Source organism: Melanerpes formicivorus, unplaced genomic scaffold (genome assembly GCF_026170545.1).
Source record: "Melanerpes formicivorus ecotype bairdi unplaced genomic scaffold, bMelFor1.0.p_v2 SCAF_11, whole genome shotgun sequence".
NCBI classification, from domain to species: domain Eukaryota; kingdom Metazoa; phylum Chordata; class Aves; order Piciformes; family Picidae; genus Melanerpes; species Melanerpes formicivorus.
In genome coordinates, this window is record NW_027142363.1 from 440,903 (window position 1) to 512,305 (window position 71,403).

Consider the following 71,403-nt stretch of genomic DNA (forward strand, 5'->3'; position numbering starts at 1 on the left):
CCTTGGGATGCTCTCTGTATCCTCAGATTTGATCTTGTACTCAGGAAAAATGAATGTGTTGCATATTTTGGCTGCTGAGTGAGCCGTAGCAGCAAAGCCAAGGGGCTTGGCCTGCAAATACTAGCCACAGCTAGCTAGGGTGTGGTTTCCAATGATTTAAATACATATAGAATGCCAGCAGAGGGTGAAACAAGGCAGGGGAGGGGATGGATAACGAAGAGGACTTGTTCCTTTCTTTTGTTTTAATCTTTGTGAGACTGCTAACTGAACAGTTGTGAGGAGGAGAGGGCAGACCCTTACCTGTTATTATTGGTCAAAAGGCTTGACTGTTTTGTGGCATTTATTCAGACCTCTAAATTTTGTGATGTATGGAAATGGCAAGCACCCCCAACTCCAAGAGGAGAAGCTCAGCTCAAAACAGACCAGCAAATGAACTCTTGAAGAGCCTGTGCAGACTGAGTCCACCATGTTGCCACACTCTTCCTCTCTTCTCCAGGACTACAGCAAACAGGACAAACTGCACGTCTCGTGATGCTACAACCCACACAGCTGCTGTACAACGTTGTGCTTGGCTGTGGGGCACTAGGTAGTGCTCTGTCAGGGTTTTCTGGTCTGTGGTTGTCCTTAGCACCACTGAAATTCAGCTAGAACTGAAGAATCAAGAAGCAGTTTAGCCTGATGGATTTAAGGAACTAGAATCCCCTGCATAGATGAATGAACCTGACTTAACACAGAGCCAGTTGGTTCTTTTCCTCATTGAAAGAAACAGGCTGTGGCATAAAGCTGAGGCATTTCTCTTCTGCAAAGGTCTCATGCCAGTCATACCTTAGCCTGTTCCTCTCCACTCCTTTTGTTGGTGTGATGCTTCTGCGTTAGCAAGCTGTGCTTTTCATTCTGGAGTGATGAAAGGGGACAACAATAAATTACAATGCCTTTTAAGAAATCTTGAGTCTTATCAGATCTCACATCTCATCCTGCCTGCTCTTTCATGCCATTCTTTTACTATTACCCTAATTACCACTGAAAATGTACAGTGTGCTGCTCTTCCTGGGCACCTAGTGCTTGAAGCTACTGTTGGGAAATAGCATGGAGGCGAAAGCGGAGTTCCTTTCTCCCTTTTCTGTGAATTCCTATTCCTTGTGAAATCCCCAAATTCACAGCTTCACATGCTTCTGGGGAAAAAAACTGACCCTCAATGTGCTCTGAGGTATTGTTATGCTGCTAAAAGTGGAAATTTAATGGTATTTCCTGTCGGGTTGAGGGGAAAGAGTTGAGAGATGGTAGGTTTACCCTAACTGGCTTCTGATGCTTGAATGCTGGGAGCAGAAAGTGTGACAAGTATCTGAAACTGCAGCCACTAACCACTCTTTTATACAAATTCCAGATTACAGGCCAAGCTCACTGTTGACATAAGCAGATGCAAATCTAATGAAGTCACTGCAGTTACTTCTACTTATGCCAGAGGTGGCTTTGTCCTATTTTTGGAACATGCTAGTTTTGTGCTACAGCATTGGCACACTGCGTGGTGTCAGAATCCTTTTCAGCAGTGGCTGCGTGCCACTGGCTGACTAACATGATGCATCATGTCAAACATCTGCCTGATAATAGTCCCGTCCTGCCTTTTGACATGATCTATCAAGCCACTGTATCATGCTGGAAGGCATCTGATAGGAGTTGTGGCTGGATCTGATAGCGAGGAATGTGTGCTAACTGAATGTCAGGACATTTTGGCATCCTGTGCAAAACAGTGATATCTGTGTTAGCGCATCTACAAATCTCTTGCAAGTGCCTCATGTACTTGAGTGTAAAGTGATCACTAATTGTGGTGGGTTTAGGCTATGCCTTCACAATTTAGTTGCAGATTTTGAGCAGAAAAGCAGAAAAATCTAAATAAATGATCACTATCGGGTGTAAAAAGGAAAACTAAAGATTATTCTAAACAAATTCATTGGAGAAATATCTGCTATAAGATTGGCTGTGCCAAAACAATTCTTCTTACTCCTACCTGAATGTATCACATTAGCATAGTAGATGATGATTAAATAATGTTCTGCCTTGATCTGACTCTGCTTTGAGGATGGATAGTGATGTTTTTTCTCCTAGGAATGATCGCTGGTATTGAAAGAAGCTGTTCCTACTAGTGATTTTACAGACTTGTTTTGTTACTAAGAGCAGGAGGGTGCTGGTTTAGGTTTTTTGTTTTGATAAACTAGCATCAGGCCTTATTGACATAGCATCTGAAAGCGTTTTACCTCAGACAGAATGGTGCTAAACAACATCTAACTTAAACCAGGAAACATGTTTCACAATCCTCTGTGGCAAGAGCACAGATTCACTGAGAGAATCTGTGAGGGTGGAGAGCAGCCAGTCGTCCAAATGTGAGGAGGCTGGGTGCCAGGAGACGGGCGGCCAGAGGAATGCCTGAGAGAGCCTGGCCACACGCTCCCGCTGAAAACCTCCGGGTCAGGATCAGGCTCACGTCCAGCAGCAGCAAACCTTGGGAGATGGTACTTGTTCCTCCCAGTCCATAGCCTCTGGCTCCTGCAAACGCTGCTCTCGGCATCATGCTCTGCCTTAGCCTTGCTGCAGTAGGGAATGAGGGAAAAAGAGACTTCTGAAGTTGTTAGGGCCCAGATCAACCAGAGATTTGTAGATAGCAACCATCCCTTGGGTTCTGATTTCCCCAAAGAAACTGTTCAGAAACTCATAGCAAAGGTGTGCGCTGCACACGTGTTGTGCCCTTGTGAAAACTTCTGAGTGGCTGCAAAAGTTATCACTTAAGATTGAATCCCTTTCAGAGTACTGCAGTTGAATGTTTCATAGACATTCTTTCTGTAAACAGGGAATCCTACTGGGGTCAGACAGAGCTATTTTAACCTTGTGTCTTCATCTGACTGTTCTGGACAAGATGTGTGTGAGTGTTTGTGTGCATATAGATACACAAAGAGTACCAATTCAAGCTGCAAGTTTAGGTCATTATTAAATGTAGCTTTGTGAGAAAGAAACCTGAAATAATTCATTTTAGACCAAATGAGAAGAAACCAAGAGCCAACAAGTATAGTCATTCCCAGGCTCATAAGCGGGGATCATGCTAGCAAGCCATAGGCGTAGTCTTTTCCATGTGAGGAATGGTATTGAAAGCCTTCGAGTGTGGGACTGCAGTAGGGCAGCTTGCTGACAAAACATGTGTACAGAGGTAGGCTGTGCATGTAGTTGAGTAGGACTGGAGCCATCAGAACCAGAACCTGGCTTTCTGCATTTTTTAAGTAGAGCAGTGCTTTTCTCCCTTCTCTTTTTCTGTATGTGTTGTGTTGGATTTGATTTTTGAAAAAGAGAAACATCCTGGACCCCAAATGTGGGGAAACTTCCTGGGCTAGTTGAAAACTTATCCAACCTGCCATTTCCTGTGCTACAAATGGGTTCCTCCTTCCTTCCAGACGAATTTCCAGGATGAATCCCTCGGGAAGTGAAGGGTGGCAGATGCAGGTGACACCTGACTGTGTAAGGGCGCGTGGCCGAGCTTCCCACGGACCGAAACCCAGAACCGAGATGCTTCCCTCTCCCAGCCAGCAGCGACAGGGACTCGTACCGCAACTGAATAAATAAACCCTCCTGGGGACTAAACCTGCCCCACAGCCAAGAGCTGCCTCAGGACGCCCGGCACGGACCCTCCGTGGGATGGGATGGGGACAGGTGCTACGCGCCCGCGGGGCCGCTGCGGGAAGGGGTTGGGGGTTGGTGGGGAGAAGGCGGGCGGTTGGGCGCGGTCCCCGCCCCCGCGGCCGTGCCGCCGCTGCTGCTGCCGCTGCCGCCGGGGCGCCCCGCGCTGCCGCCGCCGTGCTATAAGTGCGGGCGCGGGGCGCAGCGGCCGTCGAAGATGCGCTGGCAGCTGGGGCTGCGCGGTGCCCCGCCGCGGCCGCCCTGCGCGGAGAAGAAGGAAGAAGAAGGAGCAGGCGGCGACGGCGGCGGTGGTGGCGGCGCTGGGCAGCCGCGGCGATGAGCTGCTCGGACGTGGCCATGCAGCAGCCCGCTTCGGCGGCGTGCGGGGCACCCCGCTACCTGAGCGGCGCCGCGGTCGTACCCGCGGCGGGCTGCCCGCAGGTGAGCAGCGGGGGAGCGGGGAGGGGAGTGTTGCGCGGGGTACCCCGCAAGTCGTGGCGATAGGGCGGACTGAGAGGTCAGGGAGGTTTTTGGGGAGCCACCCCGCCCCAGCTTGGTAGGCTGCATAGCGCATCGCTGTCTGGCGGAGGTCTCCGCCCCGGCCAGCCAGCGATGCGCTATGCAGCCCCCGGCCTGATTTGGAAAAGCGGGGAGTTGCTGAAGCTGCCCCTCCGCAGCCAGGCCCGGTAAGACTTTTAAAAGTTATTATTATTTAAAGAAAAATTATTTATGTCCCCGAATTCTTCCATTTGGGGAGTGAATGTTGGCTTGCTGGGATGGAGTGCGAAAGAGAGGAAAGTTATTTCTTCCTTCCTCCTCCCCCTCTTCGCTGTCGTTCCTTACTTGACGAGCCTCCCTGCTTTGCCGCCCTCCGGCGCGGTGCGGTCCGCGGGCGCTCACACGGGCGCTCACACGGGCGCTCACACGGGCGCTCACACGGGCGCTCACACGGGCGCTCACACGGGCGCAACCTCCGCTGCTCGTCGCGGATAGGGCGTGCCACGCTGTTCTACAGCAGCTCCCGTGGGAGATGGGCTCCGGCGAGTTTCCAGCTGAATTTGGTGATCAGCTGTAATTTTTGATATCCATCCCCCCCACACCTTCCCCCCCGCCCCCCCCCCCCCCAAAAAAAAAAAAAAAAAAAAAAAAAAAGAAGAAAAAAAAAGAGAAAAAATGAATCAGGAAATTCTTATCAGGCTGACAGCATTTTTAGACTATGCAGTGCGTGGGTGAAGTGAGACTAATATTGACTTGGCTCTAATGTATTCATCTGAGAATACATTTTTTGGTTGTTGCTGCATTCCATAAGGTTTTATCATTATTATCCATGAAGATTGTTTTTTCTGTGCATGGGAAGTGACCCCTAATATCAGTTTGCCTGGGAGACACAAACATGGGCTAAACCATCCAAATTCCTATCGTCTGCCACGGGCTTTTTGGTTTTGCTTTTCCTTACTGGTGGGAGAGAGAGTGCTTTTGCAGAAGTGGCACCCCAGCAAACTTCTCCCAGGTTGCCCACGCTGTGTGCTGTAGTCACCGGCTCTGGCAAACTTGTGAGCTCTGCCTCTTGCAGTGTGCCCTCGCGATTACTGCCTCCGTAACCCAGGTCACAGCTTGCAGAGCCCTCCACCCACTCGGTAATTTTAGTTATGAACTTTAGTGGTGAATGTGTGCAGCCACATTTGTTAGCCTGGATGATTTGAAGGGAAAATAAAAAAATAATCCCAAATAACCTGACCCTGACTAACCTGTGGAGAAGTAGAAAACTTTCTGGAGTTTGACTCGGTAGATGATAGTCTGTATGCCTCTTCCAGATCTGGAGTGTAGAACACAGTATGTGAGAGTCAATTAAATCATCAGCAGCCACTTTGTCACACTCAAGTGCCACTGCTTTTTATTTTTAAACAGTATCATGAAGTTCTCCACCAGCCGAGAGCAGCCCCATGCATGAAGTGTCCCAGAGGCACCCTAGTGAATGCAAGAGTCATCTGAAGTTGCATTTTAAACAAGCTGAGGTCTGGCGGGTTAGGCTGCTGAGGAAACGACAGATAGGTAGATACGCAAGGCAAGGCACCTGGTTGTCTCTGTTCAGCCAATACAGCTCATGAGCTCTGGCCAGCACAATCTATCCCATTGCCACCAAACCCTACGTTAAACCTTGCTATCCAAGGTGTTGTTAACAATTCACTTAGGTTAATCCTGTCCATACCGGGTTTCCTGAAATCGTTGGAGCCGAGTCTTGACAGGAACTAGACAGATGTCAGACTGGAAAATCAAGCTGCTGTTGCTGAACTAAGGCTGTTGCGTTCTCCCACTCTAGCAGCTGCAAGCTTCAGAGCGGTTGCTGTGTTTTCTCAGAGTCCAATGCTTTTTAAATAGTGAAAAAGTGCCTGTAGAACGAACTGCTCACGCCTCTGTCCTCACAGTGGAAAGAGGTATTGTTTGCGGAACGTGTGATGCTTTGCAAGTCTGTTTCTTCACAAGTGCCCTGCCCGGGACATTCAATCGACTGCTAAAGAGCATGAGAAAGGATGAAAAATCTGTTACCAGGTTTTTGTTTTCTCTTACACATGTGTTCAACATGTAAAAACACTCCTGTGATCTTCACGAGGGTGAGAGGCATTTTAAAGAATGTTCTTTGCTGGAATGAAGTCTGGTTTAAAAATAACAGCGAAGAAGATGAATTAGTGTGATAGCTTAAAAATAAAGCTGTGCCTTGGAGCTGATGAAGTGGAGCTCACTCTGAAAATATCTGAGAACCCCACTGAAACATGTTTTGGTGGTGGTGTACTACTCTGTTGTCTTTTGGCACCCAGTAAAATGAAACTTTTGTTTACTGAGAAAGAAAGCGCCACTGTGCTCTGCTCCTGTTGGGTTTGCTTTCCTTCAGGGTGTGAGGGGAGGCAGATATGTTCTAACTACAGCTTGTGCATCTTCATAGGTGTTTGTAATAAATCTGTCACAAACATGTGCTTGGTTATGCCAGCTTTCGGTATCAGCTCTGTATCCTTCAAAGAGCAAAGCAGTCTCCTTAGCCTGGAGCTGCTGTTGCAGATGTATGAGCTGAAGTTCTGGGCTGTGGTGTCTCTCTGGAGAAGCAAACTCATCCCGTTTCTGTAGGTCATGTGCTGCACACGTGGGCCAGCAGAAGGGTCTCCGTTGTGTAAGTAGCGTTGCTTACAAAAGTCAAGTACAGTGCCAGCGGGTGACTGGCCGGTGGCACGGCTGCTCAGTGAGAGGGGTTGGAGTGAACATCTCCTTTGTAAAGAAAAAAGAAGAATTAACAGATCTTGGATTCTTTTAAGTGATGGGCTAGCTAGGATGCTCTCAAATGGTGCAGAAATGATTTATTTTTGGGGCCATGCCTTTGTAAAGTTTCCCCATTCCAAAATTATTCCTACATTTCTCTATTTGTAGTTTTCACTCCCTTAAAATCAGCACAGAAATCATTTTTGCCTTGCACAGCAATGCAGACTTTCTGGCAGCATAACTTTCACCAACCCGTAGCCAGCAAAGGATTTACTGGCAAATTAATTTGGATGGGATTTTTAGATGGGACTGAAGCCTGAATTCCTACTGAATGTTAATGGCAGTGGAGGCTTAGCACCTTACATCTTTGAGATTGCTGAAGTCCAAGGTGTTTGCTGGAGGGAAGTAAGTTGAGTATGGATATATACATGCTTGCATGGTGCCAGAAGGAACTGTTGAAAACAGGGTATGGCTCCAATTCTGCAGATAATTTGGGGTTTCCATATTCCTCTGCCAAAGGACAGAGAATGTGTTACAGTTAAAAATGTGTTCCTGGGTATGGTAAAGAACTCTGCCTGCCGCAGGTGTAAAGGCCTGCAGAATGGCAAAACTCAAACTTTCCTCATTGTGTGCTTTCCTGAGGGGCTATGCAGCTGTAGTGGTAACTTCTGGCTTCTCTGTGGGTTGGGTGAGGAATGTGTGTGAGAGTGATGCTCATTTGAAGAGATCCTGGGAGCACATAATGGGAGAGAAATCCCATTCTATTCTTTGTGCACAAGAAATGCTGTGAGGTCTTGCCATGCTCTGTCAACCTATATATACCAAGCTGCAGAGCTGAAGCTAAGGTGGGATTCTCCTTGTCTCACTAACAGTTGAACTTGAGAGCTTTGAAATGAGAAGTTACAGTACATGGTAGCTGTGGAATTTCTGCATGGTATGTACATGCAGCAAGCTCAGCCAGCACTGTCCTTGCTAAACGGAGTCTTGCATAAAAAGTTGTGATATGCTCAAGTCAGGCTTAACTGCTGGCAGTGCTGTGGACAGACTTTTTCCAGATAAGGGCTCGTCTCCATTAGCAGATAGGTCACTAACTCAACTATCTCTTCCAAACTAACAGCATTGCAGACAGGGATGAGCCACATACGACATGTCATTGGTCTGTAGCTAAACCCTAATTCACCCACTGCGACTTAGGTTTTCGGTCAGGTTCTTTGTGTCACATGCTGACAGCTTGAGGACGGGTGTGTACTGCTGCTTGTGTTACACTGTGGGCCAGCCTGCAGTGCCTACACAGCAGATAACAGTGTAAGACAGCTGCATCTTATGTTTTTTAGTGTACATGCTTTCTCAAGGCTTGTTCTGAAGCCTGGTGGTTGCCCTGCTACTGACTTTGCTAGGAGCTGGATCAGACCTATATAACTCACCTTTATAGGCTTCTCTTGGCATTACAGGATTTAAGCTTTGGCCTCTGGTCCGGGGCCTTTTGTTTTGTTTTGTGTAATCCCACGAGACACTGCTGGTTTAAAAAAATTGGCTTGCTTTACCTTGTTGTTCTGACTGGAACCAAATTCTATTTGATTTTCTTCCATCTACAACCTAAAAAGACCTTTAGACTTGAGTGGTACACCTCTGCTTTGTTGTACAGCAAAAGATATGTCATCAATTCTTTTTCCACCGCTTCCCTCCACAGAGTAGAACACAGCAGGAGGTTCGGGCTCTAGCGCTGCAAATCCAGTAGCTCTCCCTGAAACCAGGCGTGTGGCTTTGCTCTCAGCTTTCTCATTAGCAAGGGTAGAAGTTAGCATTTCATGTTTTCAGGGCATGTTGTGAATTCCACTTTTAGGCCCATCATTCCATGCTCTGATTGCTTGAAATTGTCTTCTTCCTTGAATGCTTTCTGTGTTATCAATGGGAGCCTGCTTGGCAGACAGCTCCACAAATGGAGGACTGTCCGTGATTTGCCTCGAGTTTGTTGCTGAAATTCCTTCTCAGAAGCTGATGTCAAATGAGAGCCTTTTTCTCAGGATAGAGTCATATAGTGTTCCCTCAGTGTAGTTGTTCTTTATTTTTGGTTCCTGTTCTTTCTCTCATAATGGAAAATTTGTAGCAGGTGGCCACAGGCATATTGGGCTTTCATGCTTGAGAACATAAAGGCCCATATGGTGTATGATGGCATGTATGAGCATAATAAGTTGTAGGAATAGGCAGCCAGCTTGTGTGTAAGATAAGAGCTGGCTTGAATTTTTGACTCAGATTTGACTAAAGAACTTTCTCAGCTGTGGTTGGTTGTTTCTCTGTTTTGCTGCCCACTCTCTGGTTTCAGCTGGAAGTTAATGTTTTTCAGTTTGCTAAGAGGAATGCTCTCTCATTTTTACCAGACACCCTGGGTGAGATCTGGGACCCTTGAAGTCAGTTGGACTTTTGCCATCGGCTTTCATGTGGCCAGAATTTCACAGCATGAGAACTATTCTGCTTGGTTCTGGATAGGGTATGTCAGAAGAAAGCAGGCATCTTCAGGATGGGTTTATTTGTGAAATTTTGGACCACATGCTTTCTTGGTCATTCTTCCTCAAGAAGACAGGAGGAATCTTATTCAGCATAAACCTTCCCTTTAAAATTGCTGCATTAGCAGTGATTTGCTGCTGACCTGTTGTTTCCTTTTGCTAGACAAGTTGCAGTAAGAGTTAAAATTCTCTTTGGAAGAGCCTGTTTGAAAATATATGTAAGAATGAAAGTGATGTTGGGGTAGGTTGAATTCAGCCCATGTAATACAGCATTATTTACTCAGAGGTTTTAACACTCATCCTTCCAGTGTGAATTTATTACCCAAACTGACATCAGGTGCCATAGACATCACGTTTCCACATTTCCCAGGACACTAAGATGATTTTTAATTCTGTACTGTGGGTCATGACCAAAAAGAGATTTTGTGGCTTTGTCTTGTTTTGTTTTGCAGAGGGTTCTCAATTTCAGTCTCTAGCTTTTAAGGAAGGGAGACGTGGAATTCATGAATATATGAAGGTATTTGAGATCATAGAATCGTAGAATGGGCTGGGTTTTAAGGGACCTCTGGAGGTCACATAGTCCAACCCTGTCTGCAGTCAGCAGGGGCATCCTCAACTAGATCAGGCTGCCCAGAGTCCTGTCGAGCTTCACTGTGAATATCTCCAGGGATGGGGCCCCAGCCACCTCCATGGGCAACCTGTGCCAGTGTTCCACCACCCTCACAGTAAAGAACCTGTTCCTAGCATCCAATCTAAACCTGCTCTTCTCCAGTTTGAAGCCATTGCCCCTTGTCCTGTCACCACAGGCCTTTGTAAACAGTTTCTCTCCATCCTTCTTGTAGGCTCCCTTCAGGCACTGGAAGGCTGTTACTAGGTCTTCCCGGAGCCTCCTCTTCTCCAGGCTGACCAAGCCCAGCCTGAACGTGGGGCAGAAATGATGTTTTGTTTGGTCAGAAAAGACTCTCTGTAAAGATGCTGCACATACCATTTGCTGTTCAAGTATGTGCCAGCACTGCTCATGTGAATAAAGTCCAAGTGAAACTGGGCTAGCCCAAGTTAGTTACCACAAACCCAGTCAGTTTGTGTTTGTCTATTCCCCCAGCAGCTGAGGATCTGGCACAGTTTCCCACTCACACAAGAGGAGTCAGAATTGCTATGGCAAGATTACAGCTAAGGTGACACCCAGGAAGACCGAATTTGTGTTCAGGAAGGGTTAAAAACAGGGTTAGCAGGGGAAGAAGCATTATTAAAGCAAGCATACAAGGGAGAGGATGTAGTCTCCTACTTGAAGAGTCTGATACTTTCCTTCTTGAACACAAATTTAGGCTTTTTGCAGTTTTGAAAGATCTTTTTATGTAGAGCTGGCCTCCTGTGCAACACATTCACTGCAAAACACCACTGCCCACTGTCAGTAACTCCAGTCCAGGCTCCATCAATGCCCCCAGCGTTTTGGTGGTGTTTTTTTTACATTACAGCCAGACTTGATGCTTTAAAAAAGCCCACAACACATGCTCAGGGTATCTTGTAATGACTGTCCATGGACTAGAGGGGAGGGAAGAGAGTTGAAGTGGAAAATGAATTTGATTCTTAGTCTGGGGAAGAGGGAACATTCCTGCACAGAGAAGCAGCTCTGCAGATAAGTTTTAATTTCCTGAGCTCCAATCTCTATATAGGAACACTGAAATACTTCCTTCCTGATAACCAAGTCAAGCCAGGGGCTATGCTAAATGATGTGTTTCTGTATATAATTGCATTCTTCTGCAAGAATTTGCATACTCTCTGTATAAAAACAGTGTGCCTGTGGTGATAGAAGTCAGTTTTTAAATGCATGGCATGTACTCAAGGCCTGGCATTTGCACTACACCTGAGGTACCAGATATCAATATCTACTTAGGCTTAGAGAAAGGATCTCTTTCATACTTGGTCTTCACACAAAACCAAAACCCAACCAAACCAAAAAATGACAAAGCCACCCTTCTCAACCACTTCTCTGGTGTTTTTGGGAGGAGCTGGGTTATGATGCACCTTGAAGAGTCGCTGAGATATGTCGCAGATTTCTATTGCCTTTATCTCCTGCATACACAATTTTGTTATAACCATTTCTGTCTAAACGAATGTCTCATCAGCCCGTGACTATTTAGGCAAAACCATGGAGCTCACTATGAGTAATACCTCAGTAAGCAATCCACTAACAAATATGAGGGGACTATTTAGTTGTTGCTTTTTTCCAGGTACAAAGCACTTACCCAAAAAGCACAGGTCACCCAAAACTCTGCACTTGCAACAGTTAATTTCAGAGCCTCGGACTATGTTTCCTTGCAGTGATTAGTTTCTAGTAGAGCTGGTTTCATCTGCAGTGTCCACCTTTGTGGGGCTTTTTGTTTGGTGGTTGTTGTTGTGTTGTTTTGTTTGCTTGCTTGCTATTAAGTAAATACCACAGTTTAGTTCTGGATATATTTTGGGATAGTATTTGGGATAAAGCCATAGATCTAAGGCAATGGTGTTGTATTAAGCATGGACACAGTATAATTTACTTCCTGAAGCACAGATTTACTTGGACTCCAGATCATTGTCTGGATATCCCAAACTGTAAAACAAAACTACTTAGATCTCTGGTTTGTGTAACAGTGTCGGAATTAAAGGCGTTGCTGAGTTGTCCTACCCTGATCAGTTAACCCACTGTGATGTCAGATACATTGCTTCATTTCTATGAGCTTTTATTGTAGTAGGTTCTAGTTCCACTTGTCAATAGCTCTTTCTTACAACTCTGCTTTTTTTAACTATTCAGAGTATGTATTTCTCATCATGAGGCAATTTGTGCCTCCTTACAGGACTTTAGAAAGCACCCAATGTAAATACAGCAAGGGTGCACAAGAGTGAACAGTGGCTTTTGATTGCTTCTAAATCCCATAAGCCTATTGATTGGATAAATGATAGAAGTGGAAGTTTGTAGGCTGTGTGGCTGTTTCTGCTTCTCTCCTCTTCTCTTTCTTTTCTCTTCTCTTCAGAACAACTTTGTAAAAAGGGAAAGCAAGCCATAACCTTCAAAAGAGTGTGATGGCACTAAAGTGCTGCCAGGCAAACCATCAAATATAAGTCAAACTAATTCCATAGAAAAGATAAGAAAAACCTCTAGGTGTGTGCTGTTGCTGTTTTGGGGCTCCCAAGGCTCCTTGTGTGCAGTCAGCTGTGGAAAGGGCTAACGAGCTAAAGGCTGTGATTCCTGCAGCCTGACTTGTGGGGAGAGTTTTTCTGTCCAAACAGTTGTAGAGTAGAACATCTGAAAAATATGTTCCATGTAAATTGCAACTTCACACACACTTATTTTGACATCTAGGTTTGGTTTGAGAGAGAAGATTCTGAAGCAGTCATTCCCAGCTGGCTTGTGCGGGTTTGGGTTTTGGTATGCCTCTCTGCGCTTTTGGTTTGGGGGGAGTTTTTTCTGCACATGTTTGCAGACTTGTCAGTCTCCTCTCTTCCCCCTGGCCACATGTTTGAGTTTTTATGACTTGAAGTTTTGCCCTTTTTTTCCCCCCCCAGAAGCTGATGTTTAAGAAAGAAAAAGGTGAAAAATGGGGGGAGGGGGAGCAGGGGAGGGCAGAGGGGAACAACACATCTCAACCCCAAAACAACACTAAAAACCCCACCCCAAATTAATTTAACACCACCCCTCTCCCCTCCCAAACCCTACTTGCCACCCTAGGGGTATAGCTTCCTATGATAAAAATTCTCTTGGCAGTGAGTGAGAATACCTACTTATACACTACAGTGAAAAACCTCCCAGGAAGCGTGGAACCCTCCTGTCTGTACTCTTTCCACAGTGAATAGATGTGGGGAGTCTAGAAGGCTGTGTAGTCCTGACTGGGGGAGCGCTGCAGGCAAAGCCTGGTGTGCGTTCAGCTAAATGGGTGAGCTGCCGACATCGTGTGTCTGGCCACCTCTCTGCAGGCTTGAACTCGACCTCTGCAGCTTTTGCTGACAGGAATATCCTCTCCAGGTGGGAGTCAGGAGCAGATTGTTAGAGTCTGTTTTCTTCTGAAGGTGTTGTGTGAAAGCAATTGCAATAAACTGTGATTGTGAAGTGTGCCTGAGAAGTGGTCCATCTGTGTGCGAGGAATAAAATCTCCTAAGTGGCACTGGAAATGTCTTTGTAAAATGCCAGTGCAAAGCATCCCTGCCTTCCAACTGTAATTATGACAAGAATATCCAGTATATTAATTTTTTTTTCTTTAAGGGAAGCAGATGTTGAGCTTGTACTGAATGCCATCAGTGATGCATCTCTTGTTTGTTTTGTTTTTGATCCCAGAAGAAGTTAGCTGTATACAGCAAGATGCAGGAGTCTCTGGAAGTGACTCTTTCCGGCAAGCAAGAAGAGGATGAGAAAGAGCAGCCTGCTGAGATGGAGTACCTTAACTCTCGCTGCGTTCTTTTCACTTACTTCCAGGGAGACATTGGTTCAGTAGTGGATGAGCACTTCTCAAGAGCTTTGAGCCAAGCCAGTAGCTTCAACCCAGAAACTGCCCTTACCAAGAGCAAGGCAGGGCTAAGTCCTCTGTGGAGAGGTAAGAGAAGAAGTAACTTGCTCTCTGTAGTATGACTTACTTGATCTGTGTCATGGTTGATCTGTGTTGCAGCTGAAATTTTGCTCCTCTCTGGAGGTGGAAAAATCCCCCCAGATTTGAAAGGGCTGAGGAGCTTCTTGGGGTTGAAAGATCTGAAGTGGGAAAGAGGCACCAAAGGTGTGGACGAATAGAATAGGCTAGTATACAATAGACTAGACTAGAATAGTTTGGAAGAGACCTTCAAGATCATCGAGTCCAACCTATCATCCAACACCACCTAATCAACTAACCCATGGCACCAAGCACCCCATCAAGTCTCCTCCTGAACACCTCCAGAGATGGCAACTCCACCACCTCCCCAGGCAGCCCATTCCAATGGGCAATCACTCTCTCTGCGTAGAACTTCTTCCTAACATTCAACCTAAACCTCCCCTGGCACAGCCTGAGACTGTGTCCTCTTGTTCTGGTGCTGGTTGCCTGGGAGAAGAGACCAACCTCTGCCTGTCTACAACCTCCCTTAAGGTAGTTGTAAAGAGCAATGAGGTCACCCCTGAGTCTCCTCTTCTCCAGGCTAAGCAACCCCAGAAGAAGGAGGTATCTCCTTTCTTGCCATAGCCCATGGCTCTGCTGAGGCCAGAAAGAACTGGGCAGAGCTCACACGGCTTCACAAACATCTGCTGCAGTGTTGGAGGCTTATTTTTAAGTTCTAAGTGTGAAACTTGGCCCATGAGGCAGGAGCAAAGCTGTTTGGGATGTTGGCCTTGGACACTAGAAGACCCATGCAGCCTTCTCGGATGACTTTGCCAGGCCATTAAGATTTGTCTGTGGCTGCTTTCCAGGTTGAGAAGAGCCAGCAGAGGCTGGAGCAGGCTCAGGTGCAAGCTGTGGGCCATGTGGCTGCAGTCATGTGGCTTGGTACATTGCAGCCTTCTCATGAGAGAGATAAAGCCACCAGTACTGGCTGCCCACGTGTGAGGTGGGATGACATTGCTCTGCTTTCAAGCAGGGAGCAGGAACATGGTCAGTATGGCAAGGTACTTGCACACTGCCAAAGCACTTGCCTCTGGCTATACATAGAAACATGATCAACACAACAAAGAGCAGATACTTCAAAACTGGAGAAAGTGTGCTGGTAAGACACTACTTCCAGTTACTGAGTGTGTCACTCTGGGTAGTTTTTTAATCCCACAGCGGCATTATTTCTGATCACATCCTTATATGGACTAGCAAGGCACATGAAGTAAGTATTGTGAGCAATGATCTTGCATCATATTGAGTGAGAGAGATACCTCAAAGCTCCCTGTAGAAGTGATGGTGTTGATAATCAGCAATGCTGAGGTGAGAGTGAGTTGATGAACGTCACAAATCAGGAGAGACAGGAGTTTTGGAGACTGCTGTGAAGAGGAAAACAGCACAGAAGGACTTGCTTTTCAGAAAGCTGGCTATGAATACAAGGAAGTTTAAGCAAAGGTCAGCACAAGTGGCTAGGGAGCTAGAGGAATTTATGGCTTGAGCTGGGACCATTAATGTTAATGGGAAATTTTCTGTTGACTTGATGGAGAGCAGGATTGAATCTATGCTTACTAAAAAGGAGACTGGAGCATTTATAAATGGCCCAGACAGGCTATAAGTGTTTTAGAGATGGGATCAAGGCAGTCCCCAGAGACCCCATGCCTAATACAAGCCCTCTTCGCTGGGTTTGTGTGTCTTCTCTTTGGCCTCAGACATGCCTGTTGTTTTTTCCCTGGCTCTCCCTGTGGTTGCACAGCCTTCCCCAAAGGGCTCTGCAGGGAGCAGGGTGGCCTGGCAAAAGGGTCCTTTAGGGGATATGCCCTCTGCTGTAGCTGCATCTGCTGAAACGGCATGAAAGCCCTAGGAAGGCTGCTGGGCAGGGGTGTTTGGTTCTGAACAGTGGATGCTGGGAAAGCTGAGGGTACATGCTTCTCCAGAGAAGAGGACAAGAGTTTTATCAGGCCCAAATGAGTTTCTGAAACATGCCTGCTTGAAGAATATCTGGCTGGCATGAGGCTAACGCCTCCCTCCTCTGCTTTGTGTGCAGCTGTCAAAGATGCACAGCTACAGCAAATGGATGTGAATCTGTATCCCACTGCCTAAAGAAATGAATGTGTCATTAACTTGAAGGTCTTTTATCAACAACCTTCATGGATAGTCACCATTTTGGTCAATAAATTACTCAAAGATAAATGAAGCCAAGACAACAGCTTTTGTGTTTTGGAAGGTGCAGACTTTAATGGAAAGTGTGGCCATGACCTGGCTGCTCAGCTCTCTGTGCCAGTGCTCGTTTACCTGGCAGGGGGCATTGGCAATGCTTCCTGGTTTTGTTCTCATCTCATGGTGTTGGGTTTTTGTGTGTGTCCTGATGCAAGACCAGATTAAGGGGGATGTTTTTGTTTCAAGGATTTTGAGTATTTTATATATATATATATATATATATATATATAAAATGTTGTGTATATCTAGAAAATAGACCCTAATGTCCTGAAAAGAGCAAGTGTGTTGGAAATATTGATCAGTCTAGGCTAAAATTAACTTCAAAACTGACTGTTCATAAAAGGTTTTTCTACAATAGGCTCTGGTAACATGAGCTTTGAGCATGCAGCTAAAGGCTGATGAAACTAGTAACAGAACTAGTAATATCTTCAAACTAATGTTACCTTAATGGGGTTTCTATCGATGTGTTTTTCCTAGCTGAAAGTGCTGGGCTCTGGTTTGGGCTATTTTATTTCCTTTTCCTTTCTCAAAGACAGTGCTGAAACAACTATTTCTCCGTAGTGGTGTCCTTTAGAGGCCAGATATCTGTATGTTGTTATCTGTAAAGATCATTACTGGTTGTACTCACTGCTTTAAAGGTAGGAAAGAAGTGAGGTCCTCCATGGCGATGTGTGGTGGTCTGGGGCTGTGCGTTCAACACAGATATGGTTCTTGTTGATAAGGTTGTCACACACTTACTCCTTAGTAGCATCCTCTGTGAGAACTGAAGGTGGATGAAGGCTTCTTGCAGGTTCATATGATGTGGATGGACCCTGTATCTCCAGTTACATGACTTGCCCTTTGTCAGTGAGGTTTGCCTCTGCAGTCACATGCAGTGGTTTCTCAGTAGGGGCCCAGGACAGTTGCTGACAGTGGTGATGGCTTTGTAAACCGTGCATGAATATCAAGATGGAGAAGACCAAACATTTCCTGAGGCTTAGACTTCTGTGTGATTGGTAAAGCCAAGCCGATGAGCAGCGTGAGATGAACTCGCATTGGCAAATCCAGAGCTCTCTCCTGGCATTAGAGTTATCTGGCAGATACTTGGTGGTGTTCTGTGTGTTTTTGAAGTGAGGTGGTTTGGATTTAGGGCTTTTCCATGCAGGTAGCAGCCAGATAGTTTCCACAGACTCTCAGTTACAGAGGTTAACTTTCCCAAATGCTGGCAATGTGTTGTCAAGCTGTGGAGCACTGAGGGGAACAACAGACTGGATGTGAAGAAGCTTGGGTTTGGTTTTTTCTTGTCAGCCCTGCTGCTAACAGTGCAAGCCATGCACACTCTCCATCTCAGCCTAATCCCTTGTAACAAGGAACAGTTTACAAACGAGGACCAATAGCAATTTCGTAGGGGTGCTGAGGCTTCTGTGATAGGGCTTGAAGCTCCTTCTAGTATGAATTACAATAGTTGCTAAAGAAACCCCAACCTTTTGAAGAGAGCCATGTTGGAGAGCAATTTGTTAGATAAGCTGGCAGCCTCTGAAGCAGTTTGGCACAAGGAGAGGCTCTCCACGTTTGTCCATACTGCCTTTGCAAATATTATTTCCAATACCAGAAATTAGTCAGACTCAATAAACTGCCTAAATCACAGCCAGCTGATGTGTGGGGAAAAACCCTGGGATCTTGATGGCTTTTAAAACCACATACAGGAGCGTCCTAGTGATGCAGAAAACACATCCACAGATTTTGTTTCTAAAGCATTCTTGTGTAAGCAAAGTTCAGAGGCAGGAGGAGCGTTTGAAGAATCTGTTCATTCTCAGCGCTGTCTTCACCCAAGTCTCATTCCAGTTGCTTGTTAAACAAAGCAAAACAAAGGGTCATTACAAACAACAACACATAAATATGAGGAACAGAGGATTCCTTGTCTCATCAAACGTTAAACTGTCCTGGCTTTATTTCTCCGAAGGCTATTTTTATGGCTGCTCTTTCCCCAGAGGTGAATTCCTGTAGTTTTATGTTTCCCTCTTTGACCAAAAAAACCCTATTAGACCTGAGACATATTGCATGAAACAGTACTTCCAAACATGAGCCAGCAAGAGGATTGTGAGAATGGAGATGCCAACACTTCCCCACACATGAAAAACACTAACGGCCCCTTCAGAAGAGCAATTTGTAGAATGTGATTTGATATTATATATACAGAAAACAAAAACATACAGGTTGAAGCAGGTTGGAAAAGACCTCAGAGATCACTGAGTCCAACCTACCACCCAACACCATCTGATCAACTAAACCATTGCACTAAGTGCCTCATCCAGACTCTTTTTAAATACCTCCAGGGATGGCAGCACATTCCAGTGGCCAGTCTCTCTTTCTGTGAACTTCTTCCTAACATCCAGCCTAAACCTCCCCTGGCACAGCTTGAGACTGTGTCCTCTTGTTCTCGTGCTGCTTGCCTGGGAGAAGACCAACCCCCACCTGGCTACAACCTCCCTTCAAGTAGTTGTAGAGAGCAATGAGGTCTCCCCTGAGCCTCCTCTTCTCCAGGCTAAGCAACCCCAGCTCCCTCAGCCTCTCCTCACAGGGCTGTGCTCCAGACCCCTCCCCAGCTTTGTTGCCCTTCTCTGGACACCTTCCAGCAACTCCACATCTTTCCTAAACTGTGGAGTCCAGAACTGGACACAGGACTCAAGGTGTGACCTGACCAGTGCTGAGCACAGGGCAGAATGACCTCCCTGCTCCTGCTGGCCACACTGTTCCTGATGCAGGCCAGGATGCCATTGGCTTTCTTGGCCACCTGGGCACACTGCTGTAGAGGTATTTTAATCCATTTAAATATAAGCTGAGCCTTAATTGTAAGACCATTCTTTTTTTCTGACAAAAAGGTATTTCAGTTGTGTAGCTAGATCAACATTTGGACTCACTGACCTCAGAGGTCTTTTCTAACCAAAGCAGTTCTATGATTCTGATTCTATAGTTGTGTCTGCTTGTTTGATCCTATGGGGTACAGGGCAATATGATATGTTCTTTGAGGAACTAACACAAAGATGTATTAACGATGACCTGTGTTTCCTGTTCTGCAGTGTGACCTGGTTCTGTCTTCAAAAGTATTGGCGGTCACAGCAGCTGTCTGTCTAAATTACCTGTTCTGGTCCGGTCAGGGTTAGCCTCTCCTTGTAGTTCCTCTTCCAGGATCCTGGGAGAGCTGTGACTCTGCAGCCTTAAGAAGAAAAGTCTTCTTGGGGTGGACTTTACCAATATCAGCAAACACCTAATAACAAGGAATGAAGATGGGGGAGCTCTCCTCAGCAGTGCTTGCTTTCAGGATAAGAGGCCATAGACACAAACTGGAACTCAGGAGATTCCACCTGAATGTCAGAAAACCTTCTTTCTTTGTTGTTTTGGTTTTTTTTCTTATTAAAGGAAAACAAAAAACAAAACTCCAAGGGTGACTAAATCCTGGAACAGGTTGCCCAGAGGGTCTGTGGAATTTGGATGACAGTCAACACCTGACTTGGACTAGGTGATCTCAAAAGATCCCCTTCTGCTTCAACTGTCCTGTGATTCTGTAACTGTTGAGAGAGCTTGAGTTCAGGGCCACAAATTTCAGAGTAGAAAATAATTGTCATTACATTTGCTGTGCAGCTTTAGTTACACTTTATTTCTCTCCTCTCCACCAGAAAGCTCAACAATTTCAAGCCAAAGGAGCAGTTTTCCAACTTCATTTTGGACCAGCTCTTATCAGCCTCCCCCTCCACCATGCTTAAGTGGAGTACACCCTGATTTCCCTGTTACTGCACCAGGCACCTTCCCAACACCAGATCCCAGCAGCTGGCCAGGACATGGTCTTCATCAGACTGTCCCACCTCCTCCCCCTGCTGCATCTGAATCCTGGCATTATCCTTTAGCATCTCAGGTGAGCCCTTCATATGCACACATGCATGATGTGTACATGCATCGCCATCACCCTCATCCACACATGCACCATCCCCATCCCAGCTCGCACCGCGACCCACGCTATGGGTCCCTGCTGATGCCTTCGGTCCGCACGGCCAGGATTCCTGCTCCTCAGTGTGATGTGACAAAGACAGATCCCGCTGCTGTCACCAGCGCTACCTCAGCATGGGCTGGAGCCTTTCATGGAACAGTGGACATTGTGCCAAGTTTTGGGTTTGACACAGGTAAGATGGTTCAATTGTGTCCGTGACTTGTCTTGGCAGGAGGAGTTTGAGCAAGGAAGTGGGCTCCCTGCACTTGAAGCTGAACTTGTTCTTAGAGCATTCTCCAAGTGTTTCTAGGTGGGAATTCCTCCCAAAATTGCTGTCAGAGTAGATGAGCTGTGAAATATTCAGCTCTCACTGCCATTTACTGAGAGACCTTTGTCTGCCTTGGTCCCATTCAAGCCAAATGAGTTGTGACATGATGCACTTCTTTTTGTTTGTTTGTTTAAATCTTGTGGGAAATAGTTAAACTTCCATGTGGAGGCTTCCAACTTGTTCAGCCAGTTCATATGTGCATTCACCAAAATATCTCAAATGAGAACTGGACTAATAACTTCTCATTACATAACCACATGAGTACATCTTACTCATCTAAATTGGAACAGATCAGCATTTCCTTCCTGTGTTGTATCCAGGTGTCACACAAAGAATAGAAATGGTGGTTGGATTGTGTTGCCATCAAACTAGACTTCTTTCTGTAGGATATAGGCAGAGGTCTGTGAATTGGATTAATTTTACTGTAGAGTCCTTAGTTATAGAACAGCTTCCATGAACTGTGTCTGCATCTGCAAGCTTTGCCTGGCAGGCACTCCCCTCAGTGTTAGGAGCAGTCTAACAGCCCTCACTGTTCATGGTTGCTTGTAAACAGGTGATGGGTAGCTAACAGTTTCCAGTGCATCCATCCTCAAGCTCATATGCACTGCTGAGGTCTTCTTTTTCTGCTTGGTATTTATCTCACCAGCAGCAATTCTTGCAGGTCAGTACTTCTTAAACACATTAGGTTATTCATTGAGGAAATAATAAGTTTGAATCTCTGCTCCCTTCTCCTGAAAGTGTCTGTCTGTCTTCTTGGTATCTCTTGCTAACCGATTCAATGTGAGAGAAGCACTTTCTTGCTTTGATTAGTGTGCAGGGCAACAAAGAACTGGTGGAGAAAAAGAATGCTATTTTGTAAATAGGAAGTGCTGTGAACCCCAACCCAGTTATTATTGAGCTGACCAAATACAAGTCTCTCTCTTCCCTGACTAGCCACCGGGAGCCAATAGTCTCTTCGAAGTACAAGGCTGCTTGCTGCCTCCAGAAGCCAAGGAAAAGCTTAACAGGATTCTTGACAGTCAACACTTTTTTTATCGATTAATAACACTTCCAGACATGCCAATGATATGAAAGGAATTGCATTTTATGCTTTAGGGCATAAAATGATAATCTGACAAGACTGGGATCTTGAGTTTTACCTTTGTGACAAATTCCATAAGGCAAGTGAAGCTATCTTCTGATGGTCACTGCCAGCGGTAGAGGGGAGTGAGCCCTGGGGTTTGCTGGCCCCATCAATCCAGCTCCAGGGCTCTGATATTTTGCTTGCCTGTTGGGAATGGAGCAAAGAACTGCGTAAGGGGTTGCTAGTCAGGGGAAGCCACTACCTGAGTGAAGTTTAAATCCAGCTTACATTGGGAGTAGTTTCAGTGCTGAGCGAGTTGGTTTGCTTGCTGGTACTTTCTAAGCAGTTGTATGTCCAATAAAGCAGGTGCTTTTTCTCTTTTCTGTAAGAGCACAGTACCTCAAAAAGGATTGTGACTTCCAGCACTGCCTTCCAGTACTAATATAATATCTCCTTGACGCTGCTGCCTCCTTTTGAAAATCCCTCCAGAGGGGAACAATTGGGTGCTAATTTAAAGGTCCTGCATTTGACAGGGCTTAATAGCAACTTCCATGTTGTATAGTTGCTTACTTAGCATGGGAGGGAGTGGAAAAGGCCTGAACTGTTAATTTTTGACCCATGCCTAATGTGTGGGTTTTAGTACCTGAGTTCCTGTTGGGAAAAAGAAAGAGGAAAAATGTGTCTGGTGTGCAGGAATGGAGGATCTCAGCAGACCAACATCTCATGGTTTTGACTACTTAAAATAGCCATGAACTGAAACGCAGCAGCAAAACTTAGCAGGCAGCCACAGTTTGGCTCATAAGGCTTTGGAGACAAGGGAACAGGCAACAAAACACAGCACATAGTGCTAGCCTGTTATACTACAAATATTTGCCTACTTACCGTACATGCTCATCTCTCCTGTGCTCTCCAAGCACAGGCTTGCTGGGAAGGGCAGGAAGGCTCTGAACTCCCTTTTCAACCTTGCCTGCAACTTGTACATTTGAGACAAATGGTGACAAACCATGGTGACATTTGGTGACAAACATTTAAGGAGTGACCATGGTGAAAAGAGGGAACTTGAGGCTGTGTTGTGCTGCCAGGAAGAGAGGTGGCCTGCTAAAGCACTACCCTGAGTCACGTTCCAGCACTCATCAGCAGAGGTGAATCTTTTCTTACTCTGTATCTGATCCAGGGGAGCGTTATAATGGATAAGTCTCCTCATCAGACAATGCCATTACATTTAACTCTAATGTGAGAAGACAATCTCAGCAGAGAGGCTGAAAACTGAAGGGCTTGGAAGAGTGTGCAGGCTTTCTTTGGGACAGAAGTGGTTCCTACAGAGTAGAGCAAGGCCATGGTGGCAAGAAAGCTTCAGTTCTGGAAGCTCTCGGTCATACGGCCCTGGAGAATAAAAGTCATCAGCCTCAGGAGCTGTCAATATAACATATTCCATGAGCTTCAGATGATTTATATAAAAAAGCTCATTTGGCATGCATTTAAACATTGCTTTTCAGAGCTGTTCAGCTACCCCAATGATTCCCTTGCCCTCTTCCCCCTTGTCGTGGGTCATGTTTCTCGTGCTCCTGTCACATGCGATTACAGAGCCATTTGCAGAATTCCTCACGCTGGATTACAGGGAAGGATGGGGCAGGGATCAGTGCAGCCTGGCTGTAATCTTACCCCCTTCCAGCTACATTGTGGCATCTCTCCCATGCTAAAGCAAATACTTGATCTCATGAATGGATGATGCTCATGGCTTCAGAGGCTAAGGGAGTATTGCCCTTGCATGCACAGTGTCATCTTGGAATGTGTGTTTCAGAACAGATTGTGTGGGACATCAGCACGTCACTGTTCTGAGAGCTGACAACACACTGATCCGTCCTGCACATCTGTTGGAACTTACATGGTCCCAGTTTAGAGGATGAAGGGGGATTTAGCTACCTGATTCTCATTAAATGTGCCTTAATCCTCACATTGTGTTCTGCAAATTAACCCTTTTAAAAGCTTCTTTATTGGTACAAGTGGGATTAAAGGAAATGTTAGTCTGCATCAAAGTCTATTAAAAACCAGCTATGTTTGTGGCTGACGGTGTGCAATGTCCTTCCAAAGCCATAATGCTCTCTATAAAAGTATGTTTTGCATCAAGCACTGATATAAACACATTGATCCAAGCACAGCACATCCGTGCTTTAGGCCACAATTCCCTGCCTTGCTGATGTCACGCAGTGCGAGTTCAGCCTCTGACAGCAGTGACTGCCTCTGTGTCACACGCACAGAGTGCATTGCTGCAGCCACGATCCCACAGTGTCAGGGTGATCCTTGTGTTTATGTTCAGGGTGTGCAGGCCAAGTTGAGCACCTATGACCAGAGTGGTGAGGAGGGGAATTGCTCTCTTGCAGTAAAGCTGATAGTTACAGCCATTAGTGTTTTCCCCTGGAGCGGAGTGGAGGCTGCCCTGTCACCGGGCACTTCAGGTGCTATTGCTGACAGCTTGCCAGGTCTGTGAGCAGCCCTGTGGCAGGAGAGCAGAGCGACATACCTTGCTAAGCCTAGGAGGGTATCTTGCCCTGCTGCTGGACAGATGTGCTGGAGGTGGCTTTCTGTAGTCTCAGCACACTAAAAACAGAGTAGTGTTGTGGCATATCTGAGGGCAGTAAGTCTATCTTAAATTTGAGGTGCACATCCTTTATCATTCAGAGTTATGCACATAGAGATCCATTGTATTTAGGTGAGTTAATCAACATCCTCTAATTGTCCTGGCTAACTGTGGAAAGTCCACTTTTGGAAATGCCTGTGCATCAGTGTATCAGGTTGAATATGGAATTGTAGTGGTTGCTCTTCTGCCTTCTGTAGAGCTACCTGTTCACATGCAGCCCGTGAGTTTGCTGAAACTCACTAAGTGTGTTTGGAACCTGCACTCTGTGTGTGTGGCAGTTAGCTGTAACATTGGTATCACAGAGATGAAGAGTTATGCTGGCATGGCAGTACTGACTTGTGCTACACAAGCAAGGAAGTCCTTGCTAAGAGGAAGATGTTCTTGCAGAAGGCTGCAAGTGAAAGTTCCAGCTTAGTAGCAGGATTGCACTTGAAGGATGATGCATTGGAACGTCAGATAGCTTTGCCATGAAGGAGATGGGATTGTCATGAAGAAAAGGTCTGGAAAGTGTTCCACATTCAGTTCTGTAACTAAAGCACCTCTAGGGTTTTTTGGTTGTTTTCTCTGGCTGTAGATATAATAGCTATGCCTTAAGCCTCGTTGTTATAGTTACTTCTATTCGTTGCAAAGACGTCTAACTGGAAAGATAGCTGTTCAGCTGGGTATTCTCCTTACACTAGCTGCTACTATCAGGTGGGCATCCTCTTAAACAAGAGTGTGTTTAAAATTGTTTCAAGGAACTTAGGAGCCATGTAACCTGTTTCTCTTTTCATTTGTTTCCATAACCTCAGGTAGTCTTTAGTGCTCCACTGGTGACCTTAAACAACTCTTTACACTCTGAAACACTTCTACAGTCTTCTCTGGTTATGGAGGGGAGGGAGAGTTGTGGTGGGTTTTGTTGTTGGGTTTTGTGTGTGTGTTTTTCTGTGTGGTTTCTTTTCTTTCTGTCTGTCATCTTCAGTGAATGAAGAGCCTCTGAACATGATTTTATAGGCATGTTTTAGTTGAGGCACATCCTAGTTTTTCCAGTGTAAAGAAACTGGTGCAACTGCATGTGAAATGTAGCAGCAGAATGCCACTGAAAGGGATTTGGCATGCTATACCTGTGTGCTCTGCTTTTCCTGTCTGTTCACTGCTGGACACAAAAGTGTCTGGACACTGCTTAGGAATCTTCATATGAATTCTCTGCTCTGTGCCACACTATTTGTTGCCCTGCTACATAATGTACTGAGACCAATGCATCAGCTACCCAATCTGCTAAAAGTTTAGGGTAAATTTCACCACTGCTGTAAGTAGGTGCACCTCCAGACTTCAGTGATGTAACATTTGAAGCTCCATGTTCACTTAGCATTTAATCAGTGAAAAATGACAGACCCATGTGCGAAGCATGGATCTCTTGGGTCCAGATAAATGACATTGGCTGCTCTCCCCTTGTCTAGTTGCTAGTACTCCATCCCTCTGCCTCTGCTGTGCTGCCCCACTGTGTGTCGCAGGCAGGCATGAGATTATTAACCCCTTCCTGCTTCAAACCTAGTTTAAAGCCCTGTCACTGAGCCCTGCCATCTCCTGCTCCAGATTCCGTGTCCCTCTCTGGGATAAGTTCAAGCCATTTGTTCCTCACAGCTCTGGAGCCCTGCACACCAAGCTGTGATTGGAAAACCCACAGCCCTGTCAGCGGCACCATCTCGGAGCCATGAATTGACTGTTGGCTCCTCCTATACATTCCCTCATCCATTGCTGATGTTCGAGGTGTGAAGGAGAGCACAGTCTGAGCTCCTGATCCCTTTACCAGTTGTCCCAAGGCCCTGAAGCCTCTCTTAATTGATTGTGAGCCTCTTGTTCTACATCACCACTCCCCACCTGACAGAACCAGGGGCAGGTAATAATCTGAAGGCCCCACACGGGTGGGAAGTTTTCCTCTGCCTGGGCACCAGGCAGACAGCAGATGTCCCTCTGGGGCGGGTTCAGTGTGTGTGTTGGGCTGCCTGCTCCCCAAGTGTGCTTTCATTTCATGATCTGTGATTCACTTATCTCAGAGGATCAAGGGGCAGGCTTTGAACCGGTGAGTCCAAAGTGCCTTACTGTGTCTGAAAATACTGGCTTGGACCTCTCTCCTTGTGTCTTTCCCTAAGAATGAGCAGGAATGTATCTTCTTTGGGGAATTTCATCCACACCTCCCCTTCTATTGTCTGGATTTTAGGTATACACCCTGTTGGGTGTAAATCCAGCAAAGATTGAGTCCCTCTTGAGTAGAGAAATCTCATATTACAAGCCAGATTCCAAGTCTATAATGCTAAAGCCACAACACAGCACCACATTTATTAGACAGTCCTTGCTTTTTATAAAGGAAAATGTTAGAGGAACTCATAACAAATGCAAGTTGAAAATCATTAATTTTTCCCATGTGGAAGCACCAGTTGTCCTTGGATGAAAATCTGACACTGTAGGTGAAATTACTTGGGTTTCTTACATGCTGCAGGAACATTTTCCCTCTCTCCTCTGTTAAGGTGAGATGCTCTAGATACTGCAAGATCCTAAAGTACCACCAGCCCTTTTCCAAAAGCAGCAGCATCTGTTGCTGGCCTCTACCAGCAAGAAATATTGTTTTCTACTGGATGATCATCCTACTATTCCATGCTCCAAATGAGGTCAAAACAAGGAAGCACACACAGGATTTTATCAGCTTTCCTGAACTGCTTGAGCCAGTCTAAAACTTAAGCGTGGTTTAGGCTTATCCCTCATAGCCTGAAAAACCCCTCAGCCGACAGCCAAAACTACTCAGAGCAATAGTGCTGCTGCTCCCAAGTCCCCTAGGCTGGCAAGCTGTGGGCTTTTCTCTTCTTCTTCAAAACCTGTCTGGCCTTGCATCAGTTGCTGGAGGAGGAAGAGGAAAGCGTAGTGTAAGACTTTAATTTGTGTTTTCTTTTCTTTTCTGCAATGTAGGTCTACAGCATCAGGACAAGAGCAAGGAAACTTCTTGGTTCTGAAGTTCAGATAAATTAAGACCAGCTAGAGCTGGAGTCAGCAGCTGGGCAGGTGATAAAAGAGTCGTTGCCTTCTCCTGCAACGGGCAAAGGACACGTATGAAGATGAAGAGCCAACCGTTCTGGTTTTGCTATTGAGCCTTTTGTTTATAAGGCCGCTTTTGGGTCCCACAGTGTCGTTAAAATCCAGACCCCTACCTTTTCTTTCTTTCCTCATCTGAGCCTGCTGCAGCTGGGCGACCTAAGTCCTTCCCGCTCCTTTACCGGTGTTTTGTTTTGTTCAGCTTGGTACTTGTACGAACGATCTCACTTGTCAGGAAAAAGACTCTCCCTCGGCTACAGCGCGCCTCCCTTCAGGAATACAGGATTTTGTAGCTCTTTGTGCATCTATTTTTGTAGAAATACAGAAAGTTTGGGTAAGGATTGCTGAGTTATTTTAGGATGACGTATTTTTTTAAAAAAAAATGTAAAATTGTAAAGTTCTGTTTAAAGAACTTGCTCTCAGAGAAGCACTGGCAAAAAAAGTGTGTAAAATGCTATTTTTAGATGTCTGTGATGTCTTTGTGCATTTTGGGTTGTTATGTGTGTTACCTCAAATGTCCATCTTTCCTTTCTTCCCACAGATCTAAACCTTGCTTCTTTCCCCAGTACTGGGTTTTGATGGTTCTGTCCTCTGACTCTAGCTTAATCAAGTACAACCCACACCTGAAGCTTCGATGAACTATCTTTCCTGATGTTAGATTGTAGTCAGGGTGGTTTTGTCATATTGCTTCTGAAGGTGGTTTTGTTCCTGTGCCGATAACCAGAAGCCTGCAAACATCTTTAGCACTGAGGAAAGTTTGGCGTTTACAGGACCTGCGTTTTCAGGGCCTCCCTTCTCTCTAAACTGACCAACTACTATCAGAGCTTCAGATCAAACGTGAGCTTGGGCCTGATCAACGATCCACTGAAGCTACCAAACACCCTCCCCTATGGGTGTTGTTTGGGGCCCACACAGTGCTCATAAATACCAGTGTGTTTTAACTCACAAGGCAAGGCTTTCAGCCAATCCATTTCCAGAGTGGTGACTTCTGTTCAGGAATAAATGTCAATTTTATAAAAGCCTGTGAATTGTGAAGACAAAATGCTTTCCACTGGCCTGGCTTCTCTGTTGAGCACCTCAGTGAAAGTGCTGACATTTTCAGCTCCTGTTGACTTCAAAGCCTGTTTGTCCAACCTGAGATTTGCTGTGGGCCCTACGAGACCCCTCCTGCAGCTCTTGAATGCTGTAAGAGTTTGCACGTCCTCAGAGTGCACAAACTCAGCTTGGCTGCCGCCTGGGTGAGAATCTGAGCTTGGAAGCGACATGGCTGCGTCTAGCCACAGTGCTCTGCAGGGGGGTTGGAAAGCCCCATTTCTGGCCTGGGCCTTGGGTCTGACTTGCATAATGAGGACTTTAGTTGAAGCCAAGCTGAGCACAGTTGAATACTGAGTAAGGGCTTGACAGCCCCAGTCCTTTGACGGACTGGATCTGGGTCAGCCTCCAAGCCAAGCCTTTGGTGACTCCATTCTGTCGGTGTGTGCTTAGGTGGGACTGAGTGCAGACCTGGGCAGAGGTTGGTCAGATCCTAGGTACTGCCTGGAGATGTTGCCTTTCTGTTCTGTGCACCCAGGATCCCTCTCTAACGCTTTCTGAAGCTGTCATAACCTATTATATTCTAGTTGTCACTGTTTTCAGACATCCCTGTCTGAAAGACAAACCAACACATAAGCACATGGCTGAGACAAGAGAGAGTTTAATTTCAAGGCAGTGAGCATTGTGAATTCAGGTTTGTCAGGTGGAGACCACATGGATCCGTGTGTGAAAGAGGAGGGGGAGTGGTAGGGTGTGCATGCCACTGCAAGGTTCAGGCCTCCCTCCCTGTGCTGCTGCTTCTCTCCAGGCCTTTTGATCTTGACCCTGTGAGGTGTTGAGTGTTCTCCCTTATCATGTGACAGGGCTTGGCATGCTGGCACTGGAGGCATTAGGATTATGTCATGGCTTGGCAAGAACCTTAAGTGCCTACCTTGCTGATTTCAAGTTTTGGGCAGTGTGAAAGTGCTGAATGGACTATGCTTAAATACTACAGTGTGACAGTAGGGTTGTACCTCCAGTTTTGGGTTGCTGAAGTAAATGTGATTTTTTTCCCCTTATTTTTACAGTCCATCAGCATTTCTATTTTCTTGATTTCACACTCTTAGGACAGTTGTGTGTATTACTGCTGCTCTGGTGAAGCTAGCTTCTCAATTTGTCAATGAATCAACAATGCAAAGGGAAAAGCTATGGGAGGGAACCCCGTAATAGCTGCCACAGTTCACATTCTTATCAGAACAGTATAGCTCAGGAAATATCTCAAGAACAAGAGTTCATGCTTAGGAATTCCTACAGTATTAGAAGTGCTGGGAGGAAAAAAAAATTATCCAAAATTCCAAGCTTTTTAAATTTAAAAATATCTGTAACTTTTTTCTGGACCTGGCAAAGCCAGAAGGCAAAGAGGCAATGTGTCCTCTGTACTTCAGGGCTGGGGAGTCTGGGGAGCAGAGGGAGCAAGAGAAAAGGCAATGTTTCTTTTTTGAGGTGTAGTGTGCTTGAGTTCCTGAAATAAAGTCTAGCAAGAGCAGTCAGTTCACTCCCTTCCATTCTGCAAGTTCAAATGGTGAGGCCCTCTCCCTGTTCCCTGTTGATGTCAAAGCAGAATGGGACAGGAGAAAAGCAGGGCCACAGTTTGCACGGAATCCCTTTCTGGATTGTTTTAGTGAGTTGATGGGTAGTGGGGATGAATACGTGGTGAAGCTATTGCCTTTTCCACCTCAAAGACTACTATTACATGCCCAATTTCCACTGCTGAACCTGTGGTTGTGCTTAAGGAACTTCTGTTGCTCTGAAGGGTCTGGGAGACAAGTGCCAGTTAAAGCCATTCGAGCACCAGTGAATTGACTTGGAAAGAGAAATAAATGATTGTTCTTCCTCAGCCACTGACCGTCCCCTGTACTGAGTTGAAAGTAAAAGCACAAGTGCAGAGCAGAAGCCCTGCTTTTATGTTCTGCATTTTGAAGGATAGAAAAGAAAAAAATCCTTCCCTGTGACAAACTTCTAAATTAAATTCAGCAGATATACCTCTCTCTCTCTCTCCTTCTCTCTCATACACACACACTTATCCACACGCACAAATGTGCTTATGAGAAGCAGATGCTGTGATGGTTTTGTTCTTGAGAGAGGAGGGGAGAGCTTGCTCACGACATTGCAGTCACAGAAAGAATTGATGGCAGTAAGAAAGAAACAGAAATGTTAAGGTTGATCATGTTTCCTCAGATAGGAAAAAAGAAGGCCCTGCAAATGGGGTCACAGGCAAGCTTTGTGCATTACTGAAGGAGTTGTTGCATTCTTCTTGTGTGTGGTGAGTTTAGATCCTGTCCCAAGAATGTGGATGATTCATTTTGCAAGGGCTTATAAAACATGATGTACTCTGTCACTATTTCTGAGACAACACAGGGAAATGACTGGTTTATCTCAAGAAAATCTACATACTAAACACCTTGAACTTGTTCAGGATTTTATTTCATTCCTATTGAGAAATCTGATGTCAATTTTTGTCTTCGTTTGAAGACTAGGAGGGTTCAAGCTGTCCCCTAGTTTTTGAAAAGCAAATACCAGTTTGCTCCTACTGGGCATTTCCATCCCAACAAGATGACATAGGAGTGCAGCCACTGCCTGCCCAGCGAGTTGGATTTCTGGGGAGCTGGAGAAGCTCTGCAATAGTAAAATGCACTTTATTCAGACGCACAAATCCAGTTATCCTTTTATTTGATACCTCTTTCATAGTGTGAAGGTCTGCAGTCGATGGCATTCTTCACTAAGTCATTTGCTTCTTCCTCAAAACATGCTTTGAGGGATGAGTGTCCCACCGCAGCTTTCTGAGACGGCAGAGGTTGTGTGGGGGGAATGTTGCATTTCTCCCCATCTCCCTCCACACAGGACTGGCTTGCCTGTACCCAGCCTTTCTGTTTCCAGGCTGTTGTGCACGGCTTGCCCTCCTCCTCCTCCTTATGTGCACATAGATGTATTTACGTAGGTGTACAGACACATACACAAGTATGGTATACCTGGTTCCCTCCATTTCACTCTCATGCCTCAAAGGCACACTCTTTGCAAATAAAGTGAACAATATCACTAAGCGTCATCTGAGACTGAGAAATGTAGGCATTTGATTACACTCCCTGCTAACTCAGGAGTGAATTGATATTTTCCATACTTGTAAAATGCAAACAACAACAACAAGAGCCCCCAGGACCCCCGGCGCTTTCCAAACCTCTGTTCTGCTATAGCTGCAGAGCTGACCAGGTAGTCAGCAGAGCTGTGTAGAGAGGTGCAGTATGCTGCCCTTCAGCAGAGAAGCAGATCTGTTTGAATATGAGTCTTGTAATCAATTTCAGGTACAGCTGTGTTTCTTGTTGGTTTTTTTTTTTCCCATACCAATGAACCAGCAACATGTATTTCTTATAAGCCATTCATATATATATATATATATATATATATATATATATATATATATATATATATACTTTTAAAATTGACTTCTTGGCCTTAGCATGTCAGCTTTTAAAGGGTATCTGGGTGATAAATATTGTTTATGTGTGGATTTAAAATAAAAAAGGTTGATGCATGTTAATTGGCACAGAAATCTCATGGAAAGTGGGAAGGTATTTAAAAATAAATACTGCTTTTACAAAAGAGCCCTATGGGCACAATCTGGCAGCTGTGATGCAGGGTCAAAATCTGGTCCCTGTGATAGGAGAGGCAGGAGCAGTGTTCCTGCAAAGGCTGAGCTGGTAGAGCTGTGAGCAGAGATGATACTCTCAAGCATTGTATATAGATGGTTGGGTAGCCACTGCTCAACACATTAAAATGAGACTGTTGGAAGGTTTATACTTGCCTGGTGTTAGAGGGTAAACCGGTTGCCAAGGGTAATTAGATATGTACCTGGACAAGTGCTTTAGCTGCCCTCAGTGCCCTTAGCTACTGTGCAGTGCCCATGACCCTCTCTGTCCTTGCTCTGCAGTCTCTATGACAGCGTGGTGGGACCTGTGAAAGCTGGGCTGGAGTTCCCTGTCAAATGCAGGATGTTGTTAGCTCCCAGTAAAGATAGTTCAGGATGGGTGTAATTAAAATGCCACAGTTATCTCATGCTCCTGCTCAAAGGCTGAAGCCTTCAGGATGGATCGGCTGTGTGTCCTTGATGACGGCCCTTTGCCTACAGGAGCAAGAATACTGCTTCCTTTGCTCACTGCCTTTGGAAATCTTTGATGGCATCGAGATCAGTGGGACCAACCTTGAATGCCTAAGTAGGAGACCAGTGTTTGTTGGCACTGTGTGATGGCCTGGGGTCTGGTGCAACACTGCTTAGCCATCAGTTGGAATCAGCATTGATTCCAGTGAGCTTGGGCTCAGGTAACTGGTACCTATAGAAAACCAATGTTTATAGCAGGTGAGGTTTACAGTAACGTGATAAAGGATCTGCAGATCTGTGCTGCCCTTTCCCTGCTAGCTGTTTGTAGCTGTTGTTTAAACCCACCAGTCGAATCAGGGTTCCTCCCTTCCCCCTACCTGTTTTCTAGCCCTGCTTCCCTCAAAACTCCTTCTCATCAAACCTGATGAAGGGAGGCTTTGTAGAAAGAAAAGCATCACTGTTTTCATTAATAAATAAATAATTTAATGTGAATGTTATTGTCATATATGTTTCCATGCAGCATGTTCAGGTTGCTCTGTGTTTCTCAACAATTAGCTAATGCTTTTTATTCTTAGGCAATTGAAGAACTCATAAATCTCCCTGTAAATGACAGCAGCCTGAGTTTCTGTTCTTTTCATAAGGTTAATTGTTGGAGCCAGGGATTTGCCTTCTGTTTAAGACACTGTAAAGTAAGTGTTCTAAACACATTCTCTGGTGAAACTGGCAAAAAGCAAAAGCCTGGCTCTCATGAAGGCTCCAGCTTTCCACTTCAGATCCTCTCAGTTGCTTCTGCTACATCTTTCCTTTGACAATCAGACTCAGTAGAACCACAACCTGGTGCTTCTTAATGTAAGACTCTTGTTAGTTCTATCATATTCTGGCACTTCTGACATCATCAAATAGAGACTTTCCATGCATGCTATTGATCTTAAATTGATTTTCATTTGGCCAAAGTTCAGTGATCCTCCCCAAGGAGGCAACTTTTCCCTTGCTAAAATTATTTTACAGCTGCTTAATTAAGAAATGTTTTCATCTCTGTGTTCTGTTTTGAGGGCTGAGGATCTGGTGTTTTCATCACAGGTACATCATTTTCTGTTCCCACAGAGGTGGAAAATAAATCTTGCAAATGTTGGCCAAGCACTCCACTTCTGACAAACTCCCACTTGCCCTCAGTCGGCAGGGAGCTGTTGAAAGGGATTAGTCACATAATCCTTTGAAGATCCTGACTGTGAGGGATGTACTCTGCTTCAGAGCATCAGCAGATGAGCAAATCCTGCTCCAGGCCCTTTTTCCAGCACCCGAGGGCAAACAGGGAGCTTTTCCTCTCTGTGAAATCACTACTCCTCTTTCTTTGACTGTGAGGAAGAGGAGGAGAGAGCTGCCAGTCAGAAATTTAAGGAGAGGAAGGCCAGCAGAGTAAGAGACTGGATTCAAAATCTTCCTGCAGCAGAGAGTGGGGCTGGGAACTACCAGGAAATTAGCAGTTTCCATGGACAGTAAGGGATGCAGGTGGGACGTGTCATGCTGAAAAAGCAGCAAATAATGCCTCATGGTTGTTTGACTAAGAGATGCAAGAGATGTAGTGGGACATAACAGCCATCAGAAAACACCAGGAGACTGTGAAAACATAGAAATGTAGTGCAAACCAAGTGTCAAGGACAACACGATAAGCATTGCAGGAAATCCCTTGTATTGCAGTGAGCTTTGTACGTTTGTGTTTAGTCTGTAATAAAAGATGTAGGAGCCCTGTTGCTGTTCTGGGGAGGTGGTGGAGTCACCATCATTGGAGGTGTTCGGGAGGAGACTTGATGGGGTGCTTGGTGCCATGGGTTAGTTGTTTAGGTGGGTTGGATTGGTTGATGGGTTGGATGCGATGATCTTGAAGGTCTCTTCCAACCTGGTCTGGTCTATTCTATTCTATTCTATTCTAGGCACAACTGCCCTCACCAAAGAAAACATGCTTTAGGGAGCAAGAGTGTGTTAAGCTAGGGCTCCAGCTGTGTTGCTCCACACCTGAGTGTCCAGGTGCCCATGGAAGTTATTTTTACATACTTTCAGGCAAGAAATGAGAGCAGGGATGTGATGCTCAAGAGTAAGCTTTATATGTGTTGTGTTTGTGACAGTTCACATCCTCTTAGTGTAAATCAGCATCACCCAGTTGGCTTTAGTGACCTTAAGACACATGAAGAATCTCATTGATTACATATGGATAAATCATATTTTGGGCATTACCATCTGGAAACCAGGTCCCTGTCTGGTGCCTGGAGGAGCTGCTTTCCTTGGAGCCAGGATCCAGCTAGGTGACTTCAGTGGTGCTCAGCCTGGCTTGTGAGGGGGAAACACCATGGACAATGCGATGAGCAGGACTGATATCCACTGTGTTGTTGAAGGAGGTGAGCATGGCTAGGGACCAGTTGCAGGAACTGGAGCTGGTTGAGTCTGGTGGGCCGGGGGTGCTTTCAGCCCATCATGGAGGCTTCAGGCGCCGTGGGGCCATGCCTCCCGACAGGACGTTGGATTTCAATGGGTTATGCTCCCTGCATGACGTGGGAGGCCGGGTGGAGACCAAGACATCTGGTGAGAATTCCTCACAGATGAGCTGTATGTTGGTCTGGGATGCCAATTGATTTAGCTGATTTCTTTTTTGGGGTTGTTGGAAGGAGGAGGGGGGCTGGATGCTGCTGCCTTCCAGTAATTGCCTCGACTTCAGAACAGCACTTTTGCTTTCTTTGAAGACAAGTGAGGAATTATGTTTAAAAAAAACCCAACAAACAAACAAACCAACAGCAGAAACTACACCAATGCCTCTGCCTCGACAGCAAATGTACATCTGCAACAGTTTATCGCCACGGGAAAATAAACAAGTAATGGTTTTGATGTTGGCAGTTGCATGTACAGAGGTACCACAGGCTTTGAAAATGATTTGGTGTGTCAATGGCCATAGCAGCACCAAGGTTCAAAGGGAGGTGGTTTGTTTTTCATGCCCATTTATTTATTAATAACACTAGCTCTAATTTCCTCCTCCCACCAGCAAGTGGAGAGTCCTACACAAGGAGCCAAATATAGCAACAAAGATTTCTATATCTGGCCAGACCCAAAAAATCTGTTCCATTTTAAGAATAGCAGTACTCTTTTCTGATTGAGAGGGATAAGGAGAAAATTCAATGCAACCAGCTCCTCAGGGGGAAAGTCCCTAGTGTCTCTCAAGTGCCCAGTGTAAAAGGTATGATCTTGCTGTTTGACATATGTGTACAAGTCAAGGGGCAGACTTCTGCAGAGCCTCATTAATAAAACACTTCTGGGGTGGCAGTCTGGATAAATCTTCCCCACTCAGTGCTGTGCTTTTTCTGCCCTGATTTGACTGTCTTCTGAGCAACAGAGCCAATGCTGAATGGAACTCCATGAGGTGCACAACTGCCCCTGCCTTTTCAACATCTTTTTCTTTCTGGTTTGCTTTTGTGGAGCATTCCTTGGCTCTGAGGGACAGGTCCCTGCTCCACCCAGCAAGTAAGCTTGATGAGGCAGCATGGAAGAGCAGCGTCGCCCCATGCTTGCTTACTCCTTGGCCTTCTCATCAGGGGCCTGTGTGGGAAGCCAGATGCATGGTTTTTCCCATGGCTAGAATATCAAGTTGGGGAATATCCACAGAGGGTGACCAGGGATGGTGGGGCTGCCCAGTTCCCAGGCTGGCTGGTTGTGCTGGAAGATAAAAACCAAAAGTGCTCATGGCCAAATGCTTCCTTTTTTAGATGGGAACTAATGCTGCTTGAAGAGGAACACATACATGACATGGGTGTCATTCTACCTGGCTTTAAGCTAGAATATGCTTTTAGGAGGTAACACCTCCAACCATACCACCTCTTTCTGATCTTGAGCAGTGTCTTTGACTTCTTCACACCATTTGAGGAAAGGTATTTGGCCTTTCCTCTGAAGGATTTATTCCCATTCCAGCCCACACCCACCACCCACCTGTGAGCAGCTGGTATCTGTAGCATGTGAGCATAAAACTGCCCTTCTCTAAGGTGCTGGCAATCCTTGTTTCAGAAGTGCTGCCTCCCTCATTTTCAAAGTGTTTGGATGAAGGCCTTTGCAGTAAAGTGATCACTTCAGGGTTCTGGAGCTAGCTTTTCCCCCCTTGGAAACTTGGGATTTTACTCTTTGTTGTTGTTGACTTCAGTAGAAGCAGCCTTGGATCCCTGATGTATTTTTAAACCAGTGCTAGGAAGTGCTGTCCAGTGAATACTTTTGCACTGGATGTGTTCTGCCAGGCATGTTGCTGATGGTGTTTTAAATAAACAAAGGGATGTTTGGAAATATTTAGTGTATGTAAGTATGTAAAATATGCAAAACAAGGCTAGCAGCTGTGGGGAGTACTCTACTCACATGAGGAGGCTTTGTGCCATGTTTTTTCCATCATCCTGTCTTTGTTTTAAGCATCTCTGTCTGTTCCAAGATAATTTCTTCTCTGTGATTCCCACTAGACAAAGAGGGAGGAGGCTGGATGGGCCTCTGTGATGCCCTAAAGTCAGCCTGAACTTCTGTGAAGAGCCCTGTGGTACTTGAAACCTAATTTCCATGGAGCACAGGAGAGCATGCCCTGAGGCATCACACCCCAATCACTTTTCATTCGGGTTGGGATAGCATCGGGGTCCCATTGAACTCAGCCTTTCAAGAAGGTGAACACAAGATACAACACACTGCACACTGAACTTGCAGCTTTCCTTAGGTCCTTTCATAACTAGCCTGGCAAAAACATCAGTCACTGGTGTATGAGTCTTATTTTCCTGCATTGAATCTGTTGCTTAGGAAAGGGTGACAGCTTTGCAGCCTGGAGTCCATTACTTAGCCAGGGAGAGCTGAAGCCTACCTGTGCATGCATTGCTACGGAAGACATGGGGAGAACTGCAGTAAGAGGAAAAGAAACTCCCCCAAACAAGCTCAGTCCATATCACTTTTTTTTAAATGGTGCTTTGTAGACATTCTTTCAGGGAGGGTAATTCATCCTCTATGCCCCACAAGTCTCTGCGCCCCTTGTGAATTCTACAGAATATTTTATGTGACTTAGCCACCTGTTGTTTTTAATAATTTTTTCCCACCCTTATTCCTGCTCTTGTTTTCCAGTTCCAGGGCTTTAAGGGCAGTCTTCCAAACTCCTGGCTGTCTGGCAGGAGTCAGGCCCTGTGAATGTCCAGGGCCATGGCACAGCTACTCTGTGTCATATTAGTTAGTGTCTGTCTGCACGGCAGTTTTGACTTGTCCATAAGCTTGGAATCGTGGCTGTCAGGAGGTGCAATACAAATACAAGCTCTGTTTGTTTATTTGGTTTCAACGACAGCAGATGGAATTGTTTGGCAAGAGTAACAGCCCTGGGTAAAGGGCAAAGGGGAAGTGGAGCATTGTTCAGCAGGATCCCAGGAGATGTTCTGGCTCCCTCAGAAAAATCCACATTTATTCTAGCAAGGGAAATAGGTAAACTGCATACTGCAGAGACCTGCTACTGCCTATGCTCCTTGCTCCCTTGGCTTTTTCACTGTGCTTTCAATGACATTTCTCTTTGAATATGCTTGAGGGGATCTTCATGAGGTCCAGTACTATTAGGAACCTCATCCTCGCCTTTCTTGAGTTGCAATGCAGCACTATAGTAGCAGGGCAGTCTGATTTTATAGTGCCCTAGTGATAGACTTTTGTCATTTAGAAAGTGACAGGTTCCCTCTTTCCTCAGCTCTTACACTACATGGCATCTTCCAGTGGTGATGCATATTCTACCACCAGTTTCCCCTTGCAGTGACTGGAAATTGCTACCACCGTGGATGATGCTGTAGTCTTTGAGACCACCATTACAGCCCATGGCTTGAGAATCATTTACTGTTTCATGGCTCCTGTTTGCCTGGTTAATTTTTCTATTGCTTTCTGTTAGACCAGAGCACACTACTCATGCAGAAAGCCCCAGACATAGGTGAGCCAAGCAAAGACTCAGAGGCAGAAACAACTCAAGAGCAGGGCACTGAACTCTTCACTTTCCATCTCACTACAATGTCCGCGTGCTATCCTGAAGAGACTAGCACAAGAGATGCCATTCCATTCTTCATTCCAATATCCCTAGGCAGAAAGTAACTTGGTTTTGTGGCTTTGTATTTATGGAGGTTTGCAGCATGTGCTGGTCTCAGCAAATGTAGCCAGCAAGTGCTGAAACCAGTCGGTTAGTGACACAGTAGCTGATGTTCTCCATGTAAGCAAACTCATCAGTCACAATATCGACTTGCAAAGTGTCATTGAAGCAACACTGAAATTAATCAGGACCTTCACTCTTCAAATCTACCCCTTCAAAATTATTCCTTTCTAATATTTTTGACTGTATTTCAGTGATTTTCAACAGAAGTTCTGCTTAGTAAAGGAGAAAAAGTAGCTGTCATCTGTTACAGACATTGCTTGTTGTTTTACCTGTGGCTGGTTGCTGATGTGAAGGGGTCTGAGGGGAAGGGCAGAGAACACAGGTCAAATGGTAAAGCCTGCAGGTCTCCCATGCACAGTTTAATTCATTCTTACAAATATCAGACCCATTATTCTCTTTATATAAAATCAGTGATGATAATAATTCAATCTCTGATGTTTTCCTCCTCCTTTTGATGGGTCAGATTTAAACCATCTGCAAGCAAATGGAAAGGAAAAGTGGAATTATTGTTTTCACCAAAAACTTTTGCAGCTGTCGGGGTGTGTTTGACACAAGCCTGATGGCTGAAAACAAAGACAGGACACGTTGTCCCAGCTGGATACCAGAGAGCAAAAGAACTCTTCATGGCCAGAAGAAAACTTGGGGCTAAATGAGGTAAACAAGATCATTACTTAGACACACTCCAGGGCTTTTCAGAGAGAATTTTTCACTGACTTATGTACTGATTTTCCTGGGCCTCAGTGAGACCCTGTTGGTTTCAGTATGAGGTGGGTGACTCTCTAAGTGATAATCACAATATATCACCTAGACCACTTCTTTGTGACTAACCTGCCATGTGGCAGAGGCTGCAGCAATTGCTTCCAATGCCTGTCATGACATCATATTACTTTCATAATTCAGTTTAATTTCTGGCTCCATTATTCATAACTGCAACCAACAAAAAAGGGCCTAAAGCAGAGTTTCTGAGGAGCATCAGGTCCACCCTTCCAGCGTGGACTGGATTACTTCACTGCTTTGTGTTCAGACACCCCTTTGAGTTATACCAACAGGTCTTTTCAAAGCAGGCCTTTCCACAGAGCTTAGTCTGTGTGAAAGATCTACCAGTGGGAAGGAGAGCATCTTCTGCTGGAGTTCTTGTCATTAGGGTTCACAAGAATAACTGTTCTGTCAGCTCACAGCATCTTCAAGAAACTTAACTGTATTTCCAAAATGGACTAAAACTCTGATTTCCTAAATGCTCTTGCAGGTGGCTTCACCTTTAGAAGTGTGATTGTTCATTGGCAGTGTGAATTGCACAACTGCAAGGGCTTCCTGATGGGTTTTTTCCATTTAATGGCAGACTTTTGCTGTGGGTTTGTGTGTTTTGAGTTGAGTTGTTGGGGTTAAACTACTTCAGTATTATCATCAGCAACCTAGACTAAGAGAGATAACATCTTTTCTTGTCATTTCCTTCATGAATTTTGACAGTCATCATCCTGTGAAGTCATTGGGATGTATATTATACTGCTCTGAAGTGACCACAACCATTCCCATCTTCTAGGGATGACACTGCCATGTTAGTATTTATTCATGGTTTATGGTATTCCCCAACTAATCTGTGTACATCTAAAGACAAAATATACTTGGGATAAGCTAGAACTAAGAGAACAAGACATTCAGCAACTGTGAGGTATGAAGTCATTTAACTCTTGCAACACACTAGTTTTGAGTTGGACGAGTGGATACTGAGTGTGTTGTACAATATCCTTAACTGAAAGCAATTCTGGAACTATTTCACTGGATAGGCAGTCTTGTGAAAGAGCTCTGAAGACCCAGCTTCACACCAGTCTTGGATCAGGGTAAGATGGGACAAGCCTGCTGCAGTTGTTACAGTTTGGCTAGTCTGTGAGGAAGGGAAAGCCCTGAAAAGGTTTCCTTTCTTTCATTTCACTAAGAAAACCAAGCATTTGGAGATCTAGTGCTATACCACATAGACTAGAGGTCAAATGTCACTCATTAATCTAGTGAGTATAAACTTATTAGAAAGTGTAATGAAATTTAGCATTGAGTGCATCAAAACTGATTTTCACAAAGGGAATCTTTTCTCCCACCTCTGCATTTGGTAGCGAGTGCCTGAACCTGTACAATTTACAGGCTTAGCAGAAGGAGGTAAGGGAGCCACGGTGCAGGCAATGTTCCCTGCATAATGATTTACATCTGCACAAAGCAAGTGTGAAATGTTCCTCGTCAGTGCTGGTTACGCTCACTTGTACCCACTTGACACCGATGTCAAGAAGCAGAGAAGTGGCTGACCAGTGAGAAAACCATCCCCAGCATCCTGCTGTCCCTGGCTCTGCCAGACTCCTCACAACATAGGTGCCCTTGCTGCGGGTTGGATCTCTGCTACCTCCCACAGTGATCACTGTGAGAGTGAGGTGAAGGAGCCACATCCATCCTACCCACCTCTACTGCCCCAGCAGCTGTGCTGCCACAGGAGATCTGGCTGCTATGATGTTTTCTTTGAAGCTTTGGAAGAAGAACCCAGCGCTCACTTGTACATTTATTGCTTTGCTGCCCACTGCTATCTTTGTAATTGGGAAACAGAGAAGATACAAAACACTTTCAAGGAGCTGAGGCTGTCCTGGCCTCTCAGGGCCATGCATTTCCATGTTGTTTTCTGCTGTCTGTAGGTTTAAGAGACTATTTGCCGTATGATAGATCCAGTTACAAGTCCCTCACTGTGATGCCCTGAACAGGTGCAACTGTAGCAATCCCTGTCCCTCAATGAAAGGAGGAGGACAACTGCCTCAAATAACAACAGAGCCTGAAATAAAGAAGAAAGAAAGTGGTATAAAAGGTGGCAGCTTACTGAGCTGTGAACTGTCTCCTTCTGTGGGACATTTTAAGGAGAAAAAAAACCTGAGGTCCTCATACAGCAGTTAGTGGAGAACGTACTGTGGGATACAAATTCAACTTTCAGCTGCTACAGAGAGCACTTGGCCTCTGCTTCTCAATAAAAGAAGGTACAGATTTACGTAACCCCTACAAACACCCAAGGGTACAAGTGTGCAATTCACTGAGCGGTGAAGATCTGCTCCTTGGCAATATGCTTGCCAAGGTAACTCCATACTCTACCCTAGCCATGGTCTCTGAGAGCTCAAATGGGAACAGGAAAACTGTTTTCAGACTGCTTTCCCCCCTCTGCCCACAAACTGACTTACTAGGGTGAAGCAGCCCATGCCCATTTCCCAAAACTTCATTTAAAGAATGCCTCCTTTGTTTCCTCTGTCCTATTATGGAAGGCTTTAATACCAAGACATTATCCAAAAGCAGTGTACTCTAAACCCTAACCCTAAGTATGACGGATGCTGTGCTGTTTTTCATAGGCTTACTGAACAGGCAACATTAAAAGAGACTCCATTTCCATTATACTTCGTGATCAGTATATCCCAACATAAAGCAAGGGAGTGTGATTAAATAATTAAAGGTCAAAGTAATGCTGTAGATGTTTTCAGTTGAGCATACTGCTGACCAAGCTGAAGGAAGAGATAAGAGGTTGTGCTGTATTTGTGAGACCATTATTGCCAAAGATGAAAAATCAGGTTGGCCATAATCTATTTTTCCCCAGCAAAGTTACCTGCTCTGGTTTTTGTAGGGACTGCTTGGGACCACTGAAAGCACTTGAGCAAACGATCCTGCTCTGAGTACATCTTGTATTTTCTGTGACTCTCTTCCTGGAGTCAGGGCAGTTAGCTGGTTTCTCAGTCACTATCCTACAACTGTTCACACAGTGAAACTTACAAAAGCTGGCTGATTTTGAGTAGGAAGAAGCTTAGAGGCATAGCATAACACCACTGTGCTTAGAGGTATGGCTATGACACGTGTTTAGTTTCTTCACTGAAGGAATCATGCACTCTTGAGGTTTGCTCCCCTTCTTTTGTTGTTTTCCTCTGGACCTAAGGGGTGCAGTCTTTTATTGTGCTGAGTGCACAATAATCGGTGTGCTTCTGGGAATGGATGTGACAGTGTGCACTCACATGCTGTGGGTGTCCCACATGGCTCATACCTAATGTGAGAGGCTTGGGCATTCTGGCCAGCCCTTCAGAAGAAGGCTTTAAGGCTGTTATGAGGATAAATACCTCTTTTTCTGAGGACAGCATGTATCAGTTGCTGGGTTGAGTATTTGGACCGTTGATACACAGGTTGTGCAGGCAAAAGGAGGTTTAAATGTGTCAGTGGACAACAGTATTACTATTGTTCTCACATTGTAGTTTCATGTTAAGGGCTCTACTGTGACCAGAGGCTCATTCTGTGTTGACTGCAGCATGTCAACACAGTTCTTCCTATTGAAAAAAATTGCCTTCTGCCTCCAAGTGCAGCTGAAAGGAGTCCAGAGAACAGGAAGGTCCCCCCCGCTGTCGGGAGGCAGGTCAGCGCTGGCAGGCAAGGAGTTGTGGAGCAGCCCCTTAGAGTCGGACCCTGTGAAACAAATGTCTTGTTGGCTGATAACAAGGGGCAACACGAATTACACAGACAGAAGGTTTGAACAAAGCAAGAAGACAGAGACCTTGAGAAAGGATTATTCACACACTACCTCTGACTAGTTTTGTGTGGGTGGTTACAATTGTAAGCAGCAGGCCTGGCCTGTGGAGCAGCTGGGCTGTTCCCCTTTACACGTGCTTATTAATTTCAAGCTGATGTCCTCTACTGTGTCTCACGCTTGAAGCTTCTGTGGTTTAAATACAGAATGACCCCATTATTCTTTTATTTAATTGACATTAATTGAGACTAATTAACACACAAAAGTTAAATCAGCTTTAATTAGAAAACCATTATTGGCACCTCTCTAATTAGTCACTGGAGGCAGCAGCATTTTCAGTGCCACCGAACTGTTAACATTTAAAGTAGCTGTATGGAGCACATTGAAAGCAAATGGCTTTCAACAGAATGTACCTCCACAAGTTTTGTCTTTTTGGTTTTCTTTCTCTTTTTATTTTTTTGTTAAGAGATATAAGTTTGAACTGTAACTGTGCCCTTAAAGAGTAGGTGAAATCTCTCATATTTATAAACTACTTTGAAGACACCTGTGTATGTATTTAACTCTCACGAGACACTATTCCAACAGGCTGCTTTTCTGTTCTTAACAGGGGAGTTCAGCTTGAGCTAACTTTCCCCAGTTGCACAAACAGAGTCATTCACAGCAGGGTGAATTTTTCCAGCTGTTTATGGACTGGATATGAGCAGCTGATCTTATCAAAGAAGTCAAGCTGGGAAACAAGGATGGGGGGGGAAAGTTGTTAAACAGGAGGTGGAATGGGTAATGATGTACCTTATGAAACTGGTCATTCAAGGAATCTGTCTCCTTTCCCTGCCCCTGCTTCACGGGACTCTCTGGGTTGATTTTTTGTTGTGGTTTTTTTACACAACCCTTTTACCACTGTAGAATAAATCTTTGCTATGATAACCACCTCGATATGCTAGGAGGCACACCACATGGTTTCAGATTTAACCTCAGAAAGGAAAGTTTTTACCTTGGTTAAAAAACGAGTGTACATGCAGGAAGGGAAACACAACAGGAAACAGAATGGAAGTTGTGGAGCTTATGCAGCCTTTTCTGGTGATGGTTTCACTGAAGGCATTCAAACCCTCTCCAAACTGTCATTTCTGCAAGCAGTGGTGGAACCTCTTTGGAATGGCTGCAGCACTACTGGAGAAAGCGAGCCTGCATACCTGTAAAAGAAGGTTACTTTCCATTTTCACTACAAGGCATTCCAGGAGGTGTGTTTGTTGCTATATCTAGAGAAAAATGGAGAAGGAAATTGTGTGGAAAGTGAAAGCGCTGAAGAATAATAATTGATGATAACAATACATTATTTTAAAAATAGATTAGTGCATGCATAAAAAAGTGTTTATGAAGAGCTACACAGAGAGGCATGCGTTTGAAACTTAACTGGTAGGAGTTCTTACCTTGGAGAGGCTTCTGAACTGAGCTGTTGAAAAGCCATTTATCCCAGAGCAGGGGGCAAGACCTTCAGCCAGCCAAGACACCACACAGAGCTGCTCAGCCTCAGCAGGGAACCACAACCAGCACCCGTGGAGGACAGGGGAGGAGTTGTGAGTTGTGTTCCTAACAGCCGGGGGGCCAGCAGGCCCCCCGGCCTTTGTAGTCACCACCACCATCACCCAGTGTGCACCATGGGTACTCACCAGAGACGAGAGGAGGATCCTCAGCCCAGATGGGCTCAGCTTAGGGCTTCAGCCCTTCCTGTGTGGGATTAAATAGGGGAGTGGGTGGGGATGGTAAAGTGGCCACACCTGGGGTGGGAGGAGACTCCACCAGAGCCCAGGTGCTCTGGGTTTGAGGGGAAGAAGGGGGAAAACCGGGCAGGTGAGGGACTTTTAGGGTGTCAGGTAATAATAGGACTAGGGGAATGGAAAAAAAACTAGAAATGGGTAGATTCAGATTGGATGTTAGGAAGAAATTCTTCCCCATGAGGGTGGTGAGACACTGGAATGGTTTGCCCAGGGAGGTGGTAGAAGCCTCATCCCTGGAGGTTTTTAAGGCCAGACTGGATGTGGCTCTGGGCAACCTGATGTAGTTTGAGGGTTCCCTGCCCAGGGCAGGGTGGTTGGAACTGGATGATCCTTGAGGTTCCCTCCAACCCCAACCATTCTATGATTCTAAAACAATTGTGCAGTTTAGGCTGGATGTTAGGAAGAAATTATTCACAGAAAGAGTGAGTAGCTGTTGGAATGTGCTGCCCAGGTAGGTGGGGGAGCCACTGTCCCTGGAAGTGTTTAAAATAAGACTGGATGAGGCACTTACTGCCATGGTTTAGTTGATTAGATGGTGTTGAGTGATAGGTTGGACTTGATGATCTTGAAGGTCTTTTCCAACCTGGTTAATTCTGTGATTCTGTGAAGGATGTTTGGCCATTCAGCGAGACTTGGACAGAGTGGAGAGCTGGGCACAGAGGAACCTGATGAGGTACAGCAAGGATAAGTGCAGAGTCCTGCATCTGGGAAGGAAGAATAAGCTGCAGCAGTACAGGTTAGGAGGCGATACTGTAGAGAGCAGTCCTGTGGAGAAGCACCTGGGAATCCTGGTGGGTAACAATTTATCCATGGGACAGCAATGTGCCCCTGTGGCCAAGAAGGCAAACGGGATCCTGGGGTGCATTAAGAGAAGTGTGTCCAGCAGATCCAGGGAGGTTGTCCTCCCCCTCTTCTCTACCCCAGTGAGACCTCACCTTGAATATTGCATCCAGCTTTGGGCTCCCCAGTTTGAGGGACAGGGATCTGCTGGACAGAGTCCAACAGAGAGCTACAAGGATGATTAGGGGACTGGAGCACATGCCCTGTGAGGAGAGGCTGAGAGACCTGGGGCTGTTGAGTCTGGAGAAGAGAAGACTGAGAGGGGAGCCTCCTCAACATGAAGAGGAACTTCTTCACTGTGAGGGTCAAAGAGCCCTGGAACAGGCTCCTCAGAGAGGTTATGGAGTCTCCTTCTCTGGAGATGTTCAAGACTCATCTGGATTCGTTCCTGTGTAATCTGTGCTAGAGTCTATGGTCCTGCACCAAAAATGAGCCATAAAAGTGTTTGAAATGCTTTTCTTACCTTTACCTAAATGAGATTTGAATTCACATGGTACTCTGCTTATACAGTGGACATGTGGTTCTTTTTTAAACTATGAACAAGAGTGTGGTGGAGAAGAGAAGATCTGGATGCTGCTGTGCAGTGGTCAAAGAAATGTATCTGAAGAAAAAAACCTTACTTCTTTTCATTACAGGGAAAAGTTCAGGCCAAATCCAATTGCACTGGAGTGAGGGAAAAGATCCTCATTAACTTTTGTGCAGCTGGATGAAGACTGCTCCTGGTGTAACTGACTCTCAGTGGATCACGTTCTGCATCTCATCCTGTATGCTGTTAAGCTCTTTCAGCTGCATGCTGCTTTAAATAATACTGACAGTTCTCAACGGGTTTTCTATTTTTCCCTTTTTCCTTAAGCATGAAGGATGTCACTGAGTCTGAGAGAGGAAATCCATCACCACTGGACAGTGTTTGGGTCAGTGCATTGAAAACCTATTCTCTGAATGCTGTGGGAATTAGATCCTTCAGTGTAAATGTGCATAGAGCCATGGCTCAAATCCTGCTGCTTGACAACGAACCTCTGGAAATCAGAATAGCTTCATTCCTCATCAGGAATTCACCTTGAGATTTGTGACAGGTTTTGCATGTTCATAGGAACCAAAGGATGTAACTGAAACAATAGAAGATAGAAGATCTGTAATTTTATGTATCATAATGTGACATAAAGAATGTTACTTTAGCTGAAGGAGGTTAGGTTTCCTGCAGACAAAAGGAAGCCCTTTTACACCAAGAGTAGGTCTATATCCCAGTGCCGAGTAGTCATTAGTTTTTATAAGTTCCTTCCTTCTTTCAGGTTCTAATTGGTGGCCTGTTGGGAGCCCTGACAGCAGAGCTGTCAAACCAACCCTCTTTTCCACTTTTTGTCGCATTCCAGTATAATTAGGACAGATGATTACAGTAACAAACTCAGTACCAGCTGCTTGAAGCTTGATGCTATTTAAGTATTACCGTGCCTGTGTTTTCAAAGTACCAAAGCGTATGGGAATCATCAGCCACCTTTCTCTGCTTTCTGCACCAAGCTAGGCTTTTGTATTCAGGTGCTAAGCCTATGTTTGAAGAAAGAGGGAAAATAAATAATGCTTCTGGAATACCTCCTGATAACCCCAACTCATCTGTCTTGCGCATGCAACTCCAGCTCCCCTCTCTATCTCCTCACTGACATTATTTCTCTGGTCACAGAAGAGTGCTGATAATAGAGACAGACTGATGCAGCTTTTGCAGCCTGAGACACCACTAATGGCAGTAAAAAGAGTACTAACAGTAATAAAGATTTTTTTTTTTTCCCTGAATGCTCTTTTCCTTGAAACACTCCTGAGGCAGCAGATGTAGCCCTGCTGCACGGGGCTACATCAGTGCTGGGGCAGCCACTGGAACTAATTTCTCTCCCATGATTCAGATTTTCTGCAGTGGAAGCTGCCGTCTCTTTCCAGAGAGATGCTTGCTTTTTCTCACTTTCCCCCTATGTTTAAAAGGAAAGCTTATATAAAAGACTGAAAAGACAAGAAAGGAAAACACAGCAGTAAGTAATTTAAAGATAGCAAAAAGATTCAGCCAAACTCACCCTGTGCAATATTGCTCAGAATTCTGCAGAGCTGTTCCAGGGATTAAGCTAACCACAGAGCTTGCATTCTTGGTTATACAGAGCTATCTTTCTGCCAAAGTACTTTAAGACTTTGGCATCTTTTGCTTTCATGTAACTGAGAATCAGGTCCTATAGCTTTATCCTCTCAACTCGATGCTCTGTTCAGTGAAATCCCTGGGCTTTGCTTTCTGTGTTTATGGTGGGTGGGAGGAATGTGCAACAGGAGGCTTGAAGGAAAAATGAAGCCAAAGATAATAGCAGCCTTGGTATTACAGTATGTAATCAGGTTCCTGTGTTGGGCCTGTCACTGGGACATCTTGGTGTCTCATGGTACTGTCACCAAACAGTGTACTTGGTGCCTGTGGGCTATGAGCTCTACTGCTCCTATTGCTCATAGCAATGTATTTACCACTGCATTAGAAGATTGTACATCTTAGTGATATAATCTCTTTAAACACTATGTATGTTCACATATCCACATTCACCAGACAGCCAAGTGTCTCTACTCTTGGAACCACATACCTGGAGTTGTCTGTAACAGAGCTTTTGTGGTGCAGATTTGGCTGGGCCCCCGGGAGCCCTGCCCCTGTCCCTGGCTTGGCTGCAGCTTGCCAGGGCTGCCGGCACTGAGAACATGCAGCAGGTGCAGCCTCTCCGTGTCAGCCGAGCGTCCTGTGGGGCCTGTTGGTTGTGGTTTTGCTTGGACTAGAGATTAAAATCTCATTGAATAAGCTCTATGTTTTGGATGCTTTGGAAGGATTGTGAGGATATAGCTGCTCTTCTTTTAAATATGGGATGAAAATAAAACAAAACATAAGGACTTCTGGTACCCTAGCCAGCCACACAACCTAGTGCCTGCTTTGTCTCAGAGGCACCTGAATTCAGATAGCATGAAGGGGGTTGCTTCCTGTAAGTTCAACAAGAATTTGCATCCATTTATGCTTTAGAAATATTAGTAATCAAAGTGAAAGGTTAGAGAAATTTCAGATAGCAGAAAAATATTCTGATTAATTTTGAGGGAAAAAAGTTTATCACGTGTGACAATGTTTTCAACAGGGCACTAGGAACATTTACTCTGCTACAGAAAAGATTAAGTACTGGTGGTGGGGTTTTTGTTGGGGTTTTTTGGTTGGTTGGTTGGTTTGGTTTTGTTTTCCTTGCTTTCTCTTCCTTTCCCCCCCACTTCTCATCCCCATACTATTTTAAGCTTTGGTAATGAACCCTTTCCAGTGAGCTAATCTTTTATTGATGTTTAGTCAGTGGACAACTGAGCTGCTTCAAACTTGGGGAGCCAAAGGTTGTCTCTCCTTGCACTTGTTCAAGCCTAAATTTGGACAATAGATGTTTTAATAGACACACAATTGCTGCAGGAACCTTGTGTAGATCTGTGCACTGCAGCCCTAGGCATGCTAGTGTTCTGAAGGGCCAAACCCCAAAACGTGCCCTAGCCCAGACAATAGGCTAAGCCCTTGCAAGTGTGCTAACCTGGGCGGTTCCTGGGGTCCAGGCGGTCCAGGCAAATGTGCAGCACATGTAATTAACCTTTAAGCACTCGTGAAGGTGCAAGCCTGGACGCTTCCTGGGGTCCAGATAAACACACAGCATGTGTAATTAACTTTGTGACACAGCTGTGAACTGTGTGTGCCCCCAGCCAGGTTTGGATATGCCCCATCCTAAAGGCCCAGTTATCAGGTTTCTGTTACCAAAGGCCATTAATTGTCTTGGGACAGTATTTAAACCGGCCAAGAAGTTAGACAACTTGCCTTGTTCTCACCCAGACAGCAGGAAGAGCCAAATGCTGCTGGAGCAGCAGCTGCAGGGCCTGCACTAACAGGCAATGACTACACCCAGGCCTTGCAACTGGACCAAAGTAGAAAGCAGAAAAAGCTCCAAGGGGATTGAATCCCAGAAGAGGCTACAGCCTGGCAATGGAGCACACAAGAGAGAGGCCCCTAGACCCCTCTGAGCCAAAGACTGCTTGAATTATAACCACAGCATCTGGAAAGATACTGGACAGAGGAGCAAGTCCTGAGTACCTGACAGATATGCCATGGAATCCCATTTGTGGGAAAACCACAGATCAGAGCACCTGTATTTCCAATTTGAACTGTTGTATTGGAAGTGTTAGATCTGTGCTTGAATCACTGAACTGACTTTGTGGAATGTAACAGAACCAAATGCCAGCTCCTGCACTTGTGCCACAACAACCCCAAGCAATGCTACAGGCTTGGGGAAGTGTGGCTGGAAAGATGTCTGGCAGAAAGTGTCCTGGGGGTTCTACTCAAAGGGCAACTGAATATGAGCTAGCAGTGTGCCCAGGTGGCTAAGAGAGCCACTAACATCCTGGCTGGGATCAGCAATGCTGTGTCCAGCAGGAGCAGGGAGGGGATTGTCCCCTGGTACGCAGCTCTGGTGAGGCCACACCTCGAGTGTTTTGTTCACTGTTGGGCACCTCAATGCAGGAGAGATGTGGAGTGCTGGAGCCAGTGCAGAGGAGGGCAAGGAAGCTGGGAAGGGCCTGGAGAATAAATCTTATGAAGAGCAACTGAAGGAGCTGGGGATGGTTAGTCTGAAAAGAAGGCTGAGGGGAGACTTCATCCCTCCTTACAACTACCTGAAAGGAAGCTGCTGTACTCTTCTCACAGGTTATAGAATAAGCGGGAGCGGCCCCAAGCTGTGACTGTGTGGGTTTAGACTGGATATTAGGAAAAACATTGTCGTGGAAAGAGTGGTCACACACTGACATGTGCTGCCCAGGGAGGTGATCGAGCCACCAACCCCAGATGTGTTTAAAGGTGGTTTGGATGTGGTGCTTGGGGATAGGGTTTAGGGGTGACCCTTGCAGAGTAGGGTTCTGGGTTGGACCTGGTGATCCTGAGGGTCTTTTCTAAGTGCTGTAGCGTGGGAGCCACAAGTTCAGCAACCTGAGAACTAAAGGCTTGTCAACTCTGACCTAGATATTAGAGTGATGACTGCTCTGCAAATACCTGAGTAAAAACCTGTCTATACCATGAAATGCTTAGATAAATTGATTATTTTGTGTCCTGATTGCTTGCTTTCATGTTTGAAAGTGTTCTGAGTTGAAAATTACAGCTGATAGGATTCTTTTAAACTTTATCACAAACTGGATTGACTTTCAGGGCACTATTACTTATGTAATCATGTTTGAAAACACCTAATATTTCTATCAGGGAATTCTGGAGCTAGCTCATGCTGTTTGAATATATAAACACTCATATATCTGTATACCAAATGCACATGAAATGTGTTTCCAGCACTGCCAGTTGCAACACTTCATGTTGCATTTTGGAATTAGCTCATACTTCTAAGCCCTTTGTAAATGTATTGCAGGTAAAAGGTTTGTTTGTGAGCAATCTTGCTAATCCTGCCACAGAGGAGATACAGAAAAGCCCTCCTTTCCTTTTTTTGTTTTTCATTTGTTTTTTTCCCCTTCTCCCTCTTTGAAACTTTCTTGCTAGGAATAAGATGGTCTCCTACTAGGATAATTAAAACCTGATTCTGAAGTTAACACACTATGTATAGTGCAGAAGATGTCATCTGCCTGCTCTACTATTGCCTGAATTAAAAACCCAAGCAAACACAGAAAAAAGAAACTCCCCCTCCCCTGGCATATTTATTTTGAGAGAGCCATATTGAATATTGAAACACATGAACTGTGTTTGCATCAGCCTTTGAGCCGAGCTGTGGTCATTTTGGTTTGGTCACTTTTAATAGCACTAAAACGTTAAATGTCTGCGGATTTTTGTTATTAAGGTTTAAAAATCTTAAGTAAAGCATGTGGAAAGTGAGAGGGGATGTTGGGTGGGTTTTTTTGCTCCAAGTGGAGTGGAGGGATGATAGTATCAGAGAAGATATTGGTATTAAAGACTTTGTTTGCTGGAAAAGAAAAAGTCCTTCTTCTGAGGAGATGCAAATACAGCACAGCACTGCACAAGTCCATGAAGGGCAGTACTTGGAGTGTGTAATATCTACCTACTAAAATTAAGCAGACTCTGTGTTCTCCCTAGTGCTTGCTTCTACAGTTGTATTCTGGCACCTTTTAGCACGAAGCAGGGTGAAAATCACAACCAGACCTTCAACACTATGAACACAAGGAGGTGAGATGCCAAGACAGAATCATAAGGTCATGTGATTTGTACAACTATTTTAATCAATCTGCCTAATGACTCTCTGTGAGGAAGCTTACAAAATTAATGTGTACCTACCAGAGTGATAAAGCAAGTGACATGTGGCATACCTGACCCTCAAGGGAAACAAATCCTTTCCAGCACAGCACATGATTAAAAAATGTATCATCCTTGCTGGACACATAGCTGCACTATGTGGCATAGACTATCTTATGGAAGATACCTGGAGACTTAGTAGTATCCAGACCATTTTCATAGCAGAACTTGCTACTTATCAATATGAACTGCTTAGCATTTCTTTTACTGGAAGATAGCCACTTCAATACCTGGATGGTAAACCCTTAAGTTTAGATCATGAAGATGCACCTAGGGCAATAAAATGTGCCTGTCTGGAGCCCGTTCTAAATGCAGCCAGGACACTGAAGGACCCAACACACAGTCTGGCACTACAGGAGCTATGTGGAAAAGACAGGCAGATTTTGGCCTGTGTTGAGCAGCTCTATGCTGTTTAAATACTTGTATCTGGAATAATTGGATTAGGTTCAGTACCACTGCAACCTGCAGCTGCACCTGTTTATTGGTGGGGAACAGTTGGTTTGAGAGTTAAACTCGTACTTTGAATTTTGCATGGAATGTGCTCCCATCAGGACTCAGAGGTGATTTTTTTCCCCCTTGTTTTCCTGTCTCTGAATGCTGTTGAAGTGCTGTATGGTCTTGATGATAAAATCTACTATGAAGCCATTGTCAGGAAGATAGCAATGTAACTATTCCATTTCAAAGGTATCTGGCATTTTCTGCGGGTTAGCTTTGGTCCCACAACTGTCCATTTAAAAGACCGCTATGGTTTCTTCTCCGTGCTTTGTAGCATGAGACTGGCCTGTAACACAATGTATTTTAACCATGAGAGGAAAGTAAAAGACCACTTCTGCTAAGCCACAAGCATTTTGTACAGAGATATGTTTTGATTCAGCTTCCTTCATCCACCCCAGACTATAATTAGCTTTGCGGCAAGCTCCGTAGGTCTATGCACAACATGTGTGTGTTTTTGACTAGTTATTTCAAAGCAATCTTTAAAGCTTATAGAAGGAAACTTTGAATTTCAGTGGGGGAGAGAGAAGGAGACAATTAGTTTACTTGGAAATAATCACAATACTTGCCCAGTTAATGTTTCTGTTCAAAATATTAGGGGTGGCTAAGTCCAGGTCTAAAGACCAACGCAGACTTCATGTGTGTGTGTGTGTAGCATTGCTGCTTCACTGTTCACAGAATGATTGAGGTCACAAGAGACCATTGGGGTCATCTAGTCCAACCCTGCTGCTCAAATAGCATCACCTAGACATGGTGGACCAAGACTATGTCCAGACATATCTCCAAGGCCAGAGGTTCCACCACCTCTCTGTGTATACCCTGGGCAAGTGCTCAGCTACCTTCAGAGTAAAAAAATGTTTCCTAATTCACATCCTTTCTGTAACGATTTTGTGAGATGCCAGCAAAACCTTTGGTTGACTTTAGTGGCAGCTATTGGATGGACAGTATGAAGGAAAGAGTTAATCCCTTGCAATCCAGGGCTACTGAGGGTGAGTGCTCAACATCTTGAATTGCTTTCTCCTTTTTTCTTGAACTGCTGCATGGAATGACAGCTAAGCGTGATCTTCTTGATGAGCAAGGCTGTCTGGGCAATCTTGTCTCCCTGCCCTTCTCCTACCTGTTTTCTTCTCCTGTTACCAGGGAACAATGCTGACACTTCTGCACATGAATATGATTATCCATCTTGCATAATCATTGCCTGTATCCAGTGGTTATTACTCATTTCCCATAAATCATGTGATGTGATAGGAGCCATGTCTGTGTTTGACCATCTTGTTGGGGAGAGACCAGAGGTAATGAGTGTCTCTCCTCCTTGCACTGGGAGCATTCATTTCTGCGGGTGCAGAAGTGGGGGGTGGGGTGTTGGTGTGTGATTTATACTTTAGTTTCACAGACACAAGTAGTTAGATGGAGGGCTTAAACCTTATTAAAATATGTTCAGTGCCGCAAAGCAAGAGGAATACCTGCGAGAATGTGCAGCTTTGGAGTTACACACGCTTTCGGTCTCAGCATGACTGAAAACAGCAAAAGGTTCTTGGTGTCAGAGTGGGGCTGGAGGTGGCAAGCACCTGGGAATCAACTTTTGACCAGAAGTTAGCTGCTCAGGGATTTGTTTGTTGGTTATTTCTTGTTTTTAAAACGTGTCCTGTTATGCACTCAAACAATTCCTTTCAGGGAACGTCCAAGATGCCTCTGGCAAAGCATGCAGTACACATCCAGAGGCAGCATCAGCAGCTCAAGTCTATGCAAAACACTTTGGAGACTTGCCAGTTTTTTTGCTCATGTGTTTAATAGCTTCCTTAATGTCCTAGCTTTCTGGATTAGCTGAGAGACCTAGCAAACAGAAGCCAAAGAGCTCTGTGTGCATGCTTATGGGTGATAGGGACAAATTATAAAGGCTGTGGGAAAGGAGCCCCCTGAAGAGCAGCTGTTGTGCCATGTGCATGGCCACGCTGGGGAGGGGGAGAGCAGGTGGTTTTCTGATCAATAATGTTATACTGGTAGAAGCCATCTTGTGGATGAAGTTATGGATTATGTCCCTTTCACATAATATGAATTTATGCCTCTATCCCCATAGGAGGATTGGACTGCAGTCAATTATGCTTGCATAGCTACAGTATGGTTCAAATTATGTGAGCAGACAAGACTGATTTCCAGTTTTTAATGAAACAATAGGGACAGATCCAAAGATTGTCCAGATTAACAGCGGGATTCCTGTGGGCTGCTTTCCATTTATTCAAGAGCCACCTTAGAGAGCACTTTACCCTCTAGAAAGAATTTAAAATATAGTTTTATATGACTTGTGGGCTTATTTTCCTTCCCAGGCTAGTGGAGAGGACCCATGTTATTGCTTTTGGGGGGTGGCTGAGACACTGGTATTGAATGTGAGTTCTTTGAGAACATAATTAGGAAATACATCAGCTCAGCATTGTTTTTATTGTAAACATATATCACTATAATGCACCATTGTTATAAAACAAATATCTGATATTCTGGAACTGTGCAACAATCCCATTTCTGTTAAGAACAAAAGGAAGGCCACTTTTCTTCACAATCACAAAAGTATGCCTCTTGGTTCTGAAAGCATGCTTTGCATTAAGGGACAGAGACAGTGGGTCTAGACCCACGTGTGTGCTGGCAAGTGTGCCTGACTCTTGGATGTATAGTGTATAGAGGTTGGTTAATGAAGATGAGCACAACTTCTGACTCTCCTTGAGAAGTAAAGCCATCCCTTTCCCTGCCAGTCTTGTAGACTTTTGAAAGGCATCTGTGGAACTTCCCTACATCACAGAATACATCTTGTTGAAAGAGACCTCAAAGGTCATCCAGTCCAACCCTCGACCCAGCACTGAAAGGTCAACACTAAACCATATCCCCAAGCACTGCATCCATATGCTGTTTAAACACCTCCAGAGACAGTGTCCTGGGCAGACCATTCCAATCTTTGATACCACTTTCTCTGAAGAAATGTGTCGTAACATCCAGCCTGAACCTCTCCACTGGTGCAGCTTGAAACCATTTCCTCTACTCCTGTTGCTTGACACCAAGGAGAAGAGCCTGGCCCTCTCCTCACTCGAACCTCCCTTCAGGTAGTTGTAGAGAGCAATGAGGTCTATCCTCAGTCTCCTCTTCTCCCCCTCATCCACTCCTCGTAGGTCATGCGTTCCAGCCCCTTCACGGCTCTCATTGCCCTTCTCTGGACACACTGCAGCACCTGGATGTCTTCCTTGTAGTGAGGGGCCCAGAACTGAACACAGTGCTCGAGGTGTGGCCTCACCACTGCTGGGACCAAGGGGACGATCGCCTCCCTGTCCCTGCTGGCCACAGTGTTTCTGATGCAAACCAGGATGCAGTGTTTCACGTTGCTTGTGTGAGCCTTTACAGATGTCCTTCCTTGCTGTATTCTAGTGTAAATAATTGTCTGGTACTGTTGCCAGTGCACTATTGTCCTTTCAGAAACTTTTTCTGTTTCAAACCCTTCCAGTGCAAAAGAAATCATTGCCTCAGTCACAAACCAGTGGTGCTTTGCATAGATATAAATGCTTGCTTTTGTGAACGTCAGCGAGCTAGAAGCTGAAACTGCTATTTGTCTGATACCAGGCACAGACTGCTAGAACCGGTGTGTCTGTAGCCATTCTACTTGGCTTAGTGTTTCTTTAGTTGTTTACCACATTTGATTTCCTGGCTGGTTTTCTGTTTTGTTTTGGCTTTCATTGCTAGCTACTGATAAAGCTATTATTTTTGAGAAGTGAGCCCCATCAACATGGTTCTACCTTATGCTGGCACACTAACGATGTTAGTTATCACTAACGATGTACACAACTTGCACACACTCGTGCGGCCCTGTGCATTTGAAACAAGCTCTGCAACCCACCTCTTCCTCCTGTCCTCCTTGCTGTGCAAGCATAGGAGGATTGCAGAGAGCAAAACTGACAACTAAATGCCTGCAATGCTTCTTCCTCTGAAGAGGTCATGTACTGAGGAAAGGCACCATGCTGAGAGTTTTGTTTGGAGCAGGAGGAATTCATCTGCACCTTACCAGAAAACCACTGTACTGCTAGTGCTGCTTGCCAAGAAACCTCACAAACAGAAAGACCTTTCTGCTGTCTCACTGCTTCCAGAGGTCAATATGCAAAACCCCAAAACACTGAAGAAAATGCCCCTCTGCAGTGACAGCTCAGAAGTGAACTGTGATATAATACAACTAGCCAGGCACCTCAACATGGCATTTGATTGTAACAGGGGTGGTTGATATTTTAGATCAGTCTCTCACTTGGGACTATCCATATAGCATCAGTATCAGTAAGGTTGGAGCTCATTAGCTCAGTTTTACAGGAAAAATGAGTGGATGATTAATTGTTTCCTTTTTTTTTTCTTTTCTTTTTCTTTTTCTTTTTTTTTTTTAATATAGTTTTCCATATTCCATTTCCCAGTTCAGTTAAGATTCTTGAGGTCTATGCTTGCAGCTTGTTGCTTTTTCCTATTTCCTTAGTGATCATGCATATCAAAAGCTCCCCATGGGGAACACAACCTTCTTTCAAATTTACAAGCAGAAGCTCAGAAGAGCTCCTTGGTGTTTGGAAAATCCCACCTGAGAGCCAAGCACCTGAAGTCGCTAAAAGCTCTGTTCTGTGCAGTGTGCTGCTTTTGTCAGGGCAGCACCAGTGCTCTCCACAGCTGCAGAGGAACCAAACCCACCTCTGTTGGTCAATAGAAACAATATTGTCAATCAAGTTTTGTTACTGTCTCTTTTCAAAGAGATGTTACTGAGAGAGATATTTGCCTCATTTCTCAGGGTTTGAGGTCTGAATGCAGCGATGGTTTGCTTGCCTTAGGACAGTTATCAGACTAGGTTGAGCCAATACTGAATTGCTTGGGTGTGGGCCTGAACCTGAGAAGAATGAAGCAGATATATCCAAGAGGTACCAGTGCTGAATAGAGTTGTTGATAGTAAATGAGAACAGGGTGCAAGACTTAAATGCACAGATAAGCCCAAGCCTAACATTGAAGACTGTTACTGAAAGGGCAGACTTAAATCTCAGGATTTCTGGAGAAGCAGCTTGAGAGAGTTTCAAGTTTTGCATTTTTGCTGAAGTTGCCTGTTTCTAATTCAGATTAAGCTGAGATTTGTAATCTCGTATGAAAAGGTCAAGAACTGGTGCAGTTGGAGTCAGATCATTGGCAGTGAGGAGCTGTTGGAGTCTCTGACTTGCCATGGTCTGTTACAGGCAGTGCTGCTTGCAAGTCAGTGAGGAATGAAGGCCTTGAACTTGTGGCCTCTCCTTGAGGATCCCTTGGTGCACTCCCCTAGCCACTGGAGTCAGCTCTGTAGTAGTTCCCTCACAGAAATTACATTTTCTTTTGCTTGCAAACGTAATTCTTCTTGCATGGGTTTAATTCTGGCTAACAGCTTCTATCTCACATGATGAGGTCAACCTGGCACCCGTGGGTAATGGTGATTAAACTCTGACCCAAGTTACTGAAGAATTCCAGTAATATCCTTGAATCATCATCCAACCTTGCCTCCCCTTTACCCTGAAAGAGCAGGGAAGTAGTTGACAAAGAAGGGCTTGAGGTTTCATTCCATCAGTCTTTTGTGAAGCTGAACCGGAGCAAGGGGACATATAACTATTTCCTCTTCTTGTTGAGCAGCAGCCTTGTCCATGCATTACTCATGTATCCTCAGTAGTGCATTCACTACCATCACCCTTGGCCCTTTGTGCCAGTGAGTAATTACTCTGCCCAAATTCTAGTCTCAATTTAGAGTGGAATTTAGTGTGAAATGAGTCACTACCTTTCCCTGGAATCACAGAGGAGCAACAGCTTCCCTGGGCTGGTTTGATGAGAATTGTACCCAATGAGCAGTAAGCTCATTGCAAGCAGAAAGCAGTAAGTATATATCCACTCAACTGAAGCATGTTAAGAAATTAATATTAATTACCCTCAGTAGCATTCAAGAGGTTTTCCCTTCAACCACCAGATGTACATCATGCAGTGATATTGCTTTGGACAACTTCTTCAGTACTCACAAAATCTTTGCTGAGTACAAGAGTTCCTTTCTAACAGTGGCATGGAGTTGTTGTGACCAAAGTGCAGCCCCTGGCACTTGGACTTGTTGATTGCCATCCTGTTGGACTCTGCCCATCTGTCCATCCTGGCAAGGTCCCTCTGCAGAGCCCTTCTATCCTCCAGCAGATCAACTCCTGCCCCCAGCTTGGTGTCATCTGCAAATTTACTGATGACTGACTCAATCCCCTCATCCAGATCATCAGTAAAGATATTGAACAGGATGGAGCCCAGCACTGATCTCTGGGGGATACCACTGGTGCCTGGCTGCCAGCTGGATGTGACACCATTCACCATCACTCTCTGGGCTCAGCCTCCAGCCAGTTCCTAACCCAGCAGAGTGCTGCTGTCCCAGCCAGGGGCTGACAGCTTGGCCAGGAGTTTGCTGATGTCCAGGCAGACTAGATCCACAGCCTGCCCCATATCCACCAGGCAGTCCCCTGGGCATGGAAGGAGATCAGGTTGGTCAGGCAGGACCTGCCCTTCCTGAATCCATGCTGGCTGGGCCTGAGACCTTGGCCATCCTGTAAGTGCTGTGTGATTGCACTCAGGATGTCCTGTTCCATCACCTTGCCTGGCACTGAGGTCAGGCTGACAGGCCTGGAATTCCCTGGCTCATCCAACGGGCCCTGCTTGGGGATGGGCATCACGTTGGCAGCTTCCACTCTTCTGGGACCTCTCCAGCGAGCCAGGACTGGTGGTAAATGATGGAGAGTGTCTTGGCAGCTCATCTGCCAGCTCTCTCAGCACCCCAGGATGGGTCCCATCCAGTCCCATGGACTTGTGGGGATCCAAGTGACTCAGCAAGTCTCTCACAGCTTCCTCCTGGATTTCAGGGGACCTAAACTGCTCCCTGACCCTATCTACAGGTTCTGGAGGCCAGTTATCCTGAAGCCCTCCTGCCTTACTGTTGAAAATGGAGGCAAATTTATGTAGTGTTGATTTTTCCTGTATAATGGAAGCATCTTGCATACTCCAGCAATTATTGTCTCATTCATAATCTACATGGATTTATTATTCATTTCTCCTTTATACTTAGAGCCTCTTTGAACACCTACATAAAAGGTATGGTATGCTCAGTGACACTCTTCATTAAAATGTTTCAAACAGAAGAAAAATAGGAAAATAGGAATTTGGAGTATCTTCTTTTGAAGTCCTGGGGACTCGTGCCCATGCGTGACTCGGAGCAGGGCCCTTCATCTGAGCAGATGTGTTAAAATAACAGTCTCAAAGATATTTATTTAAGAATCAGAGTTAGTTCATTATTTTGGGTTCACTTTAGTAAGTAGGCCTTCATGCAAGCCAGTCAGCTTATTTTGACTGAAGTATCAGACTTTCCCCTCTCCTTGTGAGAGAACAGAGGGCAATCATGCCACAGCCACAGCCACAGCAAGCAAAGTCACCAACACACTTCCAGGACTTTGCTATTCGGAGTACTTTGGAATACAGATTGAGACAATGTTTATTTTCTGCTTTAAAAGCATCTGTCCTCAAACACCAGATACTTACACAGATAATTATAAATACAGCAAAAATATAAACAGTGACAAAGCCTTTCAGATTCAGCCAGATTCCAGAACATAAGAAACCAGAAAGAAGAAAAATGTCTTCCAGAAGTTGTGTGTTTGGCCTTCTTTTCAGTGAGTTTCCTCATTACAGGGAATTTCAGCAGGTAAAGTTGCTTTAAAAGGTTCCTTGAAAGTTAGCAGCTTTTGGTGTGGGCCTGAGGTGGCAGAAAAGGGGATGAGTAGTGGGTGACTTTGAACTACAACATCACTCCCAGTGGTCTCCCCCTCTGCAGCTGGGAACTTGATAGTTTAGTAGTCCCTGCTGGCTTGAACCATAGCAGTAATTCAAAGGTAATTTCACAGGCTACATAGCTCCAGGCCACACAGGTCATGGAAGGCAGAACTGGCAAATCACATATTTGAGGTATGTTTTTGTCCCTTGCAATTTCTGCCTGCATCAACACTGCCTTCCTGTAAGTTTAGGAGAGAACAGAGTCCTCCAGAGGTGACTTGGAGCATATGGGAGGTTAGTTCTTGCAATTGTCATAAGAGAAAGCCAATGCTTGGGTAACAAAGTTAGAAGGTGCAATGACAACCTTTGTTATGAAGCAGTAAGCCCAGTGTGAAGTAGTTGATGCAAGCCATATGAAACATATCCTTCGGTACTGATTTTCCCCCAGTTTCCACAGAGATGAATGATCTGGCCTTTCATTGTTAACTGCAACTCTTCTGGAGAGGGAGAAAAATGAATGAAAATGCACAACAACTGTGATAAATATATTTTTTACTAAATAAAAGAGATATGTATGCCTTGTTTGTGAGACTGCTAATGCATAGCAAAATTATCCTTTATGACTGCTAGCTTTCTGCATCAGGAGCAGTGTGGCCAGCAGGAGCAGGGAGGTCATTCTGCCCTGTGCTCAGCAGTGGTTAGGCCACACCTTGAGTCCTGTGTCCAGCTCTGGGCCTCTCAGTTTAAGAAGGACATTGAGACACTTGAAGGTGTCCAGAGAAGGGCAACAAAGCTGGGCAGGGGTCTGGAGCACAGTCCTGTGAGGAGAGGCTGAGGGAGCTGGGGTTGCTTAGCCTGGAGAAGAGGACAGGAGGTGATAGGTTGGACTTGATGATCTGTGAAGTCTTTTCTAACCTCATTGATTCTATGACTCTATGATTCTATGTATTATAGTTACTCTTCTGATTCTGGGTTTCTTGATCCTTCTTTGTTAGTGTCCTCTACCTTTCTGAGCCAGGTGAAGTCACTAAGAGTTTATATCACTGCCTTCTGCATTTGTAGTGGACATCATTTTGGACAGTGACGAGTGCATAATATTTCATCACCTCCCATTGCTAGCATGACAGTGTGAGTCTCATGTGTCACTTGTGACAATCAAAATGGATTTATTCATCTCAGACTTTTAGGATTATTTTAGTTTTTAAGATAATTTCTCTATTTCTCTAAAACTTGGTTCTCAAGTGCCACAAGTCTGGGGTTTGCAGAAGTGGAAGCATTGATGCTTCTGTCTTTTGTCGGTAGCCTGGCAAAGTTGGGAAGCTCTGTTGAAAATTTTGCTTTTCTGATCATGTTCCTGGTCTTGAAACACAAGAAATAGAAATGCAGGGAATGGATTAACAGGGTGCATGAATGTAAAAAGCTCATACAAAATGAAACTGAAATACAGCTGAGCCAAACTTGGGACAAAATGTGCACTTAGTTTTTGCCAGAGTTTTCCCAAATGGCAAATCAGCATGTGTGACTTGTGAAGTCTGGAGGAAAGCAAAGGCTCTGCAGCCTTACTGCTACATACTGCTGCCATTTCTTAACCCTACCATCACCTACAGCAATACAGCATGTTCATGCCTGAAAAATTAGTAGGGTGCAGTGTCTACTTTTGCAATTCCGTGATAGTAACCTAGGCAAAAGTATCTTCAGCTAATATTTTTTCTTTGCTCATTCTGTGAATGAATGTGGAACTGTCTCTTGGGGTGGAGGATGAAGGTCAAACCAGAAGAAAGGCAGAGGTGTTTTTAACTGAATCAGGAGGATGAGGTGGAGAAAGGGGGAAGCCCTTCACTCTCCTGGGGCAGGGATAGAAAGATTGTCTTTGTCAGCCAGTGAGATCATTTGTAGTACTGTGAGGCTGTATCTACTTGGAGGCATGAACCTCCATGCTCTGTTTTCCTAAGGTCCACACAAATAAATCCCAGCTAACTGCACACTTTATTTCCACTATTCATGACATGCCAGTGCAGAGGTTTGTGAAATTAATAATTCTCAGCTAAGGCAAAGCAGGAATTTGGCATTCCATCCAATATGAAGCCTTAACAAAAGAGAGTAAGAAGGAGAGTTGATTGATTCCAGGTCAGTAAAGAATTGGACTGCATTTAACAGCTGGACAACCCTATTAGTTGTTGCATGTGGACAGCCTCGGAGGTGTTCAGAACTAAGAATGTAGCATGGCTGCTCAGGGAGTGTGAGACATTCCTACCCAAAACAGTAGAGAGGAAGGGGAAGCTGCAAGCCTTTCACATGGAAATACTATCACAAATAGCAAGGGTGAGGAAGCAGTGATAGATTAATGATAGGGGACATTGATTTATGAATGTCACAATAACCTCCACCAGGTGCCAGAAGAAATCTCTCCATCCCCATCTACCTTCAGAAGCAAAAGGAATACTCCCTCTTCTGCTCTTATCTTCTGCATCCTCTTTTACCTGCCAACAGCTGTGAAGGTTGCTGCACTGCCTAGATAACTTTGCACAGTCTAAATTAAAGAGGCATGTAATCTGGGGATACTTCTTCAAACCTCTGGTAGGTGATGGATAAACTTAATTCTCCCTCATTCCTGCTCTTTTTGTGAGGAGACCCTCTTCCCACCTTACCTATTATGTGACACGTCTGATGGACCGACGTTAATCTGTCTGTTTGCTGGGTTCTCTCTGTTCTTTGATCAAATGGGGGTGATGTGGCCTTCATCAGAACTGCACCTATTCATTAATTTTATTGTATGTATTTTTCTGGACATGATTCTATTGACAGCAGTGATATGAAGTCATTTTACAAAGGCAGGGATAGCTGCTGTCATTGTGGAGAATATGTCTGGAGACAGAGGAATCGCAGCCAGGATGGGAATGACAGTCCACAGTGAGCAAGATGTCCTCTGGGCACGAGTTAAAGCAGCCTTGACACTGTTCTAACCTGTAGTGTGGAAAGGCAAAATGTCTTCCAGCTGCCTGCTGGATCTGGAAGCAAGAAACATCAGTAGCCTTTCCCTGTGAGGCCCTGCAGTAGCAGAGGATGCTGCTCAACTCTAAAGGAAGAAAATCTGGGAATTTTGAGGAAGGCTTCATAAATGAATTGCTTTGGGTTTAGAGGTTCAGAAGAAAGCAAGAGATGGAAGCTCTTTGAAGAAATAAAAAGGAACAAGGATCGTGCAAGCCTTAGTTTAGATCTCTAAAATTTCAGTCTGCCAGGGAGGTCCATGCAGGATTCCAGACCCAAGGGAACAACAACCCCACTTGGCTTAAATTGGCTTTCCAGCCAGCTCACTCAGACAAGTGGGAAGTCCAAGGTTTGTAATCTCCTTATAAGTTTTCTCTGGACTTAAGTTGCTTAGAATTTTGTTTGCTTGTTCCCTTCCCCCCACCTGCCTGACATTTTAATAGGAAAACCAAGGATAAAATGTTAAGTCTCTCCTCTCTTATTAAAATACCCCAACACAAGTAAAGAACAGAGAGGAGCGAAATAGCTCCGGTGACCACTGGCCAACACTCACAAGCAGTGTGTGCATATCTGAAATAGTTGGTGCACTCGCATAGGAAATCGCTGGATATTTTACACCTCTTGCAGCAGTTAAGTAACTGGCTGTGGAAGCTCATTCCCCACTTGAGAAAGTCATGAATTATACAGTTTTTACATCTGTTGAGCATGTTGTGCTTCTCAATCATCCAACTATACTGAGCCTGAAGTTTTCAGCCTTCACAATGAGATCACTGTTTTCAAGCACGTTCTAGTGGCATTTTGTCAAGCCATGTGTGTTTTCAGGGTGGGGGCAGGGAGAGAGAAACAAAAGTGTGCTGCCCTTTCGTAGGATTACAACTACTTTTCAGCTTGCATACAACTCTGACTGACCCATCAGGAAGCAATATTCCTTGTTTACTACTCCTCCTTGAAAGGGCCTGACCGTTGTTGGGGAAAAGAGTGTAGAAGAGAAGAATAAGTGCTTTTCACTTTGGATATCAATACTTGATAGTCTAAGGAAGAAACAACCACACAAACAAACCCAGCAGATCCAGCCATCCAAATAAACCAACCCCAAATAACAAAAGCCAAAAACCTCAGTCCTCATCTTAATGTGTTTATTTCACTGCGTGAAGACTCATTTGTGCTTTGGCTGCGTGGTGTTGTGAGTGAAACTGGCTCTGTGAGCTCTGCCACAGAGGCTAAGAGAGATACAGGGTTTCAATTTTACTTAGGCAGAGACACAAGGAAATTGCATAGACTAATGAATGGTTTTAAATCAAAGTACTCCAGGCTTACAGTAGCAGGATGCAGATTCTCTAGAACTAAGATCAAACATCTTGGGAAGGGGCAAGTGGGCAAAATCTTTGTAGAAACTGTTCATGGATAATCTATGGCAGTGCAGACACACAGAGAAATTAATACATTTGTATCCTGAACCACCCAGGGCTCGTTGAGATGCCTCACAGGCAAATAATACTTCATGGTCAGCTGTGGTATCTCTTCCACAGGCCAAAATTCAGCTGCAGAGAGCACAAAAGCCATATATATGATGAACATCAGCTACTTGATATATAGGGGCAGTGGAAGGTTTTATGCATCTTTTGTACTCACGTTTTTGGTTTTGCACTAAAATCCACTTGTTTGTATAGTTTATATAATTCAAAACCAAGGAATGTGCATTCCCATTGAAATAGATAACAAGCATCACACTGATAGAGAGGCACTGAAAGCTATCACCTCATGTAAAATAGATGGGACTACCAGTTGGATCAAAACTGTTTCTGTGTTCTTGGAGAGAAGTAAAGCGTGCAGAGAAAACCCCTCTAAAGGCAAAACTCTTCTAAAGCACTTAGACCATCAGTGCTGAATTCAGGCAGCCTAAGTGACTGTGCTTCATGCTTTCCCCTTGCTGTGAATGTATAGAGCCAGCTGAACCCAACTGAACTGTGGGCGTGTGAGGATGGAAAAGCTTGTGTCCAGGGACAGACATCAGACCTGGTTGCAGCTTGTGTTTTCCCCACTGCCCATAGCTGTGCGGAGGAACAGGTCCCCGAGCATGCCCTAAGCTCCCCCCTGGGGCTGCTCCTTTGTGGTTGTGTTGACATGTACAAAGCACTGTCTCAACTCAAGGACTAATCTTGACGTGGGAGACTGAGCTTCAGACAGATTGAGTGGAGTTCACATCCACCAGCTAAACCTGACCAGTTTCATTAAGCTGGGGATAATCCATGCTATGTGTGGGGTGGAGAAGATGAATTGCCATCACTTAACCCATGTATATAATAGACTTCTTCTCTCTTGATTGTTTTCCTACCTTTCCCTCCCTCTTTTCCTTTTTTCCCTTCTTTTCCCACTGCCTTTCCTGTCCTCTTCTTTTTTTTTTTTTTTTTTTTTTTTTTTTTTTTTTTTTTTTTGTTTTTTCTAATGCTGTTTTGGCTCACTAGGAGATTCTAAACTCAGCAACATCTTAATGAAAATTTTTAGAGGATCAAAGATGAGTTGACTTCACCCTGTTCTGGGATGTTATTGTAGCATTTCTAATGGTAATCAGTGCTGTGCAGCTGACAAACCCCTTCAGCAGGTTGGATACAGGCTGTGGTACTGCAACTGTGAGCCTCTAGTAGGGCATCTGGGCTGCACAGTTCTGCCACACTCCCCACAGAGCAGGACACTGATAGCCATTGAGTGCTAGTAACCATGCTGTTGATCCACAACTAGCAAAATCTCTGCATCCCACACCAATGGTTTCCACTGCTGCACTGTAAAGTGGTGGCTAGTTACCACCCAATAATGAGACAGTAATAGCGAGAGTTTGGCCAAGACCTAGGAAAAATCCCTCTTTGTGATTAAATGACCTGCAGCTAAACACAAGGTGCATGCTGTGTATGTCTGAATTAAACCAAATCATTTTCATAGAATCATAGAATTATAGAATCAATAAGGTTGGAAAAGACCTCAGAGATCATCAAGTGCAAGCTGTCACCCAACACCTCATGACAACTAAACCATGGCTCCAAGTGCCACATCCAATCCCCTCTTGAACACCTCCAGGGATGGGGACTCCACCACCTCCCTGGGCAGCACATTCCAGTGGCCAATCTCTCATTCTGTGAAGAACTTTCTCCTCACCTCCAGTCTAAACCTCCCCTGGCACAGCTTGAGACTGTGTCTCCTTGTTCTGGTGCTGGGTGCCTGGGAGAAGAGACCAACCCCCTCCTGGCTACAACCTCCCTTCAGGTAGTTGTAGAGAGCAATAAGGTCTCCCCTGAGCCTCCTCTTCTCCAGGCTAAGCAACCCCAGCTCCCTCAGCCTCTCCTCACAGGGCTGTGCTCCAGACCTCTCCCCAGCCTCATTGCCCTTCTCTGGACACCTTCAAGTGTCTCAGTGTCCTTCCTAAACTGAGGAGCCCAAAACTGGACACATTTTCCATATAGAACAAGGCATGGCTGAGATCTGTGCTGGTTCCCACTGTTGCAGCTAAGTGTCTTTGTGCTGCTGCATAAGCTCACTTTAACATCTGTGGTGCCTTTGCCTTTTTTGTTTAGATCATAACTTTCAATGTTTCTGTTATATACATGGACAATATCCTGACCCTGAGTGTGATTTCTTCCTCCTGTAGCAAATCATCTTTTGCACCCAGTTTTGCCAGGATGCAGAAATATTGCTAAATAATAGGGGGGAAAGTAGTCTGTGACCGGAATCTTGCTTGGCATGTGACAACTGAATGCAAACTGATGCATAAAAATCAAAGCTGGCTAGAAAAGCTGTCTGAAAGGGAATGAAGCTCATCAAAGAAACTGTTCACTGTAAATAACTAATCTACATTTTGATCTTATGGTATTTATGTTGAGCTCAGTCATGACAGGACATAAGAAAAGAGATGAAGACTTGAGGTGGGGGGGCTCATGTTAGGTGTCCTGTTTAGTTTCAGGACATTCACAAAGGGGATAAAATACTAAACCATTTTTGGTATTGGCACTTGCATCTCAAGTGGGGTTCCCTCCTTGAAGATACTCCCTGCACTGCCAGAGGAAGGAAACGGCAGCTGTGAAGTCAGGCTCCTCTCATGCCGACCACAGAGCGCCCCCCGCCCCCTGGAAATCTATGCCAGATGCGCCAAAGAATGAGCCAGATTTTCAAAGTGGACACTCAGCATATGGGAGGGAATAGTTTATCAACTAGAAAGCCTTGGATAATCTCAACAGCTCGCAGTCCTTGAAGCAGCTCTTTAAGAAAATCTGTTCTGAGACTCCCGATGGTGTACAAGAGAGTCTGTGCGTCCTCTGCTCTGTGTGGAAGGAGAGTTCTAAACTGGCCTGCTGCAAACCTCTCTTTGTGTGTTTTATGCATGCTGTGAAAGCAGGAAGGGTTTGGGGGAACAGCAGCTGAGGCAGTGAGGTATCTATGAGAAAGCAAAGGTATTTGACCAGCTTCTGTGAGAGCTTGGCCTTTGCTAGCTCTTTGCCTCTGGTAGGTACCTTCGCTCATCAGCCCAACCACAGCCGTTAGAATGAGGATTAATTAGGAAAGAGTAAATGTGTTCCCTGGAACAGAAAAGCTCAAGAAATACTTTGTTTAAAAAGAGTAACAGAAATGTTCATCTGGAACACCTGAACACCAGGAAATCCAGCCCTATTTTCCAATTTTTTGAAACATTTTGATCATATCTTGGCTTTTGAAACTGAAGATGATCTTTTTTTTTGGCTTACACAGCAATAGGCAAAAGAACCTGAACAAAACACAATGTCTCCAGAAGTATCCATTTCAGGAGAAGCTTTTCCCTGCTTTTGCTGAAAAATATTTTGACTGAAAAAATGTGCCCATCTACATGTATTGCACTAAGTATGGAAAGCTGATACAGAACACCTCGGCTCTGTCATGAGCACTTAGGGTGACATGGGCTCACGCTGTCCCTCACGTGGGAACACAATCACCAAGTGAACACAGCTTTCAGTGTGCTGTGCAGGCAGAAGTTGATTCATGTTGAAGAAAAAGAAAAGAAACAGGTGTATAAAGAACATAAGGAAAAAGAATGAGGGCAGACACTAGGACAAGTTTAGATCTACTGAGCAAGAAAACTGTTCTTCAGCTAGGAAGTAAATTACATGTAGAAAGGAAAGAGAGATAAAACAAGGTCACATGCTTAGAGGAAAATGTGTACTTGCTGATCCCTGAGTTTCAGTAAGAGACTTGTGTTCTCTAGTCCTCCACTGCAGCTATCTTTTTAGTGCCCTAATTTTTCTTGCCTCACTGGCTGATAAACAATTTAAATGCCAAGGTACCAGGGATGTTTTCCAAAGAGCTTTTAATATTTTCTCTCTTCTAGTGTTGCAGCAAATTGCAGTTATTTAGGCACAGCTGCTGCCTGCTCCGAGCATGCTTATAGTGTCAAGGTAGGCTGCATGTTCAAATCTGAGGGTCAGGTCACAGAGCTCCTGCCATTAGTTACACTTGTTTGCCTCTTGTACAATGTGCACCTCATTCTCAATGACCAATGGGTTGAATGTATACCCTTATTTCAATTTACGTCAGCACTGATTCAGCTGGGGATATTAGAGCTCATTTTAAGGGGAGATACTTATTGTTATATTTGTTGTGTCTGTCATGGGGATATTTAATATCTGTGCTGCACACAGTATAGAAAATTATATTAGGAATGACTCCTTGCCAGCTGGGAGCAATAAATCTTATTTCTATAAACCATACCCAGATATTCCTGGGCACTCAGAATTGGGAAGGTGCTGCAGCTCTCCAGTAGCAGAGTGGGTCCTGGTAGTATAGTCCTGCCTTGCCTTTTATATTCAGCAAGGGTAAGGACTGCCTTTGTAAAAACTACCCCAGCCAAACTGTGTGTTAGAAACTCCTGCACAAATAGTCCCTAGCAGAGTTCAAATATAGTGCCAAACAACCATTAGCTTTGGTGCTCTAGCCTGCTGACTGAGAATCACACTTCCAACAGTCATTTAAGCACAGGTTTAAATAGAGATACTTCTTTAGTCCAAAACAAAGACACTCAGACCAGTACCATAATGATAGAGAATGGTGTGTAGTCTGGGAGAAATTGTTATTGCCTGTGATCAGGATACATATTCCAATGTCTCACTCATCATTAACCATGTACTATCCTTCTCTCTGTTGCTATAGGTCATCTCTAATTTGGGTTGTACTCAGTACAACACTTTTCAGCACCTTCTGAGAGGTCGATCATTCCTTATCTGCATTTGGAAAGGCTTAACTGCATAATGTAAGCACAATAGTCCTGGTGGCTGATCTGCAAATAGGCTGTTTCTTGAACACACTGTTCTTAGAACTTGCATCACATGCAGGATTCTGCCTGCTTTGAGTTAATACGATTCTTTTCAAGTCTTGTTTCTTTCACATCTCCCAGAATCCCCACTTTGTTTCTACAAGGTCAGAAATATGATGGAATAATGAATTAAATCATACACACTACCTTTTTTTTCTCTTTTTTTTTCCTGAAGGATTTTCATCCTGCAAGGTCTGGAAAGTGAAGAAGACCTAAAAACCCCTCTTTTAGATGGTGGAAATAGTGCAGTATCATGATAATACAGTTTGCCATATCTTAACACAGTTTGTTAAGTCCTGCTCAGGTTTGGAAGACAAGGAACTCAATGGCATTAACATTTAAGCTCAGTGAAGTCTAGAAACAAAGTGTGTTCTGAGCAATGACAGCCAAATGGCAGGGATTCCATTAAAAACGGAAAGCAATCCCTGAGAAAAGGGCCAGCTTTAGTTATTTTGAGTTCTTTGGGTTTTCTATCATTTTTCCCCCCCTTAGTGGTTTTGAGTTCAAAACCTTAACACATTGTGTAGGAAAAAATGCAGAGTATTACAATAGCAAACCCACCACATCCTTCATAATGGAACACCTCTCCAGGATGAGCCTTTCATAAAAGCCTGACCAAAAGAAAAAGCCCCAACAAGTTACAAATAAAGGCAGCTCTGACACTGCATTCCCTTTCAGTCACTTCTACCAAATAGATAGGGAAGTGTGTAGAGCATGCTCGAGATCTGGATTATATTGGGAAGGTCTTCTAAAGATGGGTTTAGATCTAAGGAGAACTAGAGTTAGTAAATTGACTTTAATCTGGCCTGTGATACAGCAACAGCTTTGTAAAGAATCTGATTTGAGGGACTCCTGAATGGTGCTGCTCTTTGGGGTTTCCGTTTCCTGCTGAGAGGAGTGTCCCCTTCTTTCTACCAGACAATGTAAGAGAAAACTCTTGTTGCAAAGCAAAGGATGCAGGAGCAGAATGTTCCCACTGTAACTACTTTTGGAAAGACTACTGTTTCCACACTTCCAAAAGAAAAATGCCACTAGCACAAAGTGACTTAAGCAATGCTCCAGGTTGAAAAAACAGAAGATTCTGTGTGATGTGTGACCTTGCATTTCTTTTGCCATGAAATGCCATGGAGTTGTGGCACGTAGAGAGGAGAGAGAGTGATCTCAGGTTTTAGCCTGTAGTGATGTTTGCCGTAGAGTGAAAGGGCTGGAAGCTCTTATGTGTGGTGGCACAAACCTGAGAACAACATATTCAAGTAATGCTAAAATAGAAGTGAAACTGAAACCCCAGAAACCACAAGAAGTCCTTTTGGCCATTGATGGGAAGAAAGCTGACCACCATAATCTGTTTGGAGATTTTACCTAATTTCTATGCAATTTATTCCCTTATGCACCTCTCCCCCAAGTCTCTCTGCTTGGAATCCTTGAAGAACATGAAGGGACAAGCCAGGTCAAAGGCAGAACACTTCTTCACACTCTGCATACAGAGTTACTCCTTCGTGTAACTCCTTTGTGTGTTACAAAATCAACCTTCAGCTGGTGAGCTGAACTATCTGTAACCTCACAGCACTGGCATTGTCCAGATTGGGGCCAAGATATTGGCATCAACTATTTCTTCAGAATAACTTCCAGCATTCCCATCTCTAATAATGCTCTGGGTATAATTTCTGGGTGAGGTCTAGTGTGCAGTTCTCTTTTCCTATGAGAACTGCTCTGCAGGACGATGGTGTGACA

At 44.8% G+C, this 71,403-nt stretch overlaps 1 protein-coding gene across 3 annotated transcripts; it reads left to right on the forward strand.

Annotated features, from left to right (window-relative positions):
• The first annotated feature begins 3,820 nt into the window (after positions 1–3,820).
• Positions 3,821–28,288, forward strand: VGLL3 (vestigial like family member 3). 3 transcript variants are annotated; one of them, XM_068144413.1, is made up of 4 exons: positions 3,821–4,101; positions 13,720–13,975; positions 19,864–20,364; positions 27,144–28,288. In XM_068144413.1, the coding sequence occupies exons 1-4, from the start codon at positions 3,997–3,999 to the stop codon at positions 27,185–27,187; spliced, it is 906 nt and encodes a 301-aa protein (XP_068000514.1). In that variant the 5' UTR covers positions 3,821–3,996; the 3' UTR covers positions 27,188–28,288. The 3 variants fall into 3 exon arrangements, with proteins under 3 accessions (XP_068000514.1, XP_068000515.1, XP_068000516.1); XM_068144414.1 differs by having other exon boundaries at positions 13,723–13,975; XM_068144415.1 differs by lacking the exon at positions 3,821–4,101 and adding an exon at positions 4,320–4,346.
• The last annotated feature ends 43,115 nt before the right edge of the window (positions 28,289–71,403 follow it).

Bases quoted from the DNA above. Each gene is read 5' to 3' on its own strand.
- VGLL3 (XM_068144413.1), top strand. From the start codon at position 3,997: ATGAGCTGCTCGGACGTGGCCATGCAGCAGCCCGCTTCGGCGGCGTGC. The intron at 4,102-13,719 runs GTGAGCAGCGGG...TTTTGATCCCAG, and splicing joins CCGCGGCGGGCTGCCCGCAG to AAGAAGTTAGCTGTATACAG. The intron at 13,976-19,863 runs GTAAGAGAAGAA...CCTCTCCACCAG, and splicing joins GCTAAGTCCTCTGTGGAGAG to AAAGCTCAACAATTTCAAGC.